Genomic DNA, 72089 nt, shown 5'->3' on the forward strand with positions numbered 1-72089 from the left:
GCAGCTGACGACTGAACAGCTCTGAAACAATCCACAGATAGCAAACAATTCCAGTCACAAACACCCAGGCACAAATGTCTAGGTGGTTTGTCAGTGAGCAATTAAATCCTGTGCTGAATAAAAATGTTAAAAATGCATCACATTGTGGCTTTAAATAGTCTCTTGTTGGAGAACTTGGTCTCACTGCCAACTCGCGCTTGGGTAAACTGTTTCTGCCGCTGCTGGGATTCTCTGAATGTCCATCAGGCAGTTGCATCACACACTGAATAGTTTGGCATTACCTCATGCCTTAAGGGAAAGGCAGAAGAAAATGAACTAGCAGCCTGTTTTCTCTGTCTACTTATTTATTTACTTTGGCGAGGGGCTTTTTTATTTGCTTTTGTTTTGGGGGTATTTTTCTGTCCTTTTCCCTCCTGAGCTAAGGGTAACTTGAGTGCACAGCAATCAAAAAAGGTGGTGAGGAAAGTACTTTGGAAAGTGTAAGTGGGAATGTGGAAGGCAAAGGAGAGAAGGAAAAATGTGAGTCAAAGGATTAAATCCAAATTCCAGTCTGGGACTTTTTAACGAAGATGGAATACTGACTAGTTGAGCAAATTAAACTTTTTCAAGGGGGTCTGGGGAAGTGATTGGTTTCTATCCAAGCAGAAAATGTCATTCTTCTCCATCGGTACCAGAGAAAAAAAGAGAGACAAAACACTCCCAACCCTGCTCCGGGAAATCTGAAAAGATGGGAGAACAGACAAGGACAAACAAGCAATTAAAAGGAAATTGCTTCTCTTTCCCCACCAAACCTTTTGTTTCTTCCCAAATGAAAGTGGAAAAAATTGATTAGGGGGTCAAAAGGAGGAAGAACCAAAGAACTGCATCACGTGCAGCGCCACGTGAAACCAGCCACTCTGCTCCACCGGGGTGTGGGCAAAAACATGCTGCAGCAATGGGGCTGAAGACCTGCAGGAATGGACAAAAACTCTCTTCTCAACCTGTTTGGGTTGAGCCTTCTTCCCACCTCTGAATCTCACTGTGACAGTTACAGTTTCTCTGCCTAAGTCAACCATGCCATAACTGAAAACTTAGAATATTTTCACATGTGTTGTTATTGTCTCATCAAACCACTCTACCATCTTTCTCACTGTGGTTTCCCAGGGGACAGCTAGCACACACTGACCAGCAGCTGCTCAGATCTTCAGCTGGAGTCCCTGCCTGCACAGCAGGTCAGCAAAGGGGAAATGCACCCTCATCTCTGTCACTGCAACAGCTACTCCCACATCCTACTCAAATCTGGCTTCATCAGTGGATTAACTAATATTAGGCTGGCAAAGTGGATAAAAGGGATGCTCAACATTTGTTACCTGCTGCCCTTCTAGTGCACAGAGCTGCAGACAGCAGCTTTGTCAACTGTTTCTGTAGGATTCACACAGGGACATCCCTTGGAGCCCAAAGCGTAGCAGCCACACAGGAAAGGGGGCACAATTCATGGGACACTAAGTATAAAGTTTATTTTCTGCAGTAGTACAGTAATTTTTAAGGAAGCAAAATCTTTGCAACAAATCTGGATTCTCTTGTATGCCCAGTGGTCTGCAGCTTCAAAGGTTTCATTCAGCTCTGGATGGAAATACCTCAATTCATACCCAAATTATCTGAGAATTTAGTACTCACCAAGACTGGAATATAAGGTTAGGAGAAAATTATGTTAATAGAAAAGTTTTATACAAAAACAATGTTTGCTGCATTGGATCAGAATGAGCACCTCCCTAAGTAAGCAGCCCAGGCTCAACAATGGTCTCAGTAGCTAGACAGAGCACACAGATGTGTGTTACTTCTCCCTTAAATTCCTCCAGTCTCCAACTATTTTCAGCCCAGGAACTCCCGAAGTTAGAGGGACATTTTCAGTGGTTGGTAATTTCTCCTTTCCAAACTTTTCCAGTCTTCCCTTGAACACAAGTCAAACTTTAGCCCCTATAACATATTTTGGCAAGGAGATGCCAGTCTCTAACATGGAAGGTCTTCCAGGAGCTATCTGAAAAACCAGGCAGTGATGTACATGATCACTTGGTGGTTTGCAGGGCCTGCAAAATTCTCAGCTCTTCTCTGTTAAAACAGTCTTTAACACTTCACAGGTGGGGAAATCAGAACCATCTCTCCTGCATATCCAAGCTGTCTCATAGGATGAGCCATGGTAACATGTATTGGGCAGCTCAGCTGAGCAAAACTCAGCATCAGAGATCTGAGAGAATATTCTGCCAAAGCAGCTGGAAACCCTCTCCAGACACCCCCTAATTCCACCTTACACTACAATAAGCACCTATGCAGAGCTTGGACAGTGATATCCACACAACCATGACAACTGTGATTCTGACAGCAAACAGTGTGAGAAATATCAAACCCACCAGATTTCTCAAGAAGCTTGAAGTTGGCACATTTGTGGGTGTTTCCTAGAGGTCTGCATATTTCCAAGGAAATCTGAGAGAAAGTATCACTGATTTGAAATACAACCACTCAGAATTTTGATCTAAGTGAGAAATCTAAGACATTTTGTTAAGCTTCATTTCAATATTTCAAACTCATGTGTGACTGCAAAAATGAAGTGACAAATTCATTGTGAGAAACACATTGGTAACACATAGGGGAAAGCCAGATGAATTTCTACAAAGTGTGAAGGCTGTTTCCAGCATCTCTCCTGTTGGACACACATAACCAAGAAAGCTTTCCACAGTAATTTAAACTGAGCCAGGAGACCCATGGCCAGCAGCAGAGCCTCATCCCTCTGACCCTTGTTTTCACCACAACCTCTCTACACACTCTGCTGCTGGGGAGTGAACTGGGAAACTCCTCAGGCATAAGACATTACTGACACCAAATGTTTAGAGGAGTTCTTGCACATGTAAAATGAGAATGCATTTTTATATTGGACAAAATAAACACTTAAACAGACCTAACCTCCTGCACATCAGAGAACAGGCTGAGCACTCATTACCTCCAACTCAAACTTCCATTGAGAACGTTTGACCATATTTTTTTGGTTGTTTTTTCTTAACTAAAGCACTTTTAAATTGATTTTTGCCGGACATAATACATTTATCTACCTGAGATATTCACCCTGTACATTACTGATTTATATAATTAAGTGATGTCATTATATACAAGTGCCTTCATAATCCACTTGCAAGTGCCATGCAGGCAGACATTCCTCGGCAAGCTGAGGAGGGGCAGGGCAGTCTGCACTAGGATTTCATTTTGCCCTGCAAGCTTTCTGCTCAGAAGGGCCAGGTTCAGTAACCCAGAGGTCCTGGGTAACCCAGAACAACGATGCCTTGCTCGTATGTCCCAGGCTTTGACTGGTACTACGGCAACAGCTAAGTCTGGCTGGGACATTTTCATTATACTCTCAGTGCTAGAAAACAAACAAATTTGTACAACGCATACAAACAGTCTTTTCTAATCTCTTTTAATGGCACTCTGAAGACCAGACTGTCAATTGTCTGCTGTGTTCTCAACAATTTGCTAATGATAATTAAAGATGCTCAAAGTTTGCCAACTATTTCGGCACTCTATTTAACCAAGAAGATAAGGGTTCAGGAGGAAAGCAAATGAAATGAACTTGATCCAAGGAGGAGGCATTACCTACAAAGGAATCCATAAGGGTATAAAAATAGCAAAGGCAGGGTAAAATACTCTCTAAACTGCACAACAGATTCACAGGGAGATGATGCCAAAACCCTGGAATGAGATTACAAAAGCAGGAGAGTGAGTGGATTATTTTTTCCTTTCTTTCTAAAGGATTCCATCCCAAAGAAGTTGCTTAGACAACGGCAACCCCCTACCATGCGATCTGTGTATGAAGAAAAACAAATCCATGCTGTAGTAATAGGAAGATCAAAACCTGGGTTGTGGTTGTTTTGTTTAGGTTTTTTTCCTTCAGCTGAGAGAAATGAAATACTCCTTGCATGCCCGTTTCTGCAGAAAAGGACCACATTTCCCCCATGGGCTGTGAGATATCGGGCATGCAGCTCCCAGAAAATGGAGAAAGAAACAGAAGAGCAGGCACCTGAAACTGGAAGCACAGCTTTGTCTGCTCTGAAGTTCTGCTGAATTAAGAGTCCTGTATAAATTCTCAGTTCCAGAGAATCCTTCGAGGCATTCAGCTGACCCATGCAAGAACATTCACTTGACCACTAAAGCTGTGAATTTGCACATTTATTTTTAGTAAGGTCTACTGTGGCAGTATTAAGAAGTTGACAGACATCAATATGGTGCATTTTCCTTGTGTCAACACATGCAGCAGGTAAGCAAGCACACACCTGTCCCCGTGCGAGCCTCTACTTGTTGCCTTACAGGAAACATCTTTCCTTTCTGAAGATCACCAGAAGTTCAGAAGTTCCTCTGCTATGATCCAGTGGGATCACATGCCTTCTCTCCAAAGTTTTACAGAATTTTATCAAATTTATATTTTCTGCAAGCTCCATACATGCAAAATTGTACCTATGGCCTTCTGGCACCCTTAAGTATTAGGCTCTTTGTACTTCTACTGCCTTATTGCATTATGTTCTAAACCTGTTTATTCCCTGAGTGTGCCTGTGTTTGGAGCAGCATAATAACTTCCCAACATTAATAACACGGAAAATTAATAACATGGAAAACACATTTTTACCAAAGGGCAGGAAGTCTTTATTGGGAAGAACAGTCTGGGGTTATACCTGAAGGAGCTTTACCACCTATTTTCTGAGAGCATCATATTCAACTTCTGCTCATTTCAGTAAGTTCCAATGACTTCAGCAACGCCCACTCTGCAGGACTCTGTCCCCTTTATGTGAGAAAAATAGTAATGGTCCTCCAGCAGGTTGCACTCCAGATCATTGTCAACTAGAAACTCAGTGAAAACACTGCATTCCTTAATTCTTAAATCACACTTTTCCTCCTTCAAATGACTGGGACTACAAACCAATAATCAGGGAACATTATTAAATGTTAATTTTCAATCTGGCAATATTGATGCTCAATAAGTTCCTACTATCTGAACTATTTTTTATAAAATACATTCCTACTAAGTTTCAGATCATTACATTTTCTGAGAAATTCAACTTTCTGTAGAAAACAATGCAACAGTCGAAAGCAAATGGAAGCCTACTGCCTGTGAATATCTATTTCCAATGCAGTCCCATTTTTATTGATATTTATTTTCAAAATCTTTTAAATTAGTAGTGCAAATTAATAACCCAGGTAGCGTTTCATGTAAATATTTATAGGTTTGAAAGCTTGAAGCATTATATTCACAGGTTTTGATGTTAGCACTTCGGGGCTAAACTGTCTTTTTTTTTTTTTTTACAGTTTCATGCTCCCAAACTCATCTGACGTAGGAGCCAATTCTCTACCAAAACACCAAACATTTCACATTCATCTTGGCTTCCTTCCGGCCAGATGGAAATAACTCCAGAAAGCAGGGGGGACTCAGCCTACAGCACTCCTTGCTCAGAACGTGTTTGACTTGAACCAAGTGCTTGGCTCGGCAGTGACAAATCAGGACATAAGGTGGCATTATTGCCCTTCCTTAACTGTCTGCAGGGCCAGCGTCCAGATCTGCATGTCAACAGTGCTACAACCTCGTTGTTTGGTATTCCAGAAACAGTACAAAACAATAAAAAAAGGCCCAATGAGAAAATCAAGTCTGCACCAAGATGCATCCAGAATAATACACACAGCTAAACGCTGACTGCTCCCTGACCTAAAATTTTCCCCGAATACTGTGTGTATAAAGTGGCCTGACTGAAAAAAAATCAGTTAGGCTTTTAGTGCATTAACTGTACAGGAGTTCTGAAATAACTTTTTAAAAATCTGGACTTCATTTGTATCCTTGACTCACTGTTCAGTTGTGATTGTCCACAGCAGGAGCTCCCATCAAATTCATGCAGATGCTTGGAATAAGAAATGAGAAAGCAACTGCAATGGATACAGGAACGTGGTTTGCATGTTCAGCTGTTTTCAGTTCACACAAAAATGTAGGATTTGAAGCTATTTTTTAATTAAAGAGAGCTGATAGCCGTACATTTCAGACAGAGACGTGAAACTACAAAACAGGGAACCAGCTTTTCCCTGGTCTTGTCCAACACTTACGGTGTATTTGGATTGAGAACCATCTTTTTTGTCTCTTCAGTCCAGCAAAAGAGAAGAGTAGCATGAGACCAACAGCCACATGCGAGCATGTTTCCAGTTCCAGGTACATACAGGATCTTTCATTCAATAGTTGGAAGCTACTACTCACAATGGAAAGAAGGGGAGGACTTCAAATAACATCAGCAGTTAAACACTGGAACTGTTTCCCACACAGTGGCTCTCTGTCCCTTACACAGTGACACTGTCCTCTAGTAATTCAAAAACAGGGCAGGTGCCTTTTGGGAAAGGATGTTTTAATCACAGGTTTAAAATCTCAGTGTAGAGACAACTAAGAGAACTGACAGAGCTATCTGGTGTCAGAGGCAAGGTGGGCCCTTTTGGGCTTAAAGCTCTGTAAACACGATTCTACAAAACAATATTCATTGCAATATCCCCAAATATTAATTCATTTCTCCTACCAAAATACACTCATGCCTAATGTTTTTATTATGCATCTACCATGAAACTCACCAATGTAAGGTCCCTGTCTGTATAAATACAGGTTTAAAGACTAAAAGCTCTGCAGGTGTAACACAGACTGTCACAGTGTTCTCCTCTGCAAATCTTGTGCCACTTGAACACTGAGACACAGGGGCCAGAAATAAGCAGAAGTGGGAAGCATCTAGTGAAAAACCATCAGAAACTCAAGACAGCTCTGAAATGGATTTGTTTGTGCTTGGTTACCATGGCGGTGGCAGTTGGGGTAAGCTCCAATTACATCTGACCCAGTGCACCACTTCACTGAAAAGGAGCTCATCACAGTCCAAGAGATGCCAAGCACAAAGGTGCTTATTTAAATTTGCCTATCTCTGGTTCCATTAATCATGACCTCCTGACAACTTTTGGATCCTTCCTCTCTTCTTCCCCCATCTTGCTGCAAGCCTGAAGAGCCTCTTCTCTCAGGTCCATTCAGCCAGGACCATGATCTCTATGAAAGCTCCCTGTGTGGCACTGGCTCACTGTCAGATGTGGCTCCAGTTCATTTCTTTCCAGCACTAAGAGTCCCCTGACATGGTTATTAATCATAGCCTCACTGACAGGGCACTGAACTGTCTGGAGATGAAACTTCATATTCCCATCCAGGGCTCCCCAGGTAGGACATGGAATTTGTTTCATCTTTGTGTAATCAAGAAATGGAGCACATTAGGGGAGAGAATTAACCCCAACTTCAGGTTCATAAAGGTGTCCCTGCTCTGTTTAATTAAATCTGTCTTAAAACTTCCTAATCCCAAACTAAAGACTTAATAATGTTCAGGAACCTCTTTTTCCTTACAATATATTGGTATAAACTGCTGACAGCTTAATATTGAAATAAACATGCTGCTCCTCTACCTGACCTGGCCAGTACAAAGACCAAAACCCACATGACTAAGACCAGCTTCTCCCAGAATGGCAAGAGGACAGTGCACCACAGATGTTAGGTATGTAAAAACTGTTTAATTTAATGCTATGAAGTTTCAAAGACTGGGAAAAACATTAAAAAAATCAAAATAGAATCAAACCTTTACACCCCTTTTTTGCTTCCATTCATGATTTTTTTCTCTGAACATGCAGAGACCTGTCCTTTTAGACTGAAGATGGGAAGCCCTTACCCAAGGGTTTGGGGTATTACACATTCCTTTGAGAGAGTTTGAGGCACCAAATATCACTCCAGGCCTGTTTGATAGTGGTCAGAGAGAAGCTCTGCTCAGGCTCTCCAGATCTTGTGGGAAATCTGGTTTTGCAATTCTTTCTTAAAAAAAGTGAAGACACATTTCATCTTGTATTAGCAAAATTCAGACCTAGATCAGGGCTTTCTTCCCTACATTAAAAAACAGGTGGTTGGATTTGGAATTTTGGTACCAGAAATGAAGTAGCCTGGAATATTGATCTGTTTAGTCTCAAGAGATACGAAACCATCATCCAAATTTTAGAAGGCAGCTTGTGCAAAGCAGAGTAACTCTACATGAGATCTTTAAGGAGGCAACCATATCAAGAGAAAAGCAGTGTGGTCCAGGGTTGGAGAAGAAAGACAGCAGGAATACAGCACAGATGTACAGAGGCAGCAAGGCAGGCAGTAAGGAATGACAGCCCATGCCTGAAGTGATTCATGGGAGGCAGACCTATTCCTATTGCTCTCCATGCCAAATCCATCCAGGTCCATTTGAGGAAGGGTACGACTTGTACTGCTTCTCCCCTCCTAAGATGTCCTGCTGTGCCTCAGAGACAGAAGACAGCGAGAAATGTAGAAGACTTGGACACAGCGAACACGGTGTCCCAACAGAACATGGAGCAAATGGAAACCGTTTCCACTCTTTCTTTCCCTAAGAGGATTATGTCAGCAGGGCCTGGCTGGCGTCTGCACCAGAGCTAAGCGCCAGCGACCACGGCAGCCAGCCCTACCCTCCTGTCAAAGGCTTTCATTAAGACTTTGGTTCCCTGTTGCTCACATGGCAGCTTGCACGTGCTCCCTAAATATCCTGCATCCACCTCCAAGGTATTTGCTGATATAGAAATCTCTTCCTCCCCCTTCGCCCCTCCTCCCAAGAACCTGGGGCCACAGCACAAATCACCATCCTGCTGAGAAATTTTCATTATTCAAGGACGGGACAGAGGACTCAAGCTGAATGTGTATTATCAGAGAGGCAAAGACCTTACAACTGTACATGGTGTCTACTTCTCTGACCCTGCCATCAGCCAGCTAAGGGTACACATAAACCCTGCAGAGCACAGCAAACAGCAACAACCCCCTTCTCCTCATGCACGGCTCACACTGGGGAATTACCCAAGGAGTTACTGCTCTTGGCCAGCTCCGGGTGCTCTGCACTGGCTGCAGAGACACACCACGGCTTGGCACCCTGGAGCTCCCTCACTGCTGAAGGGGTGCTGCAAATCTTAGAATTCAAAAGGAATCCTGACATCCTAAAGACAGGCCCTTGTAACTTCTCTTTCCCAAACTGCCTTGCCCTCAGGCCTGCCTCTCCCGTGTCCTCAGCCAGCCAGAACAGCCATGCAGATCCAAGGGGGTGAGATCCATTTGGCTCAAAACAGGCAAGCCAAAGGACAGTCCCTGCCATTTCAAATAATACCACAAACCTTTAATCTGGTTTTGAGATGAAAGTGAGGGATTTTCACCATTAAGATCAGGGGGAGAAAAGCCTGGCTCCTTCTGGTCAGTCACACAGTTAAATCCATCCAGCTACAAAGAATGACATATTGTGGTCACAGAACCTGCAAGTGAGGATGGATTTCCCCAGATATTTAGCTCCCCAGCATCCCAGTAACGAGGGACAGCTCTACCTGTCTCTATTCAGGTAATACTTCCAGCAGAATCAATCAATGAATCTACATGGAAACCAGCTCATCCCTTTCATCTCATTTCTCTGTTCCCAGCTTGAACAAAACCAGGAGAAAGACTTGCCTCGGATTAATTTATTTTTAATTTATTTATTTATTTTTAATTTATTTAATTTATTACTGATAAATTAAAGGAAATTCCATTTACAAAACACAGCATATAAAATTGCACATACTCCTTCAGAATAATCAGCACTTGTCAAAAATTACTTATAAATCCCATTTGTTTGAAAGCATGGATTCTGGCTTCAATTTTATGTTACTTGTTTCTGTAGTAGCAACAACAGCTCAAGGCAGGGACCAAAGTATCAGACAGGTTGAATATACCACCTAATGTGGAACTCCCAAAATTTTTTCAGTGTTTCTCACACATGATACCAGCCTCTGCAGATGTTCAGTATGAAAGCAAAAAGGTGATCATAAGTTGGGATATTTTGAAAGATGACATTTTTTCTGAAAAATAAATACTAGAAGTTTTTTTTATGAAACCCCCTCAGTTATTTGGAAAATAAGAACTATCTATAGTCAATTGTCTTTCTTTCCTTTCTTTCTATCCCAATTTCATTCTGTCACTGGAGAGGCCATACTTCATTCCTTTTTAATTTCAGAAGGCTGGTTTCTTCCCTCTTTCCAAAAGCCAAAAAATTTTGAGAATCCAGAAATCATTAGCAAACCTTTTAATTTTGAGGAAGGATAAGGAAAAGTGGTAGTCTGTAAAGTGTTGGATCAGGTCCAATAAGATACCTTTGAATTTCTACAGTGCAATACACATGGGAAAGTCAAAGAGACTAAAAATATTCATATTTCCTCTTTAAAAGTCACAGAATATTGAAAAAAATCTATTTGCTTTTAAAAGGTTATATTATATTGCATGTTTTATTTGATTCCTCTTAAAGCTTTAAATTCCTTATTTGCCAAAACATTCAAAGAATGAGCCCCTCCAGAAGCATGTAGGAAACTACACATTTGTAAAGCCAGCACTGCTGGAACTGTGACAGCAGTTTCACCAATCATATTGTGATTGAGATATAGATATATATATATATATATAGTGATATATATTACTTCAGGTAGCATAGGCTGCCTGAAGTCCTCCTCTTCCCATAACCATTCAGTCCTTTAGCAAAGAAATATAAAAACTGTGTAAGCTAATGTTTGCAATCTAAGATGCAAAGTCTTAACTCCGGGGTTAAATTAAGGATCCAACTTTCAGCAAAAACCAAATATCCAAGCATCAGCAATAAAGATGGTAATCTGTCATATTTATAGGGATCAGGTTACCTGTATATGAACACACACACTGCAGATAAAGGTATGGTACAAACTACTGATAGAAAAAGTAATTCACAACCAACTGGATGCAGCGTGCCTGTAACCCAAGTCTTAAATATAAGAGTGCCTCACTGACAGAAGGGTGTTTCATGACTAATGATTGCCCAAGGTGGCTTAAGGCAGTTCCACTTGCATCTCAGACAGGCAGCATGTTTTCCAGAGTGCAGACTAATGCCACCATCTCTTTTGGATGTCCTTGTCTGTCCCAGGTGGCAAGAAGCCCAAGCAGAGCCAGTGGGGCCTCAGCCTGGACAGGAGCCACAGGCACAACAGGTCCAGGCACGGGCCTGGGGCAGAGCAGACCACTGACAATTGCTAATGCTGGCCATGAGCACTTGCAAGACTCAGCCCAGTAATTCCTAAGCATCCTGGCACCCAACATCTAAGACAGGCAGGAAATAGTATTTCGAAAGAGCATCCTCAAGTCAGCACCTGACGTTGAAGGGTTTGGTTTTCTGATAAAATCTCTCTGTTTCTGGCCTTTCATGCACTCCGCCCCAAATATGTATCTTGTAAAGTCAGTGTGGAAATCACCTTGAAATGTGGTCTGCCAATCTAATAACATTAAAGAAATGACCACAAGGGTCACTGCTAACTAAAGCCCACCACAACAGTGGCAATCTTTTTAAGAACATACAATTATAGATGGTTATGTGTGTGCAATAGATGCATAATGCCTACGTCTAATTCCATTGTATTGTAAACAAGTACCTGTGCCACAAGGGAAAGTCACCAGGATGAGCCTGCATTGTGCACAGCACCATATTCTGCTTTATATGCACAAATCCCAGTGTAAAGGCAGATGGAGGGGCCAGTTGTGTTAAACCCAGGTGATTATGCCACAGGTTTGGGGTTTTGTTTTACGTTTTCTTTACCAGCAAACTGTCCATTAACTTTACTGAGAGCAGAAAGCAAAAGGAGAGGAATTTGTGAAGTTGGTAGCCCATATGGCTGGTGGGGAGTTAATCTGTGTCTAAGCAGCAGGTCGCATGAGCCAGGCTGTCTGTTGAGGTTGTTAGTAACCTAGGGGCAGATCATGGAGCAGCAGGGAAGAGGATAAACTCAGCCTACAAATACAGTCAGGAATGTGGCAGGAAATTATTTTTGAAAACATACTCTGAAGCATAATAGCAACCATCAGACTGTCAGGCCATGTGTATGAAATCTATCTGGACTCAGGGCACACAACAGGAGTGCACACAAGTGTGTGATGAAGCAGATTGGATGTATGCTCCTGTGTCCATATATGCATGTTAAAAACCTAAACTCTGCTCAAAGAAAAAGTGCAGGCACATCAGAGTATATCTAGACAAACATTTCTTCCCTAACATTCTAAGCAAACAAGAGTCAGTTATTTGCTTATGCTTCGTGCAAACCACCTGCCACACAGCTTTATAAAATTATTAATTATGGCAACACCAAAGAACGAAAAACAGAATTAGCAGAAACTGAAAGGTTCGGGCAATGAAAGAATTTTTTTTTTAAAGGGAAAAAATCATGAGGCAAGCCTCAGGTCATAAGAGCAGCACTGGACAAAGCCTTTGCACCCCCAGTACAGACTGTGACACCGGGCAGGGAGCAACATGACAGAAAACCAAGAACCAGGTGGCACAGAGGGACACAACCTAAGGCAATGTGGAAGAGGTCTGCAGGGTAGACCAAAAGAAGCAGGAAATCTAATTAAATTTTTTATTTCATTATAAAAATGTCACTCAATAAGAATTTTCATGTTTTAAGCTTTTTCAACATTCAAGAAAACAATAAGACAGCAAACAATTGTCTAGGCTGGAACACTATTTTCAACCACCTTTTTTAACTCGCCACTGGCATAACCCCAGATAGCATTAACCCTCCAGCTACTGCCAACTTTAGGTTAAGAAATGGTACATACTGGGCAATTTAAGCAAGACAATACCACACAGCTGGGTAATCTGCCCTAATTCTGAGAAGAAGGGGTGAAAGATAATCAAATAATCTTTGTAAAAATGTAGGTTCAACAGTATCAATAGACCATTTAGCTCTACCACCTGTCTTCTGCTTGGCTAGCAGAGGTTGTCCAGGAAAGAATGCAAGAGGAGGGCACAGCTTCAGCCATATACTTTTCTAGCTGTGAGGGATTTCAAGCTCAGGAACTTCTAGAAGCATTATCTTTATATTAACTGCTAGTGATCAGTGCACTAGTAGGACTTTATTTTAGCCCCAGCAAAGAGCAGCCCTCTTTACTGACCATAACAAATTGCAAGGCAGTTCAACTCAGACTCAAAATTCCCCTCACAAGTGAGAGCTATTCTTCCCCCAACTTAAGCACCAGAACAAATCAAACATGACAGATATCATTTGTGTTACATATTAGTGCACTACAGGAAAGCCAGCACCCGCCAGCAACGTGTGCTCTATAAGAAGCCCCAGCACAGACTGCATAGATAGAAGAAGAGAAAGCAAGCAATATGGAATTATTTTTATGCAATGACTCTGTTATTCTTTGAGGCCACTTGGAAACACAAATTTTTTCTGGAAGTGGCAAAATGTTGAAAAGTGAGTGAAAAAGAAGATTGCTTTCTCAAAGAGGAAAGGATGCACCTTGCCTCAGGCGAGCACTAGATGCTGTTCAGGTCCGCATACAAAGTCAGGCAGCAGGAAAGTTTTGACAGAAACAACATTCCTCTAGATCAATGCCCATTCCCAAAACTGTAGGATGACAGCAAAAATGACAAAGAGCAGCTTCTCTTGGGAATACAGATGGGCTTTGGAGGGACATTAGACATAAACCAAACCTTAAAGGGAAGAACAGGTCAACTTAAATGTGAAAAAATCTTAAAAGAGGTTCTCCCATGAGAGACCTTTAGTGAGAAATTGACTCTATTTTACATCCAGAAAACAGGAGGAATGGAGAGTCAATGGTTGGGCAGGAGCACTGCATGCTACTCTCTGGATCATCTCTGTATCTGGCTACCAAGTTTCAGAGGTGCTTGTCCCAGCACAGAAAGACCCTGTCATGCATTTAAGTTGATCTCAGCCACCTCTCCTCTGTTAAGAAGGGAAGTCCTGCCTAGTGTGAAAGAATCTTATCACAGTATCCTAGAGAAATGCAAGAGAAGAAATCAGTCTTTAGTGGGTGAATGGAGATCTGAGTATTCCTTGAACCATAGCAACTGCAGGGCATCCCCATGTCCTTCACTGCCACAGGTCTGCAAACACTGCTAGCCCTGTCCCAAAGACCAGCAGCACTAGTGATGCGAGTCTTACAAGCAGAGTACCTCTGGAGCTAATCAGCACATCTACACATGAGCTGAAGGTGAACACGAATCCTTTACCTCTTCCTTAACCATCAGACTCCACCATGGTCACACAGATAATTGGCTAAAAAGACTCTGTGTTAAGCATCATTTGAATTTTAAGAAGCATATGGGACTCAAAGCAAATAAACTGCTGCTGAATATTCTTTGCCTCAAAAGGATTTTCCATTAGTCCTCAAGTTCTGTTTTTCTGCCTTTCTTCAGGTTCAGATATCCCACATTAATCTGTTCCTACAGACACCTCTCTAGCTTGTTATTTTTAATTCCCACAATCCCTCTCCAGTTCTATCCTAGACCTGCAAAGTGACCTCAAAGATTCCAGCTGTTACAGATCACAAATACTAACACTGGTCTTGAATTCAAAGTGAGATTTCTTCTAACACTTTTGCTCCTATATGAAAACATTCATTCCCTCATGCATTTGCTTCTCTCCCATAACCATCAGGCTCTGCAACAGGTCAAAATATTTCTCTGCTCTAAGAACCACTTGTTTCAGGTGAGCAAGGAAGAGAAAAGGAGATTCATCTCTTCAGAGGGCTAGTAGCAGCTAGTCCTGGCACCAGGCAGTGTGGAGACAGAGCCTGACCTTTTATGTAAGTTATTTCATCAGGTATCTCCTCTGACCAGCTGGTACTGACCAAAGAAAGACAACACTGAGATCCCAAATACTTCCATGCTGACTGCACAGCTCCCATCTCTGATGGGCTGGGGGTGCTTTGCACTGCTCAGTTCTTTAAAAGGCAAATGGAAAACTGTCAAGTTAATGGGGAGGTTTCGTGTGTGCTAATTATAGCACACAAACCCTCATTGTCTCTGGCCAAGGCTGGGTCACACTCTTGTTACAAAGCTTTTGTAACTCTACTAATGCCTTTAATATAAGCTCCTATTAATTGTATAGTCAACTCCTAAGCCCAGTGCTACTGGATTGCTGGAGCCAGGCAGCTGACTATAATTACAGTGTGCTTATAGTGTGCTTAACCTGCATTTATAAAGCATGTTAATTCTCATGATTCTGTTTTAATTTGGTGCAGGATTGACAGCCTTTTGATTTTACTCCACAGATCAGATCTAGCATAAGCAGCAGCCAGGTAAATATGCCATGCTATCCATGTGGAAGGAGGTGACACAGAGCTCCATCCTCCCTTGGGTAACTGGAACCACACTGTCCCTACAGCTCTCTGCAAGGTCTTTTTGTTTTTTTTCTTGCACATACTGGCTCATGAAATCTTTATCTCCAAAACAGCCACCCTTTTAGAAGCCACAAGTAGGAATCCAGGGCAAACAGGAGTTCCTGTGAATGTCACCTGCTACTGAGGGATCCACAGCCTTCAAAAGCAGAGTTTCCCTGTCCATGAAGTCCCATAGTTTCAGGCCACTATGCAATATTTAAGCAATTTTAGAAACTAAATGAAGTATTTCCTCAGCTGTTTCAGACCAGGTCTGGACTCTACATGTGAATACAGATCAAGGGAAATACGCCTTTGTCCATTTGCTTTTTTGCCTATAAAGGAAACCTCAGAGAAGCCCTGATAAAAACCAGAATGTTGCATAAATTGGGAGAGAAGCCAATACCTCCTTTACTCTGGTGGCTGTCAGCCACATGAACATCCATTTTTGAATGACTTAGGGGCACTGAGGCATACAGGTCTTCCTGGTGCTACTGCCATGAGCTGCTCTAGGATCAGGGAGCTCAGTGCTAATGTGCTACAGAGGACAGGATAGGGGTGGGTCACTCACAACTGAGATGTGTTCACACTTCAGGATGACCACTGTGGCTTGGCTATATCCAGCACTGACTCCATTCCCCTGACACTCCAATTAGCAGGTAACTCCTACCTACAAAATTCTCCTGGGTAACAAACTCTACTTACAGCAGGGTCCAGTTTTACCTTTCCTCCTCCCCCATCTTCTCTTGGTTGTTCAGTCAGTAATAAATAGCAAATAGACACTAGAACAATCAGTGATCTGGATACCATGAAAGAATAAGAAAATGTGGTGTTTCCTCTGAAGAAGATGTAAGAAAGGTAAGAAATAGAAAATGCTGCTGAAAGAGGCAAGTGAATTAATTTTATGCTCGAGGAGTGCAGGATCTGAAGCAATGAAATTAAGTTACCTCAAATTCAATATCAAGGAAAATCTCTGCAGTAAGAACAGTGGCATGCTGGAATTGGTTGGCAAGGGATCTTCCATTCTTCTCTGTTTTTAAGAGCTGGCTAGGTAAACACCCATCAGGCACAGCTTAGCTAAAGGACAGCTCATTCTAGAGCATACAGAGAAACCTAATGATTTACCAGGATTTTTTACAGCCAACTTTTTAAAAATTCTTTTAACATTTATATTACCTTTCTTTGTGTGCCTAACTATTTCTCTTTTATTAGGTTTTTCTTTAGCAAAAATAGTTTTAAATGAGAACATACACTCTTATTTTAGAACTTAATACCAATATCCAATCTTTCTCATTTGTGTTTCCTCTCTCAAAAGAGATATAAATAAAATCCCTCTATTTATTCATGCAAATACACTGATAAATATTTTCAAATCAAAATGTTCTTTGGAATAAAGTGAATTTATGTACACAATGCTAACTTAAAAAAACTTCACTTTTTTTTAACAATAGGGTCTCATGGAAAAAAACTCATTGTTTTAGAAGGCTGTTTTCAGCAAAAAGGATGTAATCTTTGACTTATGTTTTCAAAAGAAAAAATAAACTTCCTAATCTGAAGAAGTGATTGCATTGTTCCTTGTATGATTCTCTTGGCATTTCCTGCATTAAACTCCCCATTAACATATCATTTTTATTTCTTTCCTTAGGTATTTTTCAAAAAACAAAGGCCACCAAAACCTATAAACTGGAAGTGTTTATATGGTATATTAGACCACTGCCCATGCACATGAGCACTTGTTTAAACACATGCACCAGCAATAACATCTCAACTTTACAAATTCAGAACCTGCTTAATCTCTGTTTAACGAAATCCAAACCCGGAAGCCCTGGTCCCCAAATGCTGCTCTGCCTTTATCCCAACAGGTGGCTCTGGGCTCCTCTGTCGATGTGATTATTGCTGTCCAATTCCTTGCCTTTCTTCTCAAGGCCATTCTCTTTCTGCAGGATGACTCATTAGCCCCGTCCCCAGCAGGGAGCTGACATCCAATTAACCAGCTGACAGTCCTCCAGTGGCTCCCACTACTCCTCTAAGGCTCTGTTTACAAACACAGGCTGTTGTGCCCATAAAGGAGGGGAAGTTGAAAGTCCCCCTGCCAGGCCAGTTTGTTCAAAATGTTCAGAGCCCTTTAAACAATACCTTTGTAGGGTAAAGATCGGGCATATTGCATGCAGCAGGATGCAAGTCATCCTAATGGCTACAGCTGCATTTGGTGGGAAAGGGAGCAGCAACTGGTACTGAAACAGGAGCATCGTGACTCAAATCCCAGTTTCAGCTGGGAAGCCAAAGGATATTTGCAGATGGGGAAATATCACTGGATTCTATATGGGAAAGCACCTAAAGAATTCATCCAGAGCGATGTAAAGCTCTCTCTGACAAAGAAATAGGCTTTTGAGTATAAAACCACAGGTGTTGCAACTCCTGCACCACAGAACAAGTCATTTTTACCAGCGCATAGCAAAGAGGCTCCAAGTGCCCCACACACTCGAGCAGGAACACGATGTTCCTTGCAGAGAACAGAGGTTTTCATTTGCAGGGACTCACTGCAGAGTGCATCTGCCTTTGATCTGTATGTGTTGGTCTCATTCATTGGCACTGGGAGTTCTGCTTAGATTTTTTTTCCCTTCTTTGGCCACCTCCAGAGAAAAAAGGTGCCCAGAAAACTATGATCATTGCTACCCAGTTTCCATCTGGCATCAGCTAAACCAAATAACTGCTCCTACTCAATTACAGGTCTGCCTTGATGCAACAGCTTCAAAATTAAGTCAGAAAATTTCCTCCTAATTTGACAGCTAGGAGATCTCCCTTGCAGCAAGTCTGAAACTGGACTTCAAATTCACGTTTCTGAGTATTTACTGTATTTTTGGGATTATGATCTAAATACTAATCTTTACCCCCAGCTCCCTTTTTGAGGTAGGTACAAAACCACAAACTGATCCAGTCACTTTCAAATCTGAGCCAAATTAATTTGAATTTTTCATAATCACAGTCTCATTTTTTAAAATAACCTGCACTTGCTACAAACCAAAGCAGTGGCTGTTTTTTGCCATGAGGAATGATAACAGTACCTCAAGAAGGTCTCCACTGTAGTACACTGCTTCTCTGAGTAAGAAACACAGCAGAGACGATCCCAAAAGAGACTGGAAAGCACCAGATCCTGGTTCTTCTTCCCTCCAAAGCTGCATTGTACTATTCAGACACACTTATAATGTGTTATGCTGGGATTAAGTGCCCATTCCTTCAGATTTCTCTTTCTCACACTATTAGAGTGATACAAATAAGAATTTATTGGGAATTTAAGGCTGAACATTTAGTCTCTGTGCTTTTTTTTTAATGCATATATTACAACAGAGATGCTGACATAGGGATCTCAGTAAGTAGGAGCGATTCCTATTTGGTTACACAGCAGGCAAAGATTTCAGCCAGAGAAGGTCCTCACAGGCAAACACAAAGTAAGGCTTTGGTCAGAAATACACTGTAGTAGCAGCTTTAATAGCCTGAGAATTTATCCCTCCACCTCTTCTAGATGACTGTTGACTAGAGATGAACATGTCAGCAGCCAGAACCTGTAGTACAAGTGACATCAGGGCTTCCAACCTGCAGCAGTGCAGTTCAACCAGGTGAACTCAAACCATCTTCAGCAGCAATATGAGATCCCACAGGGACCTCTCACATTCTGGTCCTCAACTCACCTGCAGCATCCTCTCACAGGAGATAAGAAATAGATGAGGGACAGGCACTTATTTAGCCTCAAAAATAATTTCAGCTCTAACCAGCTAATCACAGCTCAAGGCACAGTCTCTGCTTAGAAAACCTATTGCTGCATCTGGGTGAATTATATTCCAAACTGTTGTGTACAGATCAACTTTACCCATTAATTAACTGCCCCAATTCATTACATTATAGAAGCAACAATGATAATTGCCATGTACATCATGGTGTGACACCAGAGCCACAAACCAACCAGTACAGCAGCACATGACAGAATGTGAGCCATGTGCCTCTGTCCCAGGCCCTGGGCTGTGCTCCAGCTGCAGACTGGTCATAGGAAAATTAGGAGTCCTTTCCAAATTTAGATCACACTGCTCAGGACTTGGCCAAGGCAAGTTATGAAAAACCCCAGAAATGGTGATTTCATGACCTCTCTAGCTTATCACGCCTAGGTTTTCTTTTTTTTCTTCCTCTCATATCTAATTGAAATATAACTTCTCCCAGCCTTTGAATACTTTGAGTCCTTTCACTGTGCATGTCTGAGTTGGCCTCTGTCTTCTCTATGTATCCCCACAGCAGCAGAAGACTGTCATCAGATTCTTTTAGCCCTCTTCTCCAAGCTAAGCAAACCCAGCTTCCTCGCCCTCACATGCTCCAGCCTCCTGACCAGCTTAGTGGCCCTTCAATTTGATTCTCCAGTTAACAACAACTTTCTTGCACTGTGAAAACCAAAACCAGATGGAGAGTTTCAGATGCAGCTTCACCAGTGCCTAGTAGAGGTCACCAACCATCTCCCTCAGCCTGCTGATTGTGGTCTTGCTAATGCACCCCAGCATACAGACAGCCCTCTCTGCCCACTTTTGCTTTGTCTAGGTAGTCATAAAATAGTCTGTTTGTTGGCTGTGTTAAATCACTAATCCCTGGAGTTCCTTTTGATGCCTATTATTAAAACTGTCTTCTTTGTCTTCAAAGTCTAATTTGTCTTCAGCCTAATTTCCAGTTAAGTGAAGTCTAAGAACCCTAAAATTGTTTTAAAAGTTTTGACAGGAATAAGCTCACTCTTCCTGCAGACCATGTACACCCAGTGTGTAACTACACTGTTTTGAATCCTGTGGCATAGACCAATTCACTTGTGAAAGACCAACAGATGGACAGAAAGAGACACCCTCCTCCCCCCTCTAGCTGGTATCAATTCCCATTAAAGACTCTCCTGTGTCCAGACTATGCATGCTGACCACTCAATGCAGGCAAAATTGCAATCCACCTTGATTAACTTCCTAACAAGTTCTTTGCGCCTCCCTTCTTTTTCCTCTACCTCTAAAGAGTCACACTCTTTCTCTCTTAAGTTTTCCTCTAATTAATTCCATATTAAGCACTGAAAATCGGCAGGGTCCTCTCAGACGCCCCTTGTCCCTTTCTGTGCGGACCCTCCGGGTCCTCAGTGCTAAGCCCACTGGTAAAAAGCTGACATCTGTGCAGCAGCTCACAGGCTGCACTTTCAGGTACAGCATGTGTTGCACCTTGAACTACCGTCTCATTTCAGACCCCACCATTGAGACCAATTAAGTACAGAGCACGCAAGGAGCTGACCGAGTGTCGCATGCTGGCTGTAACCACAAGGACTTAGAGGCCACAAATCTGTTATTACCAAGCTGTTCCTGACAGCAGCATGCTGCCTCCTAACAAAAAAAATAGATTAAGATCAATCAAGTCTCCCTCTGGCTTGTCAGTGGGACTTTGGACCACACCTTCCACCCAAAACTTCCCTCTTCTCCTGCTTCTGAACACCTAGGCAGCTCCGGGCTAACAAGGTGGCTGCTGAGTCAAGCGTGAGCTGAACCATATGTTCATAATTAGTTAACTTCTTGCTTTATTGCTAGAAGCACTATCAATAAATCAGTGACAGCTCATAGAGGCCTTAGGAGATGCAACAAGCCACCCCCAGCCAGCACGGAGCCCTCCCTTCCACACGGGCGACTGGCCATATTTCATTCCAGCTGTGGCATTGTGTGCTGAATTAACTTTATCCTCAATTTAGAAAGCCAGCATGAAATCAAGAGACCTGAGGAAAAGAATAAAGAGAAAAAAAAGAGAGAGAGAGAGAAGAGGAAGGGGAGGGAGGAGAGGGAAAAATCCTAGCAGGTCAACTCAAAAAGAAGTTTGGAGAGTGACCGTCTACAGGGATGGTGCTGCTTAACCCGTTGCTGCAAGGCTGGTTGCTGGCAGCACATTAATTAATAAGAGCCATTCTGCCTCTTTATTGCCCAGTGCTGCAGTTGAAGGCTTCTTACCACATGCTGAAGGGGGAACCCAGTGATAGAATTGGTTTTTAACCAGTCAAACACTGTTAAGTTGCAGCCTAAATAGTAGGTAAAGCAGAGCAAGAGGCAACAGTGGTGCCAGGATGAGTCTGGCTGGACACACCGCAAGCTCTCGAGGTGAGCACGCTCACACAGAGCTGTGTTCAACTTGAGCAAAGTGCTGTGAGGGGTCAGATATTCCAGGATTTGGGAAAGCACGTGGCAGCTCTCACACTGCTTGGTGTTAAGCCAGATTCCCCATGAGCAGTGGAGAGTGCTGGAGGCTTCTAGATAGCAATTCACGACACCCAAACCCAGAGCCTGCCTCTCCTATGGTCCCCACAGCTCTGGGTACTGCAGTTACACAGGCAACCTGAACATCACCCACAACTAAATGCTGAATTGCTTGTAATTAGCTGCTCCTGAGATCGTTCTGCCTGCCTGGAGGTTTCACTGAAACACAGCCTGTGCTTGCAGTGCTCCCACTGGCAATTTTTATCTGGTTGCAAAGGCACCTGAAAAGGTCATTGCCATACGGCAGAGTGAGCGCTATTGTCCTCCTGGAGCTGATGGAGTTTTGAAGATGCAGCACAAAAGAATTCCTTTCCCCCGTGTCGCTCAGTTTCCCCCATCCTCAAAACTTAAATCCAGCTGTAAGATCCTGAGTGAAGGCTTCCTGATTTACTCAGCCTGAACCTTCTTGCTGTGCCCGGGTGGGAGCAGAGGGAGTGATGCCGGCAAGCCCTCTAGTGTCCACCTACGACATCCTTCTATAAAACATCCCGGGGTCCAGGAGCATGAATACCAAAACATTTTCAGCAATAAGCTAACCCTCCAAATTCACGGTACCAAACCACATCTTTGAAAGAATAAAGTCTATGATAAGTATTACTCTTGAAAATAAAACTGCCAGCAATTACAGAGGGCTATTCCTCAGTAAGAACACCTAATGTAGTATCTTCCTCATCACACATTTACAGTAAACAAAGCAATAAAAGCAAGTTACTGAAGGGCACTTTGCATGCCAGCAGCCAACCCAGAATGGAGCACTATAGGGTCTTTCACTTTCCCAGTGAAGTATTTTGTTCCAGGGGCCCACACTCCTTTGTGCACAAGGCACCAGGGGTGCTTGCCCACATTCTTCCTTGCACATTTGTATCTTCTGGGTGCTGGAGATTACAGAGAGGTCTAAGCCCTGTCCCTTAACACAGACCTCTCTTAAAAATTTGTGTAATTTCAAAACAACATCTAGCAGCTAACAGCAACACCCCAGATTAAATTAGTTCAGTTCAAATGAAGTTGCAATTTCTCAAAGAACAGTACAGCTTCCTAGCTCTAAGGGGGAGGTCAGCAAACATGGACCAGAGCCAACAAGATCCCAATGTGCATGCCACGAGGCTGCTAAGCTTCAGTGCTGGCCATGGATGACAGACCAGTCATTGCAGCTTCTGTGGGTGGCAAGAGGTCTCATTTCTGTCTGACTAGAAAGTGAGAAAGGAAAGATGATGCAGAATCCACATGAGCTTCTGGGCAGCTCAATAGCTGCCATTTAAGCCTCTGTTTCTTCCAGTCACTTCAGGAGACTCAGACACTAAAACCTTGAGCCAAGATAAAGTCTCCCCTCCAAAGCCTGCTCTGTTGCACTGCACTAACCTCTTCTTTCTTTCCCTGCTGTACTATTACAGTTTGCAATGGAATTATAAAATTACAGTAAGGCATGGATGAATCCTGCTCTCTCATCCAGGAGCAGTTAAAAACCAAATACTTCTCTTGTTTCTTATTCACTCTCAGGCCTTTTTACATTGCTTCGGCACAGTATGAGGCTGCCAAATGGATACAAACCTCCCCGCACCCCTTTCTCCTCCAGGATAGCATAAAATATAACCAGACCAAAAAAAAAAATCCTGTCTGCAGTTATTATCCACTGCACATCACTGCTACAAGGGAAGTCATGCTGCCATTGAAGTGTGTAAACTTTTGGTTAAAATTAAATTTCAGCAAAAATTCAGGGAATAAAACAGCTCTGATGTGTTTTGAATGGAATTCTTTTAAAAGGCTTTGGGATTTGGAAGACATTTACTCTTTTAATCCATTATATCAAAATAATTGACAAAATCACAATGAAACATTTTGTTCCTTCCTAAAAACAAAAACCAAAGAGGGGAAAGAAAAAAATCTCTCACAGAGAATTAAAAAGCATTCAGGTTTCATTCCAACGAGCTGGGCGTCAGGACCTCAGCATTCTTCAAGAAAAGAGATTATTGTCTCCAGCCAGCTCTGGTGTAAGCCTGTAAAATCCTCTGCCAATCTTTTAGATGAATTACCAGCCAACTAATTCCTTTTCATCACCAGTTCATCGAACACTACCTGCATGGACTAGGAGCTGGAAATTTTGTGTATACAGACAGAGCTGTTTTACTAGGATATCTCCCAGTGACTTATTGCTTTAAATCAGCCTTTGAAAACCATGCACAAAAACCCTGACATCTTTCTCAGCTCATGACAACAACATCCTTCACCTTCTGACCCCCAACACATTTACACACGTCCTAGAATCTTTCTTTCATTATTGATTAGGAAAGGCAATGCCATACAGCTCTGCAATGAAGAGATGCCCTCACACATATTTACTCAGATCAGAGATCTCTGCCAAACATCCCAACTGCCAGCCAAGAATGGAAAGTGCCCAGCTCTACACCCAAAGCAAGATGGAGAGGAGCCAGACTGCCAGCTCCTGAGCCACAGCCAAGAGGAAAAGCACTGTTAAATAGGTGAAGCCCAGTACATTGGTACTGGCAGCACGGTTCACACAGGAGGAGCTCACAGGCCAGGTTAGAAGCAGGCAGATGCACACATCAGTGGATGATTAGACATGAGGCCCCAATCAGCTGTGCATCTGGTCCCATGAAAATTCATGCTAATTGGGACTAAACCCGCGAGCTAAGGTTTGCTGGCAGGTCTCCCTGCAAAATAGTTTGACTTCAATAGAAAACACCATGGAGAAAAACGTGGCTTTTCAGCAGACAGGGCTTTCTCTTGTAGGCACAACAATTTCCCCCAAACCATGATGGTCAACACTCAGAGCACACCCAAGAAAAACTGTTTCTGCCATCTGTTATTTAACCCTGGGACTACCTCAGTGCCTTTGTTTGCACTGCTGAATCACTTTCTGTGATGTAAAGGTTACTTAGCTGCAGCATGGCAGCTCAGTGCAGTGGGAACCTCTGGAATGAGGGACACAGACAGCAGCAGTGTGCTGCTGATGCCAGACTGAGAACAGGCCTCGGTTCCAAAACTACAGCATGGTTTATAATAAAAAACCCCATCTAATTAACCCCCAAAGTCACAAAAAATTATCAGTTCACAATTAATTTGCTCTTCTGGAGCCAATTGGTCTCAGCCAAGAACAAAGGGACTCATTTGGCCAGGGGCTACATGAGGACATTTTTTATTACAGAAATGTGAAATCTAAGCAGACACACCAGTCCCAATTGATAGATGAGGAACTGAAACAAAGATGCAGAGACTGACTTGGGTCTATACCGTAAATGGGTGACGTTCTGACGTTTCAGGCATTTAAGTGCTGCTATAAAAATGTACAACATCAGACCCAGGAGTAGAACGTATTTCTCTTCCATACACCAATCAGATTGGCAATAGTAACGAATTCCCACCTGCAGTTTCCAGGAGAACCCATCAGCTCGTCAAAAGCCAGCCCTGAGATCAGGACCTCTGAGGTTTTTTTATGATACAATTCCAGCCAAAGGAAAGGGCAAGAAACAGGCAACAAATAGAGCCTGGGATGAGTTCTGAGAGAATATGTCCATAGGATGCTAAACCAATGCAATTAATGTCCTCCTCTGACAAAAGGTCAATATACCCGGTAGAATTAATGAAAATATTCAGAAGAAAACCCCAGAATTATATTTATTTATCAAAATGCTCTCACTCTCAATGACATTCTGTAAACATACTCTGTGCTCATAAAACTTGCACTTTTTCCATTTGCCTTTCTATTTCAGGGAAACCCTATTCCTGTACCCTGGGGTGTAATCAAGTGCAATCTAAAGGACTGCTTCTCAGATGGCTGGCAAAATAGAAAAGCAATTACACAAAGCCAGACAAACACAGCATAGATTGTTGTTTATAACACATCAAATGGCACACAGGACAAAACAGAAAAAGCTAAAGACACAAATGTCCATGAACAAATTCAGATTGGAAATTAGAGTGAAATTTTGAAGAGTAAAAGGCAGTACCAGCATCACAAGAGCAAGTCTCTTCTAGTCCTAGATCTTCACAAGCAGTTATCTGTGCTTTACCTAACAGATCTCTCTTCAAAGCAGGGATCTGCTGTCCCTTGTGAAACAACAGCTACATCCACAGGACAGACCAAAGATTTGCTGTTAGCAGGGGTGATAACAGATGGGTGAGCACTTGTGGACACAACACATGGCACAGATGTTATTCAAACGTGGTCCCTACACACTTCACCTCTAAGGATCTCCTATATATAAAAGTACCATTATCTATGCAGAAAACCTTCAACTTTTTCAGATAAATTCCATCAGATGATATCCATTAATTAAGCTTCTAGATCACTAAAAAGTTATTATTTTACATACAGCAGCTAAATAAAACTTACTTTCTTCACAAAAAAAAAACCCTTTACTGACCACAAACAATTAAGCACTAGTAATAACAAATTTCCTACTAAGATTCTATCAAGGATAAATCTCATCCAGCATGTATCAGAAAATACAGGAAGAAAATCATACACCTTACATATACCACGTGCCTTCATTTCAAACCAAAAGAAAGCACTGAAGCCACCACAAGAACTGCACACAGGTAGGATATCCTCTACTCACTAACTCACCACTCTTGTTGTAAGAAACTGCAGGTAAACCCAGAAAGATGTTTTGCAGTTTTTCCATCTTGTAGTCATCTTTTTTCTTTATTCTAAATACTTGTGAAACTCCACAGTACCAAAAAGTATCAACACGGGAGAGCTGAAGCCTTACAGCACTGAAAACTCAGTAGTTTGACTCAACTACATTTTACAGGAATTAAAGCCCACAGGTGCATTCACTGCCAGCTGCCAGCGATTTCAAGACTAGCAACCGGTGTGAGAGAGTGATGAAAAAGGTAAAGACTGCCCTAAAATATACCAAAAAGATATAAAAAAGGAAGATTTCCCCATGCTTTTCTCTAAAACAGTGGTGTGTTACAGAGCAACCTGAGTAAGTTTGGTCATCCATGTGAAAAACAGGTTAATATCAGCTGGAATATTTTCTGAGATAGGTTCCTAAGGTTAGGAAAGATTGTAAAAGAACCTGCCTTCTTCAACCTAAAAAGCAAAGGAAAAGACAATGTGTGACAGCGCTTTGCAAAGACGACAAGGCTAAACACTAGAGAGGGAGATGAAGTGTCTAAACTAGAGCAAGAGTTTGGCACAAGGACAAAAGGGATTATACCTGCTATGAATACATGCAGCCTGGAAACTAGAAAGTGTCCAGCCATCAGAGCTCAGAGTACGGTGTAGCCTCACAGTGGGAATAACATAAGGAAAATAACCTAATTAGTTTTAAGAGGGAGATTGAAAAGTTTAAGAATGTCTCAACAGCAGGGGACTGGATTTGGGAAGTGCCTTTTAGTCCTGCGTTCAAGGAGGAAGACTGATCAGAGAAACAGCCAGAACCTGTATGTGCATAAATTCCCTTTCAAAAGCATTTTTGCAAATCCGTCTCATCAGGTTTAATTTCTCACACCTTTGGTTCACAAACACAACCAGAGATTCATGCAAGTGCCAGACACCTGTGTATACCTGTCTAGAGGTTAATATCCTGAGTTATAAGTGAGCCTCTGTTTTGTCACTGATTCACTTAGCCACTCTTACTAGGGACAAGAAGCACTGTAGCAGTAATATGGCAGGATAAGAGAAGAGGATTTGGGGTCGGTTTGGACACCTGTGCAGGTGTCAGCATGCAAAGCAACACATAAGTGTAGTAAATCTGATATAAAACTTGAATTAAACTATTTGCAAATACTATTTTTCTTCTGTGTACCATCCCTTCTGAAAGCCAGTTCACTATGATGCAAATGCAATTTTAAGGCCATTTCGACATAAAACTGGGATAAATCAGAAAAAATATTTGTGTTTTTTTTAGTTTTAATCTGAAGGATTAGCTTCATCACTAACATTTAAAAAGAAACATCATAGAAATTACAAAAGAAAATACAGGTACAAAGAACAGATAAGAATTAACACTGCAATACACTTAAGTGTGCTCCCAGAACTTCAGAAAAGCTGCTATAACATTCGAAGTAAAATCTCCACTGAAGCAATATTGTAGTCTTGATAAACATTTTGCCCCGAAACTTTATTTCCAATTAAAGAGGTCCATCATTAGCTGCAATGAGCATTAAGAGCTCCAGATAAACAGGAAAATTAGCAGATGATTGTTACTTAGTTTTGTTTTACACACACATCAATGTGTGATTGCTACTGTGACTTGAACCTCTTCCATCATTGTGTGTGACCATCCATGCACCAGCTGGCACAATTAGGTGTTTCTCTCCTACAACAACAGCATTTTTCTTTCTCTGATAGTCACCCAAAGGGTATCTCCACAAACCAGGCCTCTGATTTGGTGGTCATTTACCCACGTATCACCTTTCACTCTCCAGCATGTCAGCCTTGGTGAGCTGACCTGAATTCCTGGAGCTGAGGAAGCGGAGCACCATCAGCCCCGCAGCCAACACCACACCAGCTATGCAGACCCAGCAACGGAGGGACCACGGGCTTCCAGTGGGTTTGGTATGTCTCCAGAGAGGGGAGACTCTGCACCCTCCCTGGGCAGCTGTTTCAGTGCCTGACACCCTCAATAGAAAGAGGTTCTTCCAAATGTTGAGGTGAAGTTTCTTGGGTTCCAGTTTATGGCCACTGCTCCTTGTCCTGTCACTGGGCACGACTGAAAGGAGTCTGGCATCTTCCTCTTGACCCCTGCCTTTGAGATATTTATATGCATTAATGAGATCCCCTCAGAGGAGGCCCTGTTCCCTCAGCCTCTCCTCGAAACAGATGCTCCAACCCCTAATTATCCCCTGGATGTCCTGTTCAGACACCCAACTCTCCCCTCTTTGCTGACGCCCCGACAGAGGAACCGTGAGGCGCCTCGGGGCGACACGGGGGAGCACCCCCTGCGCAGGGAATCCCTGCTCTTCACCCACTGAAGGCTCCTCCGCACCTGCCTTACGCCCTTCAGGGCCAGGCGGGCATCTCCCGAGCTGCCCGGGCCGCGGGGACCGGCCGTGGGGCAGTGCGGGCCGCCCGGAGGGACCGCGGCTCCCCCCGCCGCCATCGCCGCGCTGCGGGGGCGGCGCGGGCTGATGACGCCATCTTGGGCAGCCCAAACATGGCCGCGGGCCGGGCGGCCCCAGGCCGGGGCTGCGGACTCGGAGGCGCTGGCGGGGCCGGGCGGGACCCGCGGGGCGATGGCGCCGCGCACGGGGCTGCTGCGGGCGCTGAGGGCTCCTCCAGCCAGCCCGCCCCAGCATCTCTCTTCCCCCGGCTTTACCCGCCTCCCCCGGGCCCTTCCCTAGCGCGCTGCCGCCCGCGGGGCCCCAGAGCAGCGGTGCTTACCTGGGATGCCCCCGGTGTGAGGGAGCCGCCAGCGCCACAGCGCCCTGCTGCACTGCGCCCTGCTGCACTGCTGCACTGCTGCACTGCGCCCTGCTGCACTGCTGCACTGCTGCACTGCTGCACAGCGCCCTGCTGCACGGCTGCACTGCTGCACTGCTGCTCTGCGCCCTGCTGCACTGCGCCCTGCTGCGCTGCGCCCTGCTGCACTGCGCCCTGCTGCACTGCGCCCTGCTGCACTGCTGCACTGCGCCCTGCTGCACTGCGCCCTGCTGTACTGCTGCACTGCGCCCTGCTGCACTGCGCCCTGCTGTACTGCTGCGCTGCGCCCTGCTGCACTGCGCCCTGCTGCACTGCGCCCTGCTGCACTGCTGCACAGCGCCCTGCTGCACTGCTGCACAGCGCCCTGCAGCACTGCGCCCTGCTGCACTGCTGCTCTGCGCACTGCTGCACTGCTGCACTGCTGCACTGCGCCCTGCTGCACTGCTGCACAGCGCCCTGCTGCACAGCGCCCTGCTGCTCTGCGCCCTGCTGCACTGCTGCACAGCGCCCTGCTGCACTGCGCCCTGCTGCTCTGTGCCCTGCTGCACTGCGCCCTGCTGCACTGCTGCACTGCGCCCTGCTGCTCTGCGCCCTGCTGCACTGCTGCACTGCGCCCTGCTGCTCTGTGCCCTGCAGCACAGCACCCTGCTGCTCTGTGCCCTGCTGCACTGCGCCCTGCTGCTCTGTGCCCTGCTGCACTGCTGCACTGCGCCCTGCAGCTCAGCCGCGGCCAAGGAGCTGAGCTGGGCCTCGGCGCGTGTTGGGCGTGTGTCACACAGCTTCTTTTCCTTGTTAGCCAGCAGATGACACGGCCATGCAGGAGGGGCTGGCATCTGGAGGGGGTGGGTTATCACAGCAGTTATCAGCTATAAATGTGCGACGCTGCGGGTTAAAAAAGCTAAAGGGTGACCCCGGGCACTGTAGGCTCAGAGTGCAGGGCCTTTTTAAAATGCTTCTGTTGGAAAAAAAACCATAAAGGCAAAGATGGAAGTGGGTTAATTTGGTACAGCTGCCAGTCTATCTGGGCAGCAACCTAGGAAAATAGCCAGTAATAAAAGAATGGAAGGGAAATTGCCCTCTTGGTTTGTATTGTCCCTGAGCCTTGCTTATGGGGGGATAGCACTGAGCATCCTCCAGGGGAGAAATGAAAGACCATCCCATATGTCAGCACGGCCTGCCCTCGGCCCAGCCTCATCCTCCTGGCTGTGGGCAGGTCGGGATACCACCTGGGATAGCCTTTGCCATGGCAGAGAGCAAGATCCTGGCAGAACAACTGCTCTGCTATTGGTTTTATTCTCACCATCCCCTATGCTAGTCAAAGACAGACCCTCAGTGAAGATTTTTGGTTTGTTTTTTTCTCCCCCCCGGGACAAACTCAAGCTTATCCATGGATTTTGATTGCTATGTAAATCTGATATGAACCAGAAGTGACTATATAGAGACAATCTCTGCCTTTCACACACCTGTGCGTAGCTTTTGCAACGTTATGATAGTAAATCCTTTATGATACATAATCTTTTACCACTGTTACATTTATATCCTGAGATCTTCTGGAAGCCTGGGGCTTGACAGAAAACATTCCCAGTATATTGAGACGTTTGCAGGAGCTTGTCTCTGCAGGCTATGTTGTCCTGAAACCTGCATTCTTCAGAACTGCAGAGCTGTCCTCAGAAATGAATCATATTGGCTTCTACACACCTCTGAGAAGCCAGGCAAAAGCCACTGTGTCAGCCAGGCAGGTTGGACAAACTTGTTTCTTCCTGCTGGATTTTACAACCACAAACAAGGCTTGAAAACAAAACAAAACATAACAAATAAAAAAAACTCACCAGCAACACCAGCAGCCTTATTCTGAACATGTGGGATGCTTCCCTGGATGCCTGCTCATTTCCTGGAGTGAAACTCAGACACACCAGTTCACTGCTGCCCTGAACTGTGTGGATACTTTTTTTTTTTCCCTTCTCCCTCCTTTTCTTTTCCCTCCTTCCTTGTGTTGATTTGTGGGACCAGAATGACTTTGATTTCAGCAAGTTTGCTGTTTATTCACGTCACAAGTTTGACAGCTTTACACCAAATCAGATTGCTGGGTTTCAGGAGAGCTCTGAGGCGTCACTGGGAGCTCCTTTAGATTAAACTCGCCTCCCCGGTCTCCCCCCTCTCCCCCTCCTTCAGAGCCATTTAAACCTCTCTGGGGCTTTAACACAAACGTGCTCCCAAGACCTGCATTTCATTCTGCCACTAATATGGTAAGTGCTCTTTGCATTTCTCTCGACCTCGAGGCAGAGGAGGAGAAGCTGGTCTCTCCCTTGGGCGGGATAGGGGGGGTGCAATAGGTTTTGTGCCTTCTTAAGATGGGAAAGAAAAAAAGCTCTCCTCTACCTGCAAGAGCAGTCTCTGCTGCTGTGCTTTCCCATGGGTGGGCAGACTCCCTGACTGAGGCTCCAAGCTCTGCCGTTGCCTTCCTTGCAGAGATTTAGAGCTGCTGCAGATGAGGCTTATTTGGAGGAGGGAGAAAGGGTGAATCCAGAGACAACCCCAGGCTTTGCGGTCTGGGACTCCTGCAGAACTGCAGGGGCAGAAGAGAGTGCGAGCAGCTAGGAGGTGACTCTGCTGGCTCTGTGCTGCTGCTTTAGAGCTGGATCAAACACCCAAGGTGGCAGGAACGGTCTGGCCAAGGACAGCCTGCGACCCCCCTTCACCCTAAACCCACTCAGGACCGTAGCATTTCCCAAGGGTTTGCAGGAAACTGAGCCACCTCCCTGGCACAGCTGTGCGCGGAGCCCCAGTGCTGCGGGGCGCTGGCGGGGCGGCACTGCCCGCGCTCGGCGTACGGAGCGGTGCCACCGGGAAAGCGGGGAGCGGGCACCGGGTCAGGGCTGGGCGCTGCCTCGGGGGCCGGCGGCGCCTGGCAGGGCGGCGGGGCTGTCCCGCGACGGCCCCTGAGCACAGCCCGGCCGGGACAGCCGCGGAGAGCGCTGCCCCGCCGGGGCGCTTCTGCCGGGGCGCGGCGGGGCCGGGCTGGCACCGCCTCCCCTCGGGGCCCGCCGGCGGCTGGGGACGGGGCGCCGCCGAGCGCCCCACCGCCTCGGCCCCTTCCCTCCGCAGAGCGCCGGCCGGCCGTGCCCGGAGCCGGACTTCGCCGGGGGCTCGGGCTGCACCTGCCCCTGGTCCGCCCCCGCCGGTGTCTCCAAGGAGACCTGGGCCGCCGTCTGCGCCGCGGAGCCGCCGCACAGCCAGGGCCGGCGGGAGGCTCGGCCGCCGGGTGAGTGCGCTCAGCTGCCGCCGGGGCGGGGAGACCGGCCTGGCCCCGCAGCCGGGCTGGGAGCGGTACGGTACCGCGCTAACCCTCGCTCTGGTCCCCAGGGCCGTTCTGCAGCCCGCAGCTCGGTGCCCAGGACGCGGCGTGGCAGGGAGACCAGCTGTCCTCCCAGCTCTACAGAAACAAGCAGGTAAAGGCTCCGCGCCCCCCAGCAACACCGGCTTCACCCCACGAGGCTCCCGAACTTTGTATCACGTATGGCACCTTCTGGCTTGGCTTATGGCATGTCTCACTCTCGCTGGCACAGATGTCAGAAGTGACAGAAAACTGTTGTTCCTTACTTAAACTATTTGTCTCCCCCATGTTGCCCTGTGAAGTTGGAACAACTGTGGTGAGGTTCCCTCCATTCGCCCCCTCTTACATCATATTGCACCGGCAGCCTTGGCACTACAGAAAACCAGGGGCATGAACAGGGGGTCCCTCAGGCTCTGATCATGCTGTTGGCTAAAAATACGTAGTGTGTGTCCTGATTCCACCAGGTTTATCTTCATGGGAAATGATTCCACCAGCATTGCCTAGTTACATGGAGGATCAACCATTTTGACCAGCAGGATTTCCTTGTTACTTTATTTTCTCTTACCTCTCCTTTTTTTGTAAATCCCAACAAGAGACAGAAGAAACTCGGAATTTAGATGAAGGAACTCCAGGTTGATGACTCTGATCGACTACTTGGAATGATGTTTTGACGTAGTGAAGTCAATGAAAATTCAGATATTAACTTAAAGGTCCCTAGAATCAAACCATAGTTCCAGATGTCAGTGTACTTGTTTCTTTGGCTCTGCCTCAATCATTTGAGTCTGTGCTCAGCAGATGTCTGTGGTCCTTGGCAGAAGATTGTCCTCCTAAAGAAGTCTCCAGCGCTATGATCAGGAGGCAAAAATCAATCTGTAAACGCTTTGATTCCCCATGGAAATGTGTTTGTTAGGTGTCTGCCATTCCTGTTCAGCTTTTGAGACCAGGGATTATCTCAACTCTGTCTGTGTACCAGGACTGGCACAGTAGGGTCCAGAATTGAAGAGATCACTGAGTACTGCTATATCATAGAGAATGGCAACTGCATCTTCCTTCTGCAGTCTACCCCCATAAATCATTTGCAACTCCTCCTCCTTTTTTGCACCAGCCAACTATAAATGGGGAGGAGGGGTGCAAAGGGATGTTTACTGCAGCTGAGGAGGAGATCTTGAATCTGCTGTCATGCCCGTGACCATTTCTGGCTGCTCACAGGGCTACCTGTAATTCTTTTCTATTATTATGCTACGGTTGCAGGTTTTTTCAGAGTAATCTTATCAAACACTCACTAAAGATTAAAGGAAGTCAAAAGGGAAAACTGAACAGTCATGCCACTTAGATTTATAGAGACAAGAGGCTGGAGGGGGTGGGTTGAGCTCACAAAGCAAACACCCAGATCATCAAATCCAAGCAGTTTGTACCATAGGGCAATTGCTATTAAGTTACAGAGTCAACATCTATTCATCAATATCTTTATTCCACAGCTTCAAGATACTTTGCTTCAGAAGGAAGAGGAACTTGCTAGGTTACATGAAGAAAATAATAACCTCCGACAGTACCTGAATTCTGCCCTGATTAAGTGTTTAGAAGATAAAGCCAAGGTATTGTGTTCAAACCTGTCATATAGATGTCTACAGAAAGAACAGGTCAATTTGGTACAGGCCAGTAAAATACATGGAAAATCTAAGAGTGTAGACAACCTGCAGTGGAATTCACACTCACATTTAAATTCACAAAGGGGACAGTTTTCCCTGGGAATTATATCCTATCAGGTTCTGACTTTGGAGACAGTGTAGCACTTATAGCTAATTAATAAGTTAAGTTTAATTAATTAGTTAGCTATAAGTAAGTTAAGATTATGTAGTCAAGGTAAAATTATTCCCTCTAACACTTTTTTTTCACTAGAAAGTTCAAATTTGAATATGTATTTTTTGACTGTCTCTATTTTGTCAGTTATCCCTTTGATAAGGATTTTTTTTTTCCAGTTTATTAATTAAAAAGCTGTGTGGAGGTTTTTTTAATGGTGAGGTACAAAATTAAACATTTAAGGTTGGATGAAACATTCTGTTAAACTAAGTGTGAAGGGTGTTTTGGTTTTTTTTTTATTTGAATTCTTTGTCTCTCATCTTAAAGAAAATGAAGAAAAAAATTGTTTCTTGTCAGCTTAAAGACATTTTTTGCTATTCCAGCCTCACCCATGAAACTGAACTATTGATTATTTGCTCAACTCTGTGAATTGGGCATGAGGTAAAAAAGATTGTAGAACATAGGAGACTTTCCTTTTCCATGCTGTTGATGAGTTAATAGTGTGACATGTCCTCCCTCCCATGGCCAGACCTGGCTCCTGGCAGTAGAAAAGGTCTCCTTCACTGGGCACAGCAGGGTGACACAGCCACCCCCTGTGTCACGGGGAGAAGAGTCCAGCATGGAACTGTTGTGGGACATGTCTGAGCAGTGAATTCATGACATGGTGGGGAGCTTCCTTGTCTATCCTTGCCCTCCTTTGACCATCCCTGGATGCCTGAAGGGCCCTTGTCCTGTGATAATGACAAATGAGGTGAACTGATGAGTGCAGCGCCACTCAGGCTGCTGCTCTGAGCACTGCCTGGTCGGCATCACCCGTGTCCCAGCATGAGTTACCTTTGCATCCTCCCTCTTTGTCAGGCTGCCACTTGGGCCCCCCATGCCCTGCTCACCTGCCAAGTGCTGCTGGCACAGATCCAGGTGGGAGTGTGGGGCTGGGAACACCATCAAAGCTCAGGCCTTATCGACACGGTCCCTCTTTCAGGGACAGGGTTGTTGCAGACACTGTAAAGATACAAAATAGTTGGTCATACCCATATGTTTAAGCGGAGAGTGGGAAAAGAAGTATCTTTATAAGGACAGCAGTAACCATCTTGTGCATCTGAGGTCAGAAATGTGTTGCTTTCACGTATCTAGAAATTCAAATTTTAATATTCTGTCTCCACCTTGATGTTTTGGGTTTTTTTAATAGAAACTACTGTCTGGCCATGGACAAAAAACCTGTGCTATCCTCAAAAGTACCAAGAGGAGATTAAAAGAGGACCACTGCTTTGTCCCTCAAGAAACTCCTCATGCTTCCAAAGCTAGAAGGAACCTCTTCAATGAATTCACTGCCTGTGAAGAGCAAGCCAGCCCTGCTGTGGACAGCTGGGTCTTGGAGACCTTAGGATTAAAAGATGTGAACACCATTGATGATGCTTCAGCTAACTACAGTGCCCTGTCCCCAGACCTTGGAAAAGACACATACTGCCTGAGCCCTGGGGGAGCAATAGGCTATGAGCACAGGGAAGGAGCAGCAGCAGCGTTCAGCTGCAGCCATGTGCCTCCAGCCACCAGCAGCACCCATCCATGCAGCGAGGACTCTCCCTTCCCTCATCAATTTTCTTCAGCACCATGCCTCTCCTCACCAGTACCAAGTGTTTCCTGCCTCCCAACCTATGGGCTGCCTTATTTGACTGGTGATTTGTCACCCAACAAAACAGAAGTGGCCTTCACAACGTCCCTGAGTCCCCACCGCAATGTGAGAACACACAGCTTCCACCAAGGACAGGCCTTTGTGCGCAGGGACGACAGCGGGGGATGGAGATTCACCTGGGTGCCCAAGCAGGCTGAATGATGCACCTGGATCAAGGGTCAGCCATAGGGGATGTAGGAGTCACACTTCACCTTGTGCATGAGACAGGTTCAGGCAGAAAAATGGGCCCTTTTGGGCTTCTTTAAATGCTACTCTGTCACTAACCTACTCCTCATTCCCTCACAGATTTTCACGGATGTGACTCCAGATTGCACTTGGACAATTATCTGCTCCAGATGTACAAACTAGATTCCTTTCTCTTGTGCCTGTGTTGAGATACCTGTTTTTACTTGTTTCCTGGGTTTTTATCATCAGCTCTTCCTTGTTACTGGTAGTTTCCAGGCTGGAGGCCTTTCAGCTTTGATGATCACTTTTACATGCACCAAACTGGAAAAGCACTTTGGGAATACACCTCTCTCACAGATATCCACAGATAACAAAGGAGGCATGGATTGAAGGCTGAGGATCAGCAGTTTCTAAGTGATTTACATCTCTCTTGACTACGCAGATTGCTTTGGATTTAACGGGTACCCATGGTTGCCTTTCGTGCTGCCCAAGGCTGACCTACCTGCAGTGCCATGGTGCTGTCACATTCTCTGATGATGACTCAAAATAAAAATAGGATTTGCTTCTAATGCCTGGAGGCTACCTAGTTGCAAGTGATTGGGCAAGTGCAGGGGACCTTCCTAAGGTGTGATTAAGAGACTGATGTGTTTACTGATGTTTTAAAGGTGTTTTGTCTGTCAGTAAAGGGAGTTTACATTTGGGGAAGCAGTATCACTTAGTGGTTGGAGTGGGTCTTTAGGAACCACAGCCTTCAATGCCAGCTCCTGCCTCTCTGTGTTTCTGCCAGACTGTGATGGGCTGAGGGTAAGACCAGCACTACTTTGAGAATGCTTTAAAACTCTCTGAGAGAAGGTGCTCTAGCACTGCACAGGACTTGACATTTAGTAAAGCTACTTATGATATGAATGATATCATGATATGAAGTCAATGGACATGAAGGAAGCTCACCAGTACTGTTTTCTGTTACCTTTGTCTTCTGTTCTACAGTAGTTTGATGCCTAAGTATTCAAAATAGATTGACTTGGTTATTCTTGCTTTCAGAATGGTGCCAGTGACATTGAGGAGGGACTTAAGTAAAAATAACCAAAATCAAGGATTTTCTTCCAGTGGCTTATTTTCCTATAGAAAACTGGGTATTTGTCTATTTTTTTTTTTTTTTTTGAGGATAAAAGTATCTCCTAATAGCCTGTTGTGCCTTAGAATTGCAATATTTGAGGAAATCCATCAGGAGCAGTAATGGTTTCCCAAAGGACTTCTAAATAAATAAACTGTATTTCTAGGTAGTTACTTTAGAGTAACTGTGGCAGACTTCCAGAATAGGCAATTTGAAAGCATTGGTTGTAGGCATTATTTCACTGGATTAAAAAGCCAACCAAACTAAAAAAACACCAACCACAAACCCACACAACAACCAGTGCAAAATAAAACCACAAAAATACCTCAATAAAACCCAACAAACCCAAACCAAGCAATGCTCATGGAATAAATACAAGTATTTGTTTGGGGGGCTTGTTGTAGTCCATAAAATTGAGGCCAATTGATGAAGACTGGTCAGACAAGAGCACTGTTTCTGTAGCACTTTTTTACTTTTCAGTGAAAGCAGAAGAAAAATCCTGTCCTACAAACAACTCATGTTTTTCTCAATGCATTTATTTTCTATTATTCTCCCCTTGCCCCACTATATAAGAGAGCATTGAAGAAAATACTCCAGTCACTGGAATTTTTATTGGTGTGTGTGTGGTAGTGTAGAAAATGCCTGAACTTAACCTGAGTGTGTGATGGGAAGCCCTGGTGTGGGCAATGTGGGGGATGAACAGCAAGCTGGGAATAGGCAGTGTGGTCAGAGGATGACACACAACACAGCTGTAGAGGCCACATCTGTCAAAGCAGCTGTAAAAAAAAAAGTAGAGAAACATCTATGTTTTCTAACACTATAGAATGCTATTATGTATGAATTTCAATGCTGGGGAGTCAGCAGCACTAATAAGTACTTTTGTTGTACCAACAAAATCTTAAATCACAGTTTTATTTTTCTCTGAAGAGAGAAAAGCTTTCCATTTGCCTGACATTTTCTTTCCACATTTTTGTATCACTGAGTGTGAGAACTTCTGCAGAGAGCCAGAACAAAATTGTCAGATCTTTGGTACAGTCCTGAAGTAGGGTTTCAGTAGGAACAAACTGATGCTTGAGCCTTTGCCAGCTCAAGCTGTACAGGGGTGACTGTCCCCTTGTCTCATAGAAAATAAATTATGAATGTGAGGGAATAATTTACCTGAATGAATCCTCTTCTTTTCCTGTGGGTTCCTGAATTTTACTCTGTCTGAAGGAGCTGAGTCTTGTTGGAAGGATTTTTTCTGAGCCTGACTTTGCTGGAGTTCATTTGGGTAGAGGATCCCATGGTGCTGCTCCTCTCAGCTGATGGGTGCTCCTGACCTGCGCATGCAAACTTAAAATTCTGGTGTAGGCAACTACTTGAGCAAAGGTTTCTGTGGTAATAGTGCTGCTGGGCACTGGAACAAAGGGAGCACACTGGAAAGGAAACAGGAAAATCCCCAAAGCATTTTAACAAATAAATAAGAGTGATTTGTTTTACCCTGACACCACCATCTGAAGCAGTATTTCCTGAGTTACATGAAGAATAATAGAAACAAGCTGTATCTAACACCAACCCACAGAAAACAAGTCAGCCCAGTGACCAAACCATTCCTTTAGGTGGCTATTGCTCCTATTGCCAAAAGAAATACATTGCTCAGCATACCTCACTCTAAACTGTCTGGTTCCTCTGCAAATCCTGCCTTCCTACAGGTATAATAGGTGTGGAAAATGAGTAAGAGGCTGAAGGCATCTCACAGCAGATTACTGCCATGGGATGGGATGTGGAGACAGTTACTGACTGGGCTGGTGCTGGGTGGATATGTTGATTTAACCTGCTGTGTCCCTGCGATTTCCTTGGGCCTGGAAGCAGTGAAGCTGCATTAATGTGCTGCAGTTCTTTGGCCTGCAAAGATGTGGGGGAGAAGGTCTCGGCTTTACAAAGCATAGATGGAGCTTTGAAGTGGGTGTTCAGTCTTGGTTTGTGCCTGATCCTCCCTGTTTGTCCTTTTGTATCCATTCCCTGTGGGTGAAACAGAGTCAAAGCCCCTCTGCTGCTCATGGAATGTGTGAGTTAAAGCCCAGGGAAGCCTGTGACACAAAGATAGCTAGAGATCAATGGCAATGAAAGCAAAAAGTGGAAACAAAATCCAGTTCTTCACACAGCCATCATAACTAGGTAGCCAGGAGATAGCAGAGACAAGTTTCAGCTTGGTACTGTATTTCTAATTTCAAAAAACAGGCAGCTGGAAAAGAGGGCCAGGAGGCAAAAGTTCTGGATTCTGATACTGCCTCTGGTATTACACTTAACTTCTGTGCTTTGGATTCTACGGAGTCCACCGCTGGACCAGTTCATAGCTATTTAACAAGAAAACACAGCTCTTGCTGTTGCAAACTCTGAGAAGTTCCCTCTTGCCAAGGATCAGCACCAGGCCCATAAAACTCCGGGATGGGGAACTATGACTTGAATGGCCATGGGGCCCTGGGTGATTCTTTGAGCAGCAGGGAGCTTCCTTGTCTGTAAATATTCATCTTGTATTAACATACTTTGTTTTATTTTTTTATTTAAAGTTTGTTTGCTTTAATATGTGAATGTAACATGCAGCTGCATAGTTTTAAAAAATCTGTGTTTCTAGAAAGGTACACTAACAGAAATGGAAGTTAATTTAACACTTTATATGTTGATGTTCACGATTTTTGTGATTTAAAAGGCCATGATTATATGTAACTGTCAATTTTACCAGTGTCACTAAGTTATGTCTAATAAAACTTAACATCCAATCAATGCAATTCTTGCTGCCCACTTTAGCACCTGTTAAACCACACAGCTGTTGCTCACATGGCACAGCATCCACCTGGCACCTACACATCTCCCCAGAGGACTGAAAGGGGCCTTTATTTCCTGCAGTCACAAGTGTCCACACAAGGACATGCCATGTTTTTATGATACCAGACCTAAATATATTGACAGCCACAGGTGTGCTCGTTTCAGCCTGGGCTTGCACAGCATGTTGCAATGATCCATTACTGCTTTGACTCAGAAAAGGATGCCATGCTACCAAACAGCAAGGACAGAGGGAAATACTGTGCTTTTTGTCCGTTGTTTTTGCAGCATCTGGCACTCTCACTTAATAGACTTATACCTTCCTAGGCAGCTGAACATCCTGATCCAGGACAACCCGCTTCGTTATAGTACTCTGAGTACTCCTGATTTGGACTCTGAAGTGATGAATTGCAGAATGGCACTGAGGTGTCACATAAAGAGACTGGAGATGAGAGAGAAAAGCCTGATTAAAGAATTCAAACCTCTTCTCAGCTCTACTTGACAACAAAGAAAAGCTGTGTTAGTTATTAACTTCCCCTTCTGGTCATGGGGAGGTTTATTGGTGACCATGCACCAGCTGGGACCAGAGACATTTTTCATTGGAATGGAGATGGCTTATTGCTTATGAAAAGATACAAAGTGAGCCTTCCTTAATCTCTTTTGCCCTCATCTAGAAGCCATACTAAGTCTATGAGATGATTCATAAACACTCTGGCCTGTTGCCGGGTAGCTGACATCCTGTCATGAAGAGAGAGCAGTCTATAAATAATTTGTGGAATGAGCTGTGATTCACCTAAAATGCCATCTCTCCAGTCATTCCTCTGCTTCATTAGTTGTGCATCACTGAGTTATTTCAAGGCTGAATACTTAAACGCAGTGCAGCCCAAAGAAATCAGTATAATAATAGTTCACAAGGAACAGATTATAAAAATCAGTATGAGCATGAGGAGCTGGGAGGTCTGAGGTCCCCATTTTCCCTAATGTATTTTAAAAAGCCCACTCAAAGTGTGGCTGTAGTACTGGTATGGTTAGCTGAAACTCCCAAGAAGTGCTACCTCCAAGGCTGCTACTAGTCAAAGATCACTCTAAATATTCATTTACTAAACAGTGTTTACATGTATAACATCTTCCACCAGGACATTATTCCCTGTTGGTGACCACAGAACACAGGGTCAGGAACTGGGAGCTCTGTGATGTTTTCAGGGGCACAAACAATGTCATTAATGAGCTGGCATGCAGGCCAGGCATGCCAGCTTCCAGCTGTGCAGAATGGGGGCCTAACAGCCCATTAGAGAGCGCGCACGTGCTGTCGGTGTCCCAGATGTGCTGTCGGTGTCCCAGATGTGCGACGCGAGCCCGCCGTGTAGAAAGCAGCAGCGGGCGCACAGGCGAGGCCGCAGCAGCGCAGTTACAGCCGGAGGCGCGGAGCGATGCCGAGTCCCGCTGCGGGGCTGTGTCCCCAGGCTGTCGCATCCGGGGGTCCCCGTGCCCGCCGAGCCGCTCCCGGCAGGACCCGCCCGCGGCCGCCGGCCCTGGCCAAGGTGCTGAAACGGCCGCGCCTCTCGGCGCCGCTGCGGGCACGGCGTGCGACAGCATCGGGGCGAGCCAGGCTCTCCACCGGAGGGACCTGCGATATCCCGCCCAAAGGTGGTGCGACAGCTGGGACGGCCCTGTCCCGTTAGCAGCAGCTCGAAGGACGCTGGCACACTTGATGGCATTGTTTAGGAAAGTGAGCTTGCCTTGATCTCGAGGTAAGCTTTAGCTGACAACATGACTGAGGGCAAGGAACCGGGGAGAAATACCACGTTCACGGTAAACATAAGTGGCACTTTACAGGTACAAACAGTGCTGGGCTCCTCTGCCCGTCTGTGAGGCAGCTGGGTAACAGGCAGGGGCCATTTCAGAGTATCCTACTCCATATCATTGAGAAAGTGTCAACTGGAAAGCTCCCCTTACCAGTGTTACGAACTGCAGTTTATCCCAGACCTAGAATGAAGAAATTATCAACTGTCTCCCAGCTGGGACAGAGAAACCAAGAAATCCCTGTGACCTTTGAGTAGAGCATCCTTTGTAACCTCCAAAGCATTGCATGTTTGATTGAGTATCAAGCCCCAGGCATAAAGCTTGATTCTACAGAAATATTTGTTACTACACAATTAAAATAATCACTACTCTATGTTATAGGATTATTTAGACTATGCAGGTAGGAATATGGTCTCCATTATGTGGGAAATCATATCAAAAAATGTTAATCACTCTGTAGTAAATTCTGTTCTCCTTCCCCCAGACTGGGATCCCCAACAGCCTCCCTCATTCTAAAGGGTTTTTCCAAGTTACACTTATAAGTAGGACCTAAAATATACATATATTGTTTCTGGTTTTCCCCCAACATCCACTCTGGAATTACATGAAACACAGATGCTAAAATGGTTTTCAGAAATCAAGACAGAATATAGTAAGAACTACCTTTCTGCTACTCTCCTATTTTTTGCTCATCTAGTCCAATTTGAAATCCAGGAGCTCAGAATTATCTGACAATGTCAAACAATGATGAAAAAAAGGAATAATCTATGCTGATGGAAAGCCTCTATGCAGACTCTTGTATTAAGAAAAGTTGACATCTCTTTTGGTTATAAAGCCGCACAGTTCCAAGACACAAGCAACTCCTCTTTCTAAGAAATACACATTCTTGTCCCAGTCTAGACAAAATCTTCACCAACAGCGTAATGCAGGTCGGTTCATTCCTAAACTCTGAATATTACTGTAAAGCACAGATCAGCAATATTCACACTCAGTTGTAACTGTTGCACCTGCTTTGAATTCCAGTTCCCTCACTTGGAGATGCAATCAAAAAGAACAAGTAGGAATGACAGGATCCCTTCTTGCTTCAGGAAACAGGGCTAATTTTGTTTACCTATGGGTCATGAAATATTTAGCGATACCTTTCTGCAGGTGAAACATGGATTTAATACTGGTAGGTATTGTTCAAACCTGCCAGCTTCAGTTTCCTTCAGAGAGTGATATTAGCCTGGTAATTTTTCTTGCCTTCTTACCTGAAGAAATCAACAACACTGCTGGGTGAAAGATGCCGTGTTCCTCCACTACAATGACTTCATTTCAACAAAAATGCTTTTCTGAACTGTGTCATTTTTACAGTCTGTAAGAACTGCAGTAACCCACTGAAATCAGCAGTCGGAATGACTTATTCCAACCCCTGAGAACAAAATGGAGCTGAGAGAGCTTTAAGTTTCTTCTTAGTAAAAGACCTTTTATCAGAACAAAATATCATTACCTCAATGGCCCTGTGGCCATTTCAGAGGTATATAAACATTTGCTGCCTATCTGTAAGCCATTCAATTACTAAGATCTTGATACTGTGTAAATATTTAACTACAATACAGGATATAAATCAGAGAAAGTGATTCTGTTTCATTTCACTGGTGGCAGTAAATCACAAGCTATTCAGACTACTGGGCTACACCCAAATAAATGGCTGAGCTGTGAATACAGGCAGACATTACCTAAAATTTCCTGTAACACAAGTCCTAATTTAATCCAGAATTCATAGAGGGAAGACTAGCAATACCACAATTCTAGAAACCTGAAGCACTTCCAGACATTTTTACTGTACCATCCAAGAAAGGAGAAGTTGCCAACACCCAACCTTTGGACTAGTTTTCCAGAAGATGTGACCAGAAACATGAAAGGGCTGCAAAAGCAGGTACTCTTGAGTTTGAGCCCTGGATATTAATGACACAGGCAGCAGAGAAAAGGAGTAGCCAGTAAATTCCAGTGTCATTTAATCAGATAGGACTGAGTATAATTAGAGGCAGCAACATGATGGAACACAAGACCAGTCAGCCCTTATCCAAGGGCTGATCCAGGTTTCTGTGCTATAACAGAAATCCAGGAGCTGCCACGGAAACAGCCGTGCTGTGTGTCACTACTCCAGAGATGCAGCACTGGGCTCCCCATCACAACAGGGACGTGAGTTCCCCCAATGCACTGCAAACTGAAAGTCTCCCAGGACTTGGCTTTTTCTGTGAGAACAGCTGCAAACACATGGGCTCATGCTCAGCTTTAGCAGCAGCCAGCAGGGACTGAGTCACTGTCACCATTCTCCTGTGCACTCCCACTGCAATTCCCTCTCTCTGGCTTTCTGTTGTACAAGGTCTGGTGCCAGCCCTGGGGCCACAAGGATGGGTCACACTTCCTCATTTCTAAGAGCCATCAATACCTCTGCTTGTATGTCAGGACTTGTTTATCCTCATGTCCTCATTTCTGTCTGTCCCATCCTCTGCTATCAAAACACTTCAGCCAGAGGAGCAATTAGTGTCACCCAAGTGGCTTACAGACCCCTTCTGCAGTCTTAAAAGGGACATCAAGGAGACAAGGGACCAGCCAATTTGAGAAAATAGAGTAGGAATGAGATGCTTCTACTGGAAAAGCATGGGATGCTCCTGTTGACAACATTATCACTGCCCTGGGGCACCTAACTTAGGGTCTCTGCTTCGCCTTTGCTTTGCTCTGGAATGGGCTCTTTAGCAGAGAGAAGAGCAAGATTTGCTCACGAAAAGATAAGAAATGGGTTTATTTCTGTCCTTTTAGACTTAAGGTGTATCCTCCTGCTCTCAGGATACTTCATGTCACCAGTGCCACTTGAGGGGTCCAGCTCCACAGAGGAGGGTGAGCCAGAGGGCCAACAACCGGAAATTCTGTAAGACACTGTGACTGCAGAGAGAGCACGTATAAGCTACACACATTTTCTCAGCTCTCCCAAGCTGCATTGCCTCACCTGGGGCTGATGACAGTGGTTGTTAAATCTGTTAATCTGAGCAAGAGCAAAAATTCCCTCTGCCTGCCGTCCTTTTCCACTTGGCCCACAGGCAGGTACCAGTTCAGTGAGTGTCTGCAAGCCCCAGTGCATACAAACAAGCCTTGTGCAGCATTATATTTTGGTTTTCTCTACCCCCCTTATGGGCTCCCCTGGCTAAAGTCAAAGAAACATTGAAAGCATCCAAGTAAATCAGTCTATTGCATTTTCTCATCAGCTTAAAATGCTCTCCTCAGTGCCAAAAAAATGACAATCCACTGAAGAACCAGGCTTGCAGGATAGTTGTATTGAAGCTATTTCTTTCTGCCTTGCCATCTTGAGAGGCCTGTTGGCAGGGAACATACCCCCCTGCTCTCCAGGCCAGTGTGCCATACTGAGCACACAAAATTATACACATGGCTCTGACAGAGTGCAGAGGGTGTCCCAGCAGAAACCTGCTCCACAAACACTTGCCTCCTCCCATGGACATCCTAAGACAGGTCAAATTAAATGTACCATGACAGCTGCTTAATGAAATCCTGTCATGAGACAGGAGCCCAAATGTGTTTGTGTGTTACCCACCCCGAGGGACAGGGTTGAATCCATGAACCACCCTGAGCTGAAGGGCTCTAGGGTTGGGTGAGTCCCAGCAGCCTGAGCCCTGGGCTGACAGCAGGGTCTGAGCCCTCTTTTGTGGCTTGAGCAGAGGGGGGAGATGAGCAGAGGCAAACAGAGCACCTGGGGCTGGCTACAGGATGGCTGGGGTAGGACAAGTTCCTAGGGTGGCACAGCTGCTCCTTAGCACATGAAAGTGATTTATTAATAGCAAAGCAAACCCAGTATCCCCAACAGTCATGTTCTGCAACACCACCCAGTCCTCTGTCCTGCACTTGAGCAGTTTAAGCCATTGCAGCTACTTCTCTCACCAGCAAAGATCAGGCTGCCTACAACTGACTGCAGCACTTCACCCTGCTCTCCTCTTCCAACACTCACACACAGCAACAGAGGAGAGGCACAGAGCACCAAAGAAGAAAGGAAGGTGGGAAAAGTGGGTTATCCACTGTTGGAAACAATGAACATTTACTATAATTATTGTTTGTAATATATTATTTGAACAGGTCAAGGCCTCCTGTAAAATCAAAAAGCAGTCTGAGCGTCAGCTCGGAGAAAGGAATTCATTGCTAAGTTGCTTGTGAATAGTTTAGAAACACCTGTTTTGCAGAAGCCTGGGAAATTTTAGAAGGGTAGACAGATACAAAAATATAACTTTGAAACTCTGTGATAACCTTTTTCTGGCTATTGCCTGAGTCCAAGTCAGAAGAATAGCATGTGCAATGGGAAGCAGCAGTCAAAGCTGGAGTAAAGGGGAGCAGTAGTGGCATGTTTTTCTTTCTTATTGATTTAATTTTCAGTGCACTCTGGAATTGGCTGTTCATTTCAGCATGGATGCACTCAGCAGTTTGTGACACACTGTGCTGCTTTGCTCTGCCAGCTGTGCTTTGCCTGCCAACATTTGTTGAGAAATAACAAGAGGTCACACATGGTGTCAAAAAAAATACCCCTGGCACAGCACACAGAAAAAAGGCATTGTATTAGTGGCAATGAATTCAGACCTACTGATGGTGGAATTAATGAAATCCATGGCTGGCACTCTCTTTGCATCCCAACGGAGGCTACAGCGAACAAAGAAAATGTACTGGCCACTAGCCCATGAGGTCGGCAAACCAGGCTTGTCCAGGGCAGCTGGAAGCCCATTGCCTTCCCTGGCAGGCCCTGAAGTGGAGAATGGAATTCAAGTGCTTCCCTAAGACCTCTCTTCTCTGACTCTAAGGCAACAGGAATCCAAGAGACAGGGAAGCAAGGAGCTAAGTAATGCTCATGGAGGAAAAACAGCACTGAATGGTGAGAGGCATTTGATTATTTTACTCTAGTTTTCTTGGTTTCTTAAGCTTTTTTTATTTAGCTACAAGGGAGAGACATCTTTCCCTTTGATTCTTATTTGCCCAGAAGCTGAAGCCCATCTCCTAAACTTCAGCATTTGCTTATTGATCTTTTCTGTCCTGAAAGGTTTCAAGTCCCTTTTAGGAAACCCTCAGAGACATTTATGTTGGCCTTTGTCTTTCCATTCTCTTTATGCTAAGCAGAGACACCTAAGGATACATACACTTCTAGATAAAATTCCTCACAATAAATGCAAGGATTTAGGTAGTTGATCCTTGGACATAATCAGCAGGTGGCTGGACAAGGCCCTGAGCAACCAATTCAACTTTGAAGTTGCCTCTTTGAGCTGAAAGTTGGATCAGAAAACCTATGTATGTCTCTTTCTACCTTCAGATTTTCAATAATTCAGTGATTCTAAATCCACATCTGATCAATCATCTCTTCATGTACTGTCTACTTGCAGGAAAAATGTCCATCAGCACTCATCAGCCTTAGACTAGCCAACATTAGCTGGAGTATGATCCACCACTTTCCTTTTTCCCCTATAAAATAGGACTATGAATTTTCTCTTTTATCCTCACACTTTCTACCTTTGTCCAAATGCATGTGGGAGCAGAATGCAGAAACTGCACCTATTCCCCAGGCATCTCAGAGCACAGCCATTTGTTGATGTTTCTGCACTAACCCCAGATGTGTGTTCATTCCCCTTTGAAAAGATAATTTAACTCCCACTGCTGTTTGAAAATATGGCTGGATGAACCAAGTCAGACACGTGCCAGTGTCAAATCTAGAAGAACCACCCACTGATCAAAAAGACACAAGTAATTCCTTTCTCCTAGGGCATTTTAATGCAGCTCTTTCATGTTTAATGTGGGTGGAATAATAGTTTGTCTCTTGCTATCCTCCATTAACACAGATCAGAGGCACCAGATCCTTACAGCCAACTTAATATTTCCCAGCTGGTCGCCCAGCCAATAGATTCAACACTGGAAAAAAGCCTGTGCAATTGGAAGCCTCTCCTCTCACACTGTTTCTAACAGGCACTAGCTAAGCATGGATGCAAGCCCCTCCTCAGACTGCATTATTCTGCAATTCCACTGTAATTCATCCCTCACAGCAACCTGAGAAATCTGATATCAACAATTTTTACCATTACAGATTGACTGATTCTCCCTAGAGCTAAGATGAAAACAGGTGATTCTGTCATGTTGAGTACTAACATTATAAGCTTTGTTTTCTTTTGGGGAAAAAAAACACTGGACAAGGAAAACTAAGAATTTTTGTATCAAAGGCTTTGAAGTAGAACATATTTGGGATACATTTTTTGCCTGAAGTAGAAGTCTTCTCAAAATCAGTAGTATCCATTACATCATCTCTCATCTGGAAGATCAAGCTGCCCACAGAAAAAGGCCCTGGAAGAACCAGTTTTGCACAAAATCTCTGCTTAAGCTGAGCAAGGAGGTGGACAAAGACAATTTGTGATTTATGGATGTTCAGCTGCTCCTCCACGCTCATGCAGCAGGGAAGCGTTACTCATCAGCTCCAAGGAAGCCAATTGTCTATGGCTGGCAAGTGAAGAGGGATTTGCCAGATAGTACCAATGGCCTGGTCTTGGGGTTGAAACAGCTTTTGGAAGACAGAGGAGGCAACCATGTGTGCTGATAAAGCCAACAAACTTGGAACCAAGGCCTTTTGTTTTCTTTCCTCTGATGCCAAGGAGAGGAGCGTGCCTGGGTCTGCACAGAGTGTTCCCACTGAACAATGTCAGACACACGCCAGTTTGGAGGTCTGCCAGTCTAGGGCCACCTCAGCGAACTCATATGGCAAGGCAGAAGGAACACACAAAGACCAGACCAAGGTTATCACAGTCTTCCCAGAGAAGGCCAAAGCAACCATTTGTCATCATTATGTTCATTCTCTATTCTTATTTCTGTGCTCCCTAGAAAATAAAGTAATGCTTACTAAGAAATAAAAAGAGGGAAGGAACAACCTGAATACCTGAGACTGGCTAAACTGATGGAGAAGGTGATGAATAACCAGTATGGCTGGCAGAACTCCTATTCTTCCTTTATGAATGTTACACAACCCACTGCTTAAAATATCAGAGCCTTGATTTATTACTTGCCATGGTATAAACAGGTTTTGATTGCTTGGCACCTCTCCTCTGTCAAAAAAAAAAATTGAAGAAAGCATCCAGCCGTGGTGGTTTCCTGTGCATGTTCTGTCTAGCTGAGACTCACTTTTGCAGACTCAACTTTAAGCGGAATTCTCAGCAAGTACCCTGCTGGACTGGGACTTGTGTCAGTCCAGTGGAGTGTCTACACCTCCTACCAAAATACATTTGCATTTGAAGGACTGGAGGCATATAAACAGTAAAGAAGCAGAAACTAGAGAACAACAGATAAAAACAGTGGAAAAAAATGGGAAAATGAGGAGACAGAAATTATACTATTTTCCCTTTCTGTGGTATTTTTCTATCAGTGATCTTATGTTCACAGCATTTTGCACTTCTTAGCAGAAAAATTCCCTGGTCAGACTTGCCCCTTCACTGTAGTCTTACATAAGGTAGGAAAGTAAGAGCCCAGCACTGCACAGCCTGCAGCTAAATGTGCCAAGGTCAGAGATCAGGGCCAGTCCTGGTCTGCACAGAAGGGCAGTCTTGAATGCACACCCTGAAACACCCAGCTCCTGACTGGACCTTCATAGGCAGCTGGTATCCCCACTCTCACCACCGAGTCTGTGGTGCCTGGGAACCAGGCAGGAGAGGATGAATGGTCATCCTTGCCTCTGACAGAGGGCCCAGGTATCACAGCAAGTATTCAGCCTCTGCCTTGCATCCATCATCCTGCTGGCTAAGCCTCCACCACAAACAATGATCGCTTTGGCTCCGCAATGATTCTAAATCCACAGTACTGAGCAATCACTGAGGGACACAGGAATTCCAAAAAATCGTAATTCATGTTGCATCCTGCCACGTACCACTACAGTCAACCCTCCCCAAGCATGAATTAGGGTGTCAGAATGTGTCCCATGAAACAAACCACTCAATTTGGACTATTTAACAAAAGTTTTCCCACTGGGGACATAGCCTCTGCAAACTGTCCCTAAAAAAAGCTGATTCTAAACCCTGGGAAATGAGAACAAGCTGAGAAAATGGTGCACTTTGGTAGTTCCAGTCCCATAAAATGATAGAGTTATGATCATCAGCCCATATGGGAGGAGGATGGCCATGCCAGGTTGATGCAAAACCAAGGAAAGGCAAACAGAGTGAGCCTGGGACACCTGTGGAGACGTGGGCATTAATTGTGTATCCTTGGTCTGATCATTCAAGACAGCAGCCTTTGATTAGCTGCTTCCTTGTTGGCACTGGGACTGGTTGAGCTGTTAAAGAACAGCAGAGGACACTGGAGAGTCTTCATTATAACTGTTGAACTGAGAGCAAACCAGGAAGCTAAAATTAATCACAGGCACATAAGTTGGCATCATGGTGCACAACACACACCACAAACCTTCTCCCTTACCCTGCAGGGAGAGCCTCAAATGCTGCCCTACGCCAAAAAGGAGATGCAGAAGAGCAGATGCAAGAGCTTCAGTCAGTTTGTGTGGGTAAAACAACCTCAGCAGGACTGTGAGATGGTGGGGTGTGAGCTCCTATCTCAAGATACCACCTGAGGGAAGCACCATGCAATAAGGCAAGCTCTCAGCCTGGCTCTTACACTGACTTCTGACCTTGTCCCCTTGACAGTTTTACTTCTCTTCTAGTCTGATCTCTTCAGTATTCTCCTGCTGTCCATTTTCCTCCTGGAAACACATCTCACTTTCTGGGGATCAGCAAAGGAGACTGTGCAAAGATTACAAACACTTCACTATCTTTTTTCTGTTTGAGGGGGAAGTTTGAAAGAACTGACCATTCACTCAGGAGAGAAGAACTGCTCAGTCCTAAGTTACTCCCAGTAGTAAAACCCATCTACTTTTGGGTACACAGCTTTGCAGTCAATCATGAAATATTAAAGGAGGAGAGAAATTTCCTCTTCTACCACTGTGAGTTTGCCTCTGCCACTCTGCTACTTCTGATGGGTATTACGAGTCAGCATGATAAAAACAATAGCAAGAGTTTAATGGGAAACATCTTTTGAAGACTCCCACAAAGTTCTAATCTTGTATGAAGAACCAAGGTCTTTCTAGAGGCAAGAGTAAAACCAAAGGAAATGCAGCACAAAGTGCTCTGGGGGATACATCTCATGATGGAGCCAGAGCTGCCACACCAGGTTCAGTGCCACACCAGGAACAACACCCTCATGTCCCTGGAACAGGTGAGTAATAATTCTCCCATGGCTCCAGCTCCTGAAGGGCAACTATGCAGCTTCATTTTCACTGGTGCTGAGGAATCTCTGGCAATGAACCTTGTGTTAAAACTACATTCCTACTTCAGAAATCAACACATTCTAACAAATCTCACCTACACTTTTAAAAACCTGTCAGCTGAAGCCCCAGAGGAGTAGCTACGCTGGGACCTCAGAGCTCAAGTGAATCTTTGGCCATCTGGTCTTCCCAAAGTCCTTAAAACACAGCTGCCAAACGTTTTGGGGCTTTATGCAGTCTATGGAAACCAGGTATGAAAGAGCAATTCAGGGAAAATTGATATTAAACTGCCACCTACATTCCCTCCTGCTGGATGTCCTCAGACACAGCCCACTGGTGGCTCATCTGTGTAGAGGTGAAGCTGGGTTTTGCTAATTACTCAAAAAAATAAATCTGCCTGGAAGGTTTTGACATATAAACCATGATCAGCTTGAAGCACCACAGTACAATACTTAATAAAAAAAATAAAGTGTAAAACCTCATTTCTCATTGCCATCTTCTGGCCAGAGCAGTGTAGTGTATTCTCTTGCTAAAACAAGCTGCTGTGTAGGGCACAGACATGCAAGATGCAATGCACAAGTTGCACAAGTGCAACCCTGGTTTGGCTGCAGTACCTGCTACTGTGCAGGAAGGGTATGAAAGCAGCTGTCTGGGGTTCACCACCCAGCTGGAACAGCTGATCAAAAAGTGATTCTGTGAAAAAATATGCATTTGAAGGTATTTGAAAGCAGCTCTTACTGAAACTTTTATCTTAAATGGCATTTATCCACCAAGTTCTTTCTCAGCCTCTAGTTATAATAAAATAGCTATCAATCATTTTGACACCCTCATCATGCTTTAAATGCCTTTAAAAATCATTCTGTAGTTAATCTAATCTCTTCCAAACCAGTATCCTCCAGCAAACTGTAATCTTTGGGGCTAGGCTGGTACATCTATATTCAATGAACAATACTTGCAATAACAAACCATATATTTCTGATCCAGAGGCCAAAACAGGCTTGGCACATATGCACCACACATCTTGCAATAGTCTGATTGTGCACCTATTGCCCCACTATTCACAGTTACAGTCCCTGAAGTCAGCCTGTAAGCTTATGTTTATACACCAAATAGATACAGATAGGAAATGGTGTGGAGGAGACTGATCGCTATCAATCTGATCCTGACAACTGGATGGAAAGTGACTCTCCCGGTCCTCAGCTCTTCCTCCTTTTGGAATCACCTGCACAAATGAAAGATCCCTTGTCTTAGCTGAGAACAGCTTTCTCTGCATCATTGTGGAATAGCACTGGTCATAATCAGCTTTCCCAGTATTTTCCCATCTTGAATGCAACATCCCAAGCAGCTTCACCTAAAGGCCATTTAAAATACACACAACGATTCCTCCAGATAAAGAATCGGTCCACAGAGCTTTTGTCCAGCTCTCTGCACAGACTGGAGGACAAAGGAGAAGTCTGGATGCCCTCTGCTTGCCTACACCCTTTTAGGGGAGCACCTGCCCTGTGGCCGTGAGTCACACCCCTTATGGAGAAGCAGTTGTATATTTACACATGACACACCTCTTGAATCTAGACGAATTTTGACAATTTTTGACCAATCCCTAATCTCTGCTCTCTTCAGCCTTTAGTTAAACAAGTTGGAAGGTGTAACTGGGGATTTAAAACAGAATAACAAGAAAAGAGCAAACTACATCAATAAGTTTAATGAAAGGGAATAAAATATAGCAGGATAAAGGAAGAAAACCACAGACATCATAGCAGCAGGTATTTGCAATAACCGAGTTCCCTACTCCTCTTGCAGAAATACATCTGAGTCAAGGAGTGGTGCAGAGCCAGAGCTGTTCCAGGTGCCCTGGGAGGGTCTGTAATTCCTCCCCAGAGCAGCACAACACTGGAATTCTGCTCATGCTGTCCCAGACATTCTTCACACTGCCCATTTCCCCTGTGCCCTCTGCAGATGTTTCAAGAGAGTCCTTCCTGTGGAGCATCAGCACACGCTGGCAGTGAGGGGGCTGCTCAGGCAGGCGTTTTCCAATCCCTGTGTAGTTGATCATGTGCTACTGTGACAGTGCTGACAGTCTTCAATAGTCTCAGCCTGGCTGCTCTTTCCCCAGTTCTGTTGCTCAGATGACCTGCAGACTGTTTCTTTTCACCTCTTGTTTGTAATGGCTTGGTTAAAAACCTGATCTTTTACTCATGGTCTTTTACCATGACATATTTTCAAAGACCCATTTGTTCTCTGAGGCTTGGATTTGAGGACAATATGTTGTATATTCTTGCTTTGCAAACAAGCACCTTCATAAAGCCTTACTGCCTTTGGATTCCCTCTTAATTATGTACACTGTTCAGCAGACAAAGATAGGGATTATCTAAATATATGGTCATATTTGTTTATAGAGTGTCTTTTACTCAGTAGCTATTTTAGAATACTGTTAGTATGTTGAAACCCAGTCAGATTATGCCTGTCTCTTGTATATGTTTATACAGACATCACTCTTCAATTAAAGTTTTTACCCACTAGTGTCACTGCTTTTCTGGATAAGTAATTGTATCCAAGCTCCATAAAATAAGTACTTGTTATAAGAGAAACCTGCAGCAGTTCCTTCTTGAGTATCTCGAGGAAAGGTTGTATCCAGACTCGTTTGAAAGCAACTCCACCTTCCAAGGGGATGGCTGATGCCATTATTACTGGTTAAAGCATTCAAATCACATCTTGGCCATCATTATAATATGCTTTTATATATAGCAAAAACTGGGTTGCTTTTTACTTTGAATAAAAAATTCAGACTTTGAATCATTTGCACCAGAGAATGGGAACAGATGATATCACCTACATGCTCCTTTTACAAGCTGTACAGCCCACAGGGCCTGAAAGCCAATAAGCAGTCATAAGGAACACATCTGAGGAGAGCAAGCAGCAGTGAGAGACCCAGCCAAGAATTATGTTATTTTCTACTTACTCTCTGAGCAAACATAATACATTTTTCTTGTTCAACTCTGGCAATCTAAGCTAGTTAATGGATCATTCACAGTGAAAACATAATTAGCAACAATTAATAAAGGAAAAATGGCTTGCATAACAGCCTACACAGGACATCTTTTCAGGAGACCACTTATGAAACACCACTTATTAACACCATAATTATGACTATCTGCTGCTTGCATTGTATATGCAGGTTTAAGCTCCACTGCATAAATTGTGTACAAAATTACTGTAAGACCAAAATCCAAGCACTTAATAAATAGGTCTAAAATTTTTGTATCTGTCCCACTAGTAAGATTTTTCACCATTGGGTGCTACTATATGTGCCGTGTGAAGAACATATGGAAACAAATTGCTGTGCCCTGCAGCTGTGCCTGCAGTGGGTGCTGGCAAAATTGCAGCACAAAACAGTTGAGGTGGCTGAGATTAATTCAGTGAAACAGCTGCAGATTTGAGGCAATCCAGGAGGCTTCTCTGAATTTATGCAAATAAACAACATTTACAGGACAGAAAGGAATCACATAACAATGTAAGGTTCCCACCACGTCTCAGCAGCAGCCTGACTCGTATCTGTAGTTTGTGGTTGCAGAACATTTTACACTGAGGTTGTCAAGCACAGAATTCATGGGCTGTGTAGAGTCCCTGGATGCATGCAGGTGGCCTGCATTAAGTACCCATATGCTCCACAATTTCAGCTTTCAGACAGTAAAAGACTTTCAAGCAAAAATAAGGTTTTGGCAGGCTGGCCAGAGGGAAAAATAAAACAGAAGTCAGAGGAAGATGAAACAGAAGAACATCAGGAAAGGAAGAGAGAGATAAAGCAGCAGCTCACGAAAAATGGGCTCACCCACAAAGCAACTCAGTCACATATGACAGATTTAGATATTAGTCTGTTTGATGCTGAATTAAAGACTGGCATCCCCTGGGATGACCGTGCAAGCACTGCCTGAAGGAGCACACGGAAGAGTGCTATGACCCCTCATGTTACCAGTTACCAAAGCCAGCAGGACACCCTGAAACCCAGGATTCATCCCTCTTCCCTGGAGGGCTGCAGCCCTCAGCCTTGTCTCTGATCTCACACCACTTCAACCAGCTTGTCCTGAACACTCAGACACGACAGTTTGGATTCCAGTCGAGCAACATAAAGTGCATGGTCTGTTGCAGCTGAGGCAAGGGAGATGCTGGCAATGCAGCCACTATTGTTTGCACAGCAAGGGCTCTGGTTTTGTTTCAAAACACAATAGGTTGATTTGAAGGAATTTTCCCCCTTGAAATAACTCATTTAAATCACATGGCAAAAGAGATTTTGAAACGAAAACTAGTTTTTCAAACCCCACAGCTCTTTCAAGAACTAGGAACTTGGACAACATGCCCCCAGTACTCAGCACTGGTGAGGCCACACCTTGAGTACTGTGTCCAGTTCTGGGCCCCTCAATTCAGGAAGGACATTGAGGTGCTGGAGTGAGGCCAGAGAAGGGCAATTGGAGCTGGTGAAGGGTCTGGAGCACAGATCCTATAAGGAGTGGCTAAGGGAGCTGTGGGGTGTTTAGCCCGGAGAAAAGGAGGCTCAGAGGGGACCCTATCACTCTCCACAACTCCCTGGCAGGAGGGTGTAGCCAGGTGAGGGTCAGGCTCTTCTATCAGGCAACCAACGACAGGACAAGAGGACAGCCTCAGGCTGCACCAGGGGAAGTTCAGGTTGGACATTAGGAGGAATTTCTTCACAAAAATAGGGATTAAACATTGGGATGGGCTGCCCAGCGAGGTGGTGGAGTTACCATCCCTGGAGGTGTTTAAGAAAAGACTGGATGTGGCACTCAGTGCCATGGTCTAGTTGACATAATGGTGTTTGATCAAAGGTTGGACTCTATGATCTCAGATACCATTTCAGCCTAATTGATTATGTAAATTCAAATATTTTCAACAAGCAGGACAGTTAAACATTTCCCAAGGCATTCACAGAAGCAATCCTAGTTATTTATTCCCAAGAGTAACCATGTCTATCTGCTAACATGCCTCACCCACCTTTGCACACTGCCCGTGACAACAGCATCCCCTTTAGAGCAGGGTCTATTATTGGTAAATCCTGAATTCCAGCCCTCTCTGGTATGTGAGCTTATAAAAAGCAAGACAAAAGCAGCCGGAGCTTGGATATTACTCTAGTAAGTATTTACATTACAGCAGCACCTGGAATCATGACCAAAACCACACAAAGGTAGGTGCTCCACATGCACTGAAAAGATAGTCCTTGACAAAAAGAGTTTACGAACTTGGCGTGCTTTGGGGTCTTGGTCATGCCTATTCATCTACTACTGACATCTGCAAGGGTCACAGACCTGATACTCCCTGTGCCAAGGCTGGCTTCAGTGAGTGCAGGGTCCTGTCAAGGGCCAAATTCCTGCACTGCACCCAGCTAAGGGGTGTGCAGAGGAGGCAGTGGCTCAAAACAGGCTGCTGCAACTCCTCCAAAGCAAGGTCTGCATGGGGTGCAGGAGCAGCATATTCCTTAATCCCTTTTTGTCAGAATAGAGAGGAAACCCTCGAAATAAAGGTATATTTCTAGTGCACTTACCCACATTGAAAACTGCCTGGACAGTTCCATGGCTAAAAGAATTGATTTAGGAAATTCAGCTACTGCATTGAGATCTTCTGTATCCAAGGTGCCCAGCACTTCTGCGAGGTCCGACTGGCAGCACTGGGGCCTCACCAACCAGGAGCCCATTCACAACACACAAGCAAGGCAGGCCACAGAAAGCAGCCAGGCTCAGCTGAAAACTCAGCTCACTGGAGAATCCATGGAGATGAGGGAGGTTTGAAGTCAAACCACAGGTCATATTCAGGCAGATCCACAGCAGCAAGGCACATCCAGAGCCAGGGCAGAAGTCAGTCTGTGCACTGGAGTCTGGATCAGTGGCATTCATTGCCAGGAAAGTGCATGGCCAAACTGCAAACCACCCCAGTCCTGCAGCATAGCTCAAACCAGAGCTCAGTAGCCCAGTCAGAGCCTAAATGGGATCCCTGGGTTGATGAGCAAGGGCTGTGGGCGGAGGTGAGGCTGACCAGGACAATGAAGAGCCATTGGTGCAATCAGCGCCCCAAAACACGTGTGGAAGCAGCAGCTTATGGACTGCGATGGCACTTTGTCAGCAGTGCCACTGGCCACTAGCAGACAGTGATGGAATTACGCTGGGATCCTGGGGGGTTTTTGCAGCCTCCTGCTTGCTTGGTGCCCATCCATTTTAATCCATCCTAGAGAGAGGCTTCTGCAGCTGTGGCTTGAACCATAAGTTGCCTCTGTAAGACAAGTGGAAAGCTCTAAGAAATTAATAGAAAGCTCTTTTCCTGTTGTTGGACTTTGAATCATCATGCAACAGCACAACATCACCTATTGTGCTGGGAGCCACAGAGACACTGTGTGCTGAAGAAAATCATTCCAACTACTCATGTGGGTGATGAATTAGAGGTTTATTTTTGCCACTGCTTCCTCTTCAGAGTTCCCATTTCATTAGTTACACCCATGCTGTGCATTAGCCCCATCACCAGCACTGCCCCAGCTGTGTCTCAGTTGATGACATATGGGAAAACAGCTCTCAGTATTTTTTTTCCCAAATCATTTACCCAAAAATATCTATATTGTTCAGATTGACTGCAACAGGAATTTGTACTTTTCTATGCAAAATGAGATTAGAGGTAAATATTCTGACTTGCCGAGGAAGTGTCAAATGGAGATGCACTAACAAAGCAACCAAAAGGCATTTCACGTCAAGAATGCAGGGTAAATTATGGACCTAGCTTGCAGAAGATAATTTCCATTGTTTAGTTTTTATTTTCTTATTAAAAGAATCACTGAGTATTTTTATTCCAGTATTTCTTGTTTCATCTTGATAGAAGTTTCTCTGTTCTTTCAGCATATTTACATCACTAACTTTTTAAAGCTATAAAGTGTGGGATGATGGCTTTCACTTGACTTTTTTTTTACTAGCCAAAAAATCCAAGTCAGAACCTTGTTGTATTTGATGCAATACAAGCAGTGAACACAATCCAAAAGCTGTAAAAACTAAAAGAGGTTAAATACATGAATAAATGGCTAACAGAAGTCATAGGGGTGCTGATGTTCAGTGTATTTCTATTGGTAGAGGTGAGTGTGGTGTCCAGCAGCCTGAGGGCTGGAAGCTGAACTGCTGGGACCATTGGCTCTCAGGGAGACAGATCCTTCTCAATTATATTCCTTTTGCTTGTTGTTTTGTCTTTATTAATCTTCCCAGGGGCTCTTTTTGTTGTGTGTGCAGAGAGCTCTTAGCAGAGTAGGACTGAGTTTCTAGGAGAGGTTCCAGTCTGTTCTCTAACCACAGCACCCACTCACGCCAGTAGTCTCCACTCTTGCCCACAGCAAGAGAAAATGTGTGTGAGATCCCCTGTGGAGGGCCCAGGTCAGAGAAGGAAAGCAATACCAGAAGCATTTGGAGAATGAGGACATGGAAAATAGCCATGAACAATTTCCAGAGATGTCCCAGGAGATCATTGCCTTATTCAATGCCTCTCATTTCTGCCAGACTATTTTTGTCTCGCCCCTGAATGTGTCCATCTCAGTATGTGCAGTTAACTTGGTAATTTTTAACTCATGGCACTAATTGAACTGTTATTGAATGTGATTAATTAGAACTGGAACAAGCCTCTAACAAAGAATTTATCAGATCCCACCACTGACTCACTGCTTCCCAATGGCTTTGAAACTTGCAAATTGGATATTTTCCTTCTCTCCTTGGAAGGTCCCAGGTATCCTAACTCCACTGGAACCTGCTGCCCTACGGACATGGTGCCAGTGCAGGCAGTCTGGCCCTCCTCCACCCAAAAATGAGCCTCTGTGTGGGCCAGGTTTTCTGCTTGCACATTTTCATCTCCAAGAGCATCGAGGCTGGCTCAGCAGACCTCTGCTCAGAGCTGCAGCTCTCCAGCCACAGTAACTGAGGTGGAATAATGCACACTCCATAGCAGGACTGCAGGAGGATCCTTCAGCCTGTCGGGGCTCCTAGACTTCAATAGGAACTTAGATCTTTAGCACAGATTAGGGTTAAATATCTTTGTGGCACAGAGTGGCAGAGGGTTTAATTTTACATGCATTTATCTTGGAATGGCTTAGGATATCTTTGGAGATGTGTGTGTGTGTCCATGCAGAGATAGATGCACATTCATCTCAAGTCCAAGACTTTTCATGTGTCTTGTGGTATTCTTGACCACAATGGTGTCAAATAACACTGATTTCCCAGCCTGATTGTTCCTGCAATGGAAAATGTAGTTTTAATTAGATTTGACCTCGGTTTTTTTTTTTATTTCCTTGGCCATATCTTCCTCTGTTTCCCATGGGAGCAAGCAAGGAATACCTCACTTCAGAGGTCCCTGGGCAGGAAATCTGCTGTTCATGTGTTAACTAGAAATCCTTCATAACAGGTGTCAAAGAAAGGAGCACTTTGATTCCAGGAGCTGCACATCTTCCAGAGCACGGACCCAGGATACAGGCTCTGCCTGGACAGATCAAGATGATGCTTTTGATCTTTTTCATGTGCCTCCTGCTGAGCATGTTTTGTACAGGAGAAGAGCATGAAGATATCCAGACAGCCAGAGGGGAGCTGCCTACTTGTCAACCAAAATATCATTTTTATCTAAATGGAAAAGCAGTATAGCAAAGCCAAAAATAGAATTATATTTTTCAAAACCATTGAAGAACTTTTACATTCAATGTTTTAACTTTTTATTTCCAAATTGTCTTTCAAAAATAAATAATAATTGGTTTTTTACTTCTTTCAAGGGAAGCCACATTTGTTTTTAGTCTGGAACTCAAAATATGCTGAAATCACGACTTCTCCTGGAATGTTCAGTTCTGCTGTGGGACAGCTTCAGGCCAAAATCAGTCAAAAACTGAGTAACTTTCTGACTGTTTGATGATGAAAGTCAAACAAACTGTGAGAAATTATCATTCCCTGGAAATTATTTCAAGCATTGAGGTACCTCTTCTGCATGCATAAAATTGAGCTTCTCTTAGGTGGTTGCATGAACCTGAGGCTTCAAACAGACTTAGGGCAAGTCTTCCAGCTTCTCTGAATATAGATGAAAGAATTCAAGTCCTGGCTCAAGCAACCCCTCATCAAAGTCTATTAAGCTACCTTCAAAATATGCCCAGGGAATTGCTAACTGACAGAGAATTATGACAGCTTGGAAATTAAAAAACCAACAAAACGGAAAACAAAACAAAACACAAAAGCATGCCAAAGCTTTTCTGTTGCTCTGTTTGGTGCCCAAGGAAGATGCTAAATCCAGATGCATTTCACCCCGGGCCCAGCCATGAAGTGCTGGGTGGGTGGTGCATGGAAGCTTTGGACAGCAGACCCAAGTGCCCATCCTGTTCTCCTTGGCTGAATACGTGCTGCTTAGGAATGCTGAGAGAAAAGAGATGCAGCCTGGCATCAGCTCAGCTCAAGTGTTATTTTAAAACATGAGGTATAGCACGTTTAGACAATTGGACTGAAAAACAAACAGAAGTACGTTGTTAGCTATTTACACTAGATTCAGAGTTCCCTTTTCTGTGATGTCTCAACTTACAAAAAATACACATATTTAATTCTAATTTTCCAAGGCCTTCATATATTCATCATGGCAACGTGCTTTGGCACCTGAGTCCAAACAAAAAGAAATGAGGACAGAACAAATATATGCTAAGAAAGTTCAGTCCTACCCACTTATTTGAGCTAATCGTCTCCTCTGTACATGCTCAGCAAACAAAAGGTGATCCAAATCAGTTGTCCTCCCTGATTTGCCTGGGGAACATAGAGCAGGTAGACCATGGCACCTGGAGGAAGAGTTCATCATTATTTCTCCTGCCAGCTCGCCTGAAGTCCTGTTTTAGAAGCTTTGGGCTCATGTGTGGAACCAAGAAAAAAAAAAAGTGAGATTTACCATCAAATTGTCAAGTTTGGAATTAAAAACCCCCTCTCATTCTTTTGCCAGTGGTAACTTCAGTGGATGTTGTGGAGCAACTTGTAACAAAAGCTGGCAGCAGTATTTGAGCAGTTTTCTATTTTGTCTCTGGGCCCTGGGTCCCCATCTGTACACATGGGAAACCAGCATTTTTCTGGCTCAAAGAACATTTGAGACAATAAATAAGCTAAACTTACACATCTTAAAGGGCAAGTCTTGGACTGATGATAAGGGCAGGCATTGGACTTTTGGTTTGGATTTTTCATCACTTCACCCGCTGCAAGCTGCCCCCCCCACCCAACTCTGCCTCCTTCGAAGGTGACCAATGTAAAAACCCCCTTTGGGGACCAGAGAAGGGATTTCCCCTGTGATATTGGACTTAAGGGAAGATGGAATAATTGTTCCCATTCATTCCCCTTGTAACTCTCCTGTACGACCAGTAAAAAGTGGAATGGGAAATGGCAGCTAATTGTGGATTACAGGAAATTAAATGCCAACAGAGCGCCTTTGACATCAGCAGTGCCTAACATGGCTGGATTGATTGCCATAACACAGGAACAACCTCATCCAATTTTAGCCTTCATTGATGTTAAAGATGTGTTCTTTATGGCCACACTTCAGGAAAATAAGTGAGAATGTTTTGCTTTTATCTGGGAGCAAAACAATTGGGAAGTTAATGGTGTCCCAGACTTCTCCATTATTGCTGCTCTAGTGGCTTTATGCCAGACAAGATGAGATATTGTCTCTGCTGCTCCACTGTAGATGCAGCACTCTTCAAACCAGCTCGTGATGGCCCTGCCAGCAGCACAGATGTGCCACAGGAGCTCGGGACCCTGCCCTGGACTGGGGACAGATGCTGAGGCAACCAGTCCTCACTGTCATCTCCACACTGGCATTGCCACCCTAGCAAGTGTGAACCTACCCATCTCTGGATGTGTGTCTCACAGGTTTTGGGGGTGCTTAATTATGCAACTCCCTGTCAAGAGCTCCAACTCTCTTCTAACATCACAAGATTCAGCTTCTGTCCAGCGTGGCCATGACATGTCCTTAGTTTCAATGTGTTTTGAGCAGGTATTGAAGGAACATTTGCTTACTACCAACTACTTAAATTCCTTTTTTCCTTTCCACCCAACAAATATTTCTCCAGGCCAAACACAAAGAGTTACGCTGTACACAGTCTTTGAAATGTACACTTCATTTTCAAGGAGCTGGCTTCAAGGAGGGCAGCATACTTGTAGGTATTTTGAAGTAGCAAAAGAAAAGAAAAAAGATAATGCAACAGTGGAGAACTGAAGCATGACTTTTCTGATGTTTGGGGTTTTTTTCTGTGCCAGCAAAGATTCTTTAGTATGGAAGATTTGTCTGCAAAGTCATTCTTAGCCCTCCCTCCCTTTCTTTCCATTTCACCCCCGCCCCCTCAGCTCTAGTAATTCTTTACTCTCATGATAGTTCACGAAATGCCTCATTTGCAAAATAAAGTGTGACCAGCACCTGTTAGGTAAAGGAAATCATGTCCAGCACAGTGCTGTAACCTCTTTACAGGATAAAAATAGACCAGTGAGGTGCTCAGGTGGGAAATCACCCAGGCTGCAGAAGCTGGTGGGTGTTGCAAGATGTATTTCTCCTTTCAGTCAATTATAAACCACTGTGTTTGCAGAAGTGATACATAAGCTGCAAACACGGGGGCCGTGACTGTTCATATTCACTGAGTTGCTTACTTTTGCTAAGTTCAAACATGCCCTTAAATCCCAAAGCCCCACATTGAGTTCAAAAATCTGCGTTTGTAAGAATTTTCCACATGCAGATCTCATGTCTGTAAGGACTGTTGGCTGATTAATTCTCTCTGTATCCGTTTTCCTTCCATGAAATCTGTGTCCACAAAGGCCTGGTAAAACAGTGGCCAAGAAGAGGGCAAGGCTTCTACCACAGTGGTCTGGAAAAGGATAGACCCCCAAATTCAGACATCTACTAAAGGGCAACTGCAGTTACATGCATTGGCCTCTGCAGATTATACCAGAGAGGGTGTAACACATAAACCACCCCGTCCCCCCAATAAATGAGTGTCTTGGGTGCTGATGACGCAGCATTTCAGTGTAGGAGGCCTCACAGAGGTAAAAATTAAATAGAACAAAGAAAATTCAATAAATTATAATTTTGTCAGAGTTGTTAATCCTTTACATTTTAATTGTTCGCAATCTCCTTAAAAGTCCTTCAAAAAGAATATTTATACTCTTCGGTTATTGAAGAAGTAACATATCTTAAGGGAAAGCAAACTTTCAGCCAAAGGGGTGTTTGGCAAAAGATCAGGTCTGTTGTTGTTTTACAGAACCCTTTTTTTTACCAATTACAAAATACTTATAATAAAAAATGTATTGCAGATCTAGACATCAAATCTGGTCCTGATTTACATCACCATTATGAACCTCCTCCTAAATATTCATGGTAACTGCATTGCTTATGGTAAGAAAATTGCAGGTACAGTGATTCTGTCATTACTTGAATGTGGGCAGCAGCAGGTGGGGGTGTTGGCACCAGTGTGCAAGTGTCTGCAAGAGAGAGAAAGATAAAGAAACTTGCTTTCAGTAGTTTTATGGAAAGCCCCATGGAACAAACAAATAAGCCTTTCACAATCTGTCACGGCAAGCTCAGAGATCCTGTCAATACTTGAACAAAATTATCCAGCAGCTCACTTCTGGGGGGTGTTTAATCCTTGGAAATAGCAAGGTGGCAGAGGTAGCCTCTGCTTTCTGCCCTCCACATTCTCTGGCTCAGCTTGGAGCAGGACACCTTGCTTGACAGTCACTGCCCATCCACCTGCCTGCACAGCAGCTCTGTGAGGATCAGGTGTGTGTCACACTATCTCACTTGCTGTCCGTTCTCTCCCTCTCAGAAGAATCAGTCGCAGCTGATTTGATTTCATTTCTTTGTCCCCAGAAAAAAACCAAAGTGTGCACTCATGTGAGAGAGTGGGTGCACAAACATCCAAGTGCAATGGCGAGGAGCTTAATCCCACTCCCACCTGTGCAGCTTCCCCCATGCTGCACTCTCTGCCCCTGTCACACTGCACTTACTGCACCTTAGGAGGCTCTGATGCATGACGGATTTATTTAGAGTCATCTGAAGGAGCAGCAAAGATGAAGGTTGTGGGAGGTGATGGGATGTGGGGAGTTGCACCGGTGTGATGATCAGTGGGTCTTTGTCCCGAAGGCTGAAGAACAAACCATCATCAGTGCTGGATGCTGGTGCTGCGGGTGGGCAGGATCACACCCCAAAGGATGGATACCTTGATGATAAATGAGTTTCTAGACACGTGGAAAATGTTCTGGCATGGAATTTTGTACAGTTCAGGGCTGCTCTGTGCCCTGACCCATAGCACATACAGGTCCATCAGAAGAATCACAGATTTGCTCCTTTTCCAATGAGGGTTTCCCAGCCCCGACAATTTACTATATTGTAGAAATAAGAATTTTATCTACATGGAAATAAAGAAGGAACACTGGTATTTTGACCAATTTCCATCTGTGACAACAGAAAAAGTTGCATTTCACAGTGCTGCATGTAGACAGGTAACACACAACACAGCTGGACTTACTTAATTTTGTACACTTAATGGTTATGCTGGAAGAGCTTAGCCATGAAGCCTTCAAATTCACTGAAGATCATCTCTGGATTTTCTAAGACTACATTTGCATTAGCAAATAGGATGAACTAAGAGGAGCAGAGCCAAGGACCAGGAAGATTTTTGCTGAGGACTTGACATCCACAGTAAATGCATTTCATGGTTTTATTGTCTGGGCCTTTACTGTTTTGTTTTTTTTTTTCTTCTCTTTTTTAATTCCTGCCATCCCCAGCCTGGTTCCCTGTAGTGCCTGGGATGGATTAGGGGACCACATATTCCAGACAAGTTTCTTTCAAAGGGACAGTAATTCAAGCATCCTTAAGATGGCACCACAATGCAAACCAAACTCCTTTTACAGGGAGCTCCTGAACTGAACTGTAACACTAATGCAGACACATATTCAGGGCTTCACAGTGGTCTTAATCAAAAGATCTGTAATCTCAATTGATATTTGGGAAGGAAAACACAGTTAGTAGTCCTCAAGTATTTATATTCTCTGGGATCACACCAGATGCGGCATTGTGGTTACTAGAGTCATTAATTTATGTGTTTTATCAGCTCTCCAGTGACATATAAAGCTAATGTTAAAAACTTCCCATCTTGAAGGGAGTGGGGAAAAAAGGGGGGGGGGAGGGGGCAAGAGGACTGAGAAAATAAATAAATAAACAAGAAATTAAGCACGAGATAAGATCAACACTACTATTCATTTGTCCTAAGTGTGTGAGATAAATTTAAGAATAGAGATCTCTATCTGGGCAAAATGTGCATCCAGTACCCTTCTTCCCCTCCACTGAAGTAGGAAATAAGTGGCTTATGACCAGCTGGGACAATCTCTACTGAATGGCTTTGAGGCAATAAATCACAGAAGCTGGTTTGTCCACATTTCTTTCTTTTCTTCAGACTGTTTGGCTATATCTCCCACAGAGAAAGTTACGCCATGCAGGGGATTCAGCAAAATGCATGAAAAATGTACTCATGTCACCTACAAATTCCTCAGCTCTGGCCCAAGTCCAGTTGTGGCTTTAATACAAGACAATGCCTTACTGCTCTCCTTCCCTGAATCCTACAAGGGCAGCTGTTCAAACATTTATCATTAAATGTTTCAAGAAAGAGAGCTCACTGTAGCACAATGATGCTATTTGAGCCTTCACGTTTGTTTCCGGGACCTACAAAACACGTGCGGGTTTGGGTGGGGTCATCCCATAGCCCCACAGTTGGCTTATTTTGCTCACATTCATGCTAAATACCACACTAATGTCTTTTTCGGTATTTTCCTGATTCTTCATAAATTTGGTTCAGCAAATCCAAAGCTGTGGCAAAGACTCAGCATGTTGCAGAAAGGCCTCCTTACAGCTGCATCAAGGAGGAATTGAGCCAGGGAAAAGCTGGCTTGCTTTCTCCTGCTGCTTCTGTTCTTCATGTCTATTCTCTGCAATTCAATTCTCAGATTGATTTGTTCCTGTCTAAGGATGCTGTGGATGCAACAGGTCTATGTGAGAATGAGGAGGACAGAGAAACTTCCTGAAATAGAAATGTATAGAGTTGCTAAAGACAGAGAAACTCCTTCTGGCTCTGACCCTTCCTAAACAGCAAATAGTTGCATTCGGGAGATTCGTATGTCCTTGCCAAGCTCTTACACGTTTTCCCATGGATTGCATTGGTCACTGGTAGATACAGCACCTTGGAATAGCTGGCTGTTTGGACTGAGGCTGTACGGCCACCCCTGTGCCCATAGGAGACCACTTGCATGGGGTACCTCACAGGGGCCTTCTCCTGTGGACAAACAGGTTCCTAAAGGGACAAAAGTCAGCTCATTCCACAGCAGGATACCAAGAGCCACCGTTTGAATGACATTCCAACCTGAACTAGTTGTGAATCACTGATCTAAAAGTGTAAAGCTCTGATTGCCACTTTCAGAGCTCCTGTGGGGCTGTGGATCTCCTCTGTGTTCTGGAAACATGCTTTCAGAAAAAGTTTCATTTCTCCTGAGAAAGGGGGCTATTAAATGCCAGTGTGGACTTCATGGCACGTGTTTGAAGCTCCCAGGTTGCCTGTGCTGTTGTGGTGCAGCAGAAGACAACAGCATGGTCAGCCAGTCTGCACTCAGTGCTAATCTGAGCCTCTGTTTGCCTTGCAACAGCCAAATTTCTTCAGCATGGGTGGCTGAAATGAGGCAGCTAATGCTGTACTTAATGACCTATTTAATGGCCCATTTTCCAGAAGTGATGAGAACTTACAATTATCCCTGTGCTCAGCGTGAGCTGTGGCTGCTTTGCAAACAAAAAGTCCAGACTAGGCATTCAGCTACCTCACTTTAAATGGGTAAAAGTAAAAATCCTCGAGTCTTAGATCCTTGTCCTTCCTGCAGTAACATCAAACATCAATACATCAAAATAAAAGACATCGTCCCACTGACTTTCATGGGACTTTCAGCATGAGCTGGGAGAATTGGTCCTTCCAAAAGCACAGTAGCTCCAGCCAGTGGCTCAGCAGCTTCTGCACTCTCTGGCCCCACTCTGCATCACATGTGCTGCTCACAGCTAGTTCACCAGTCTCTGCTGAGAGCACTACTTGGAGCTGGGTGCCCACTGTTGCAAATCTGGGATCCCGTTGACTGGAAGGTCCTGGCTTTTCCAACCTCCTCTGGATTGTCATAGACCTCCCTGACCATTACATCCTCTCTGTTCATTTCAGGGTAATAGAAGATCTCAGCTAAATGGCTCAGTGTAGAACATGTCCACAACTCAAAAAGCAATTATCATTTCCCAACAGCCAGGCTTGAGCACAGGCTTTGTTGATTTTGGCTCAGGATTGGGAACATTGACTCACGTGAGGTGCTGTTCATGAGCTTGCCATCACATCGATGGACTGAAAAGCCTTTCCTGCACAGCAGAAAACAGGCTGGCACCCTGGAAAGGGAAACCCTGCTGCTCATATGGAATTCCTTGTCAGCTCAGGGCTGGCTTTTTCCACTTGGAGCTCAGTCCATCTCTGTGGCACCAGGTGCCATCAGCCCAACTGTCCTTGCTGTGTAGGCTGGCCCACAGCAACCTCCACTCTCCACATCAGCAGGTTTCAGTAATTGGCAGAGCATAGTGCGAAGGAGATTGACTGCAGACATGGATTTCAATTTTGGTACTCAAAAACTTCCAGCTAGATTGGTTGAAAAATGAGGATTCAGGTCTGTGGGAACAGTGGAAGGTGTTTTTAAGTGTTTCACTCAAATTTGGAACACTTTGGATTGAAGTATATTCCAGGCAGCAGATCTTGAAGCCCAACATTTTTTTTGAAACACCAAAACATGTCTGCTTTTAATTAAGAAGCCTTAATATTCACCAAGATGCTGAGAATCATGAAGTTCAGCAGCACAAGTCTCATGTTTTAAGGGTTGGGGCTTCTTGCTGCATAAACACTTTCCAAAGGCCTTGTAGTGCACACCAACATGAAAACAGTTTACTTTTGGAATAATGTCAACAGATTTTACTCCTACACATGAGATACTTAAGGCTTCATTGGCATCTCTTGTTATCCTGGCTTAGGTGGGTTTTCACATGTTGAGGCTGCAGCCATGCCAAGATAACGGTTCTGTTGCCCTGGATTTGTCATCTTATTTTGCTCTCCCAGGGTGTTCCTATGCTCTCTCAGTCAATTTTTCCCTGGTTAGCTTCACATTGACTTCCAGGGGTGGCTCCTGATCTGCCATGCAAGATGAATGACTTAATCAATGTCCAAACCACTGCATGCATTAGGAATTTTTACCCCAGAAGAGGAAAAAAAATAGGTGAGAGCATGGCACAGCTACTCTAACTCACAATGGCCTTGCTGAGGATGAAAAGGTGGCTGCAGCTTGCTGCTCCTGGTATGAAAATGGGGGGACACGGTGTGAAGCAGTCAGGCAGCATGTTCAAGAGAGACCAAAGGAGGTGTTTTTTACACACAATGCAAAGCAAACTTCAGGACTTCAGTGCAAGACCTCTGTAAATACCTAAGGGCTACTGGGATGCAAAAAGTAATCAGAAATTAAAGAAGAAAACTGAATGTTATCTATAAAGGTCTGAGCTCTGCATCCTGAATTATCTAAGGCACAGTTGGCTGGGAGGACATTCTAGGGAAAACAGTAGCAAGATGCCTGAGCGGATGGATGCTGCACCACAAGGACCTTGACCTTGAAAGATGCTTTCATATAAGCAAAACATTATCATAGATGCCAATATTATGTCCAAAACCAGAAACACATGAGAATTGCATTCTCTGGGCAGACTTGAGTATGTCCCAAACCAGGTAAGTCAGCTCTGTCCCTGCAGACAGAACCACACCAGAGCCTCGGGAGACAAAGACAAGAGCCAGGGAGCCTCCCTTGTGGGTTGCAAGTTTGCCTTCTGGAGACCTGCTTTGCCCTCTAGTGACTATTAAGGATAAACCAGGAAACTTTGTACCATCTATTCCCTTCAATAAAATTCATGTCTGGCTACATCTGCTGTCTGGGAGAAAAGTAGTGGGGTTGTTCTGATTTTGTTTGGCCCAGCTGAGGATATCTCTCTCCCGAGGCAGCCTGTCCCTTCTGTCCATGCAGGATGGAGCAAGGGAAGGAGATGCTATTCTGAAAAGTTGAGAACAGACACCCTAAATTGGGAAATGAATGTCCGAGGGATTGGTAAAGGAAAATCCCCCAGGGCTGATGCTATTTCTAGTCTGCACATGCCTTGGAACTGAAAAGAGACTATTTGGGGGGAAAAGGAATGGATGAATAATGGAAGCAAAAATAGTTGCTCCAAATTCTTTTCCAAAGCCTTGTTGCCTACAAACTCTTTGCAAACAATCAACGATTCATCAGAACATGAGCTCATATTTTGTGATCTATGGGGCCACAGACTTTGTGAGATATGGTCTGTGTGACTATTAACAGAGCTCTTTTCTGGAAAAGTAACAACACTGATCTTTGTTTGAAGATTAGCAAGGGAAGAGGGGCATTAGAATAGATATCTAGATTTTTGCAATAGATGTGCTCTATGGAAAGCAAACTCTTGGAAAACACTATAGAGAAAACTTTTCCTTTAAACTTAAAAATAAATTCCTATATTTTCAATTTTGAAAATGCTAGTCTATCTTTGCTAAATTAGAGAGACTTTTGCTATAACCCAAGATAATCTAAGAATGCAAATGGAGTTAAATTCCTTAGTATCACATAAATTAAAATAAATCAAACTTCCATTTGGAAATTCTCATTCAGCCAGTTTTTGTGACCACAGATAGGGTTATTATCAGGTGATTGAAAAATGCTTTTCCTATGTATTTACATATAAACTATTTTACAGAAATTCAAATTCAGTATAGATGCTTTGATATTAGTGTTTTCTCAAATACTCAGATGAGAGACATTTTGTGTTCTGATGCTCACTCAACAAAAAAAGCCTGAGGACCATAAATGAATTTTAACAGAAAACTTAAGCCCAGAAATAGCCTCGAGCTTTTATGCAAAGGTTGATTAACAGGAATATTTCAGGCGGGCTGGAAGCCATTCTCTCACACCACTGACTAGAGTGAGGAGAAAACCCAACACACAATATAAGAATAAAAAAAAGGACAAAGTCCATCCCAAGTATTTTGTGAATGAAAGAGGAGAGGCTGCGTTAGATGACTTGCTCAGTCACTGATTTCTAGACAGATTTCATTTAACCACTACAATACCTACAGTTGTGCCTAAGAACTCCATCCTAAACAGGATTTTTTGCAAAGCTGTGTCATCAGCTGAGATACTGTTGGTGGAGGGAAAATGTTAGGCTTGGATTGTTAAATCACCTGGACATACCGCAGGATTTGGAAGAAACTGGGAAAGACTCACACAAAGTCTGTAATCGTGTTTAAAATCACTGTCTGTCTGTCAGCTCCACGTCCATACTGGATACCCAGAGCTTCACATTAGCATCTGTGTTTTTTTAAGGATGCTCCTTTTCTGTGTTTTTCTACACCAAAATCACATTCACAAATGGTTTTCTGTTGGGCTTTTCTAGGCTACAGCTGCCCCAGCTCTGCTGACACATGTTTATGCTGGGCTCTGCCATGGATTCAGTGGCTTGATTCATGCCAGTAGACGTTTAAGAGTAACCTTACCTGATTTTTAACTTTATTACCCCAAGAATAACCATTATTTGCAGTGCCTGCATCCCAAAAGATGGGCTGTTGTATGAATTCTGTGTTCCTGTCTGAGAGCTCCTTCCCCAGCAGCCACCAGATGGCCTGCAGAGAGGCGAGCATCCTACTCTTAGTTTGAAACCACGTTTAAAACCAGTACACCCAAAAGGTATCTGCGAAACATGGGCTGCTCTCATGTGGGCAAACTGTTTACCTGCATTCACGGTCATCTACAGCACATGCAGATGTTCATCCATGCTTGGCTTTACCATCCCAGAGGAATAAAGAGTAATGGAGACAGTCCTTCCAAAGTCAGATCAGCTGGAAAACGCTGATAGGCTAAAACAATGATTCTGAGGCTTTTAAAAACTGGGGTTTGACCCTTTAGAGACATAGGTGTGGCTACTCCACAACCAAGTGTTCAAGATCTTGCTTCTGATAATAACCGAATGCTTCAGAGGAAGGAAAACCACAGCAGCGCGTGTGATCAACTCTGGCACAGTTTGTTATTGCGTGTTAGTTAGCTGCTGATCTTAGTAGCTCATAACTGATTTAGACCTGGAACACTAGAATGGAATCACTCAATTTTCATGGATCATAGTTCTTTGCTCTTCTTGACAATTCTAAGAGATAGAAAAAATGTAAGGAAAAAGAATGTGTAGTTCTTTTCAGAGCTGATAAAGTCTTGCAGTCCCGTGAAGATTTTCCCAAGACTAGACAGGTGTTATCAGCATGTACATCCCACCTCATTCTCTGACTCTGAAAGTTTCTTTGAGTCCCTTTTTTTTTTTATGAGAGTCCTGAGGAAACTGACCTGGTCATCAAAAGGAAGGAGTTGGAGGTGCAAGGGAAAAAGGAATTGGCTGTGACAAAAGATGCTACTGACTTACTGCTTTGTGGGGCAAAGGAGCAAACATGTGAAAAAAGCTTGTTAAAACTGAAGGACTCAAAATTAATCCTGTCCTATTTTTCGCAAATAAGTGAATTCCGGCACGGCAAATTGTATAATAGAATAGGTTACTCTGAAGGAGCACAGTGAAAGAATGATTTCAAGAAATATCCAGACTTTAAAAAACTCCATGTATTCAAGCTGGCAAGGGCTGCTGAAATTCCCCCTGGAGTGCTTATAGAAAGAATTAGCTTAATTAAACCTCTGAACCATTAGTGATTGCATTTGAGGAGGCAAAGACAGCAGCAGAGGTCTCAAAGGAATGGAAAAGGACAAGCAAAATACTTACCTTAAAAAGAGGACAAAGAGAGGCTCTGGGGATTAGCCTTTCCAAGATCCAGGACATGTGAGTGGTTAAGGAGCATCCCATCATTAGTACTGAATGGATAATGAAACCATAAGGACCTGGCAGCAGGAGTTTGATGAAAACATGCATGTCAAA

At 44.2% G+C, this 72089-nt stretch overlaps 1 protein-coding gene across 1 annotated transcript; it reads left to right on the forward strand.

Moving 5' to 3' along the window:
* Positions 1 to 6832: 6832 nt before the first annotated feature.
* GMNC (geminin coiled-coil domain containing) lies at positions 6833 to 35937 on the forward strand (the record flags this gene model as incomplete). The annotated part of the gene is made up of 5 exons (XM_082288025.1): positions 6833 to 6850; positions 32075 to 32231; positions 32333 to 32418; positions 33782 to 33898; positions 35293 to 35937. 5 exons carry the CDS (start codon positions 6833 to 6835, stop codon positions 35935 to 35937), a joined length of 1023 nt encoding a protein of 340 aa, XP_082144151.1.
* Positions 35938 to 72089: the final 36152 nt, after the last annotated feature.

The sequence above is a fragment of the Coloeus monedula genome, assembly GCF_965178545.1.
Source record: "Coloeus monedula genome assembly, chromosome: 10".
Classification (NCBI taxonomy): domain Eukaryota; kingdom Metazoa; phylum Chordata; class Aves; order Passeriformes; family Corvidae; genus Coloeus; species Coloeus monedula.